Here is a 72,089-nt window from a genome sequence, read left to right on the forward strand (position 1 = left end):
AACTTCTTGACATAAAGGATGGTAGGGGTATGAAACGAGCTGCCGAGGGAGGTAGTTGAGGCAGGTACTATCACAATGTTTAAGAAACATTTAGACAGGTGTATGGATGGGCCAAACCCAGGCAGGTGGGACTAGTGTAGATGGGACATATTGATCGGCATCGGCAAGTTGGGCCGAATGGCCTGTTTTCATGCTGTATGGCTCTACGACACTATTATATGTGTAAAAAGTCGCAAGTAATTAACCTATTATTAAAATTAAAATGCTGAAATAGAACCATGGATACAAAGGCACAAAGAAAACATTTTAATTGGTCAAGTGTGATAACTCTTTACAGCCCAGCTAAAACTCAAAACAATTGAGATTAGGTATCTTACAATCTCACCTGAAAGCTATGTTATAAATTATATAAGTTTCATGGTAAAATTTATCAGAGGGTAATTATTTTGGAAAGTATTATTATCAACTATCTATTTTGTACAGATGCCATTTTATAGAAAAGTGAACCAAAGATCTTGGTTCAGGATTCAAAGCCACCTTTACTCATGCACTGAACCAATCAGTATTTCGATGCATAGAACTGATCCTCTTTAGAAAGATTAACTAACAATGGCATTTGGTTTTAATCCCCATCAGTCTAAAGTGTTTACTGTTACATCCCCAATACTGTTTGCTGGTCCTGATTTAATTACATGGATTGGATCCAGTTACAATGAAAGTTTTAATGTACAAAATGCAGCCCTATTTTGTTGCGTTCAAGAGTCCCAGGGAGGTTAATCTGCAGAAAGTTAGAACTGACTTGACTTGACCATGCTTCAAACTCCTCAAACCCCAATATAAAATATCCATAAATGAAATGAAAAGACCCAAAATTTGAGGAAAATCCGACTAATATTTTGCTCATTTTGGAAGTTGTTGATTAGGCTTTATGTTAAATGAACCTAGAATGGAAAGTGACAATATTTTACACCAGTTGCCTGCATATCTTGATGGTTTGTTTTCCCCTTGCCCTAAAAGGAAATGCTGGTTTGTTTCAATGCTGTTAACTCATTCATAATAAATCTCATGAACCTACCTAGAGCGATAGAGTTATGCAGCATGGAAACAAGCCCTTTGGCCCAACTCCTCTATGCTGACCAAGGTGTCTAACCGAGCTAGCCTCATTCTAGTTCTATTCTACACACTAGTTCTATTCTACACACTAGGGACAACTTACAGAAGCCAATTAACCTACAAACCTGTACGTCTTTGAAATGTGGGAGGAAACACCCGGAGAAAACCCACGCGGTCACAGGGAAACATACAAGCTCTGTACAGATAGCACCTGTAGTCAGGATCGAACTCGGGTCCCTGGCACTGTGAGGCAGCAACCCTACCTCTATGTGCTGCCCCTGGAAAATCTATCTAAATAGAAAACTGCATCTATTTGGAAAAACAACTTTTCAATGTCATATAGCTATTCTTACTGAAGATAAATAATGGTGCTGAAAAGAATAGACGGTAAAACATAGGAGCACTGGTGTAATTCTAATTGACGTACACATTATTGGCATCCTTGCTTTTAAAACACTCACATTCAATTTGCCTCATAATGTTTATTCTTTCCCAATAGTTTCAATTTGCAAACTCCCTCTTGGTGAAAAATATTGTTACAAATAAGTCTTTGAGTTCTTAGTTCTTAGAACATAAAAAATTAAAAAATTGGGGCATGACTTTTGTTCTCTTTTCCAAGGTAATTATCACAGACCCTTCATACTATAGCACTGCTCTCTCCCCTAATGCCTTTTATACCCAGGTAATATTTACCATTGATTATCGCATGTAAGTGTTAATTTACAGACTAAATTGGACATAAGGCCTAATACGAGCAGGTCCAATAATATTGGCAGCATTGTACTTAACTAGTTTGTGCTGGTGTTTCTCCCCACATTATTCAAATGAGGTTTTTTGTTCGCTATAAAACAGGAGAATTCTTCTAAGATGTAATAACAAGGAACTGCAGATGCTGGTTTATACCAAAGAAAGACACAAAATGCTGGAGTAACAGTGACAGTACCTGTACATGTGACAAAAAACTAAACTAAACTGAACTGAACTGAACTGAAATGAACTGAATGGAGGTCAGGCAGCATCTTTGGAGAACATGGATAGGTGACGTTTTGGGTCGGGACCCTTCTTCAGACTAGTGACAGGAGAATTATTCTAGCATGTTAACTGTCGTTATCACTGCAACAAAATGCCATCTCAACATATATGTGAGCAGCTAAACAAAGCTAGCAAGCACGTTAAAATTCAATCATTGTGAAAGTTCTGCTTCATAATTACCAAAGCACATTTGGCAGAAGGCTTTCATCATCAGGTCACAATAAAAAAATATATTTATATTACGCCTTTAACAATGTAGGACATCTCAGGGTGGTTCATGGCACCATCATCAAACTAAAATAACAAGTGACAGTCTGTAATTTGATGGTGCGTTTTAGAGGGAAGATGACTGAGCGTAAAGGATATAATTTAAAGGCACGTACCTTCAGTCGGTAAATCTTGTGAAAGTGGGAGTCTTCTGCTTTCTGACTAATAATAATGAGCTGCTGTTAATCTTGGTTTTGCCCATCGAACTATGTGAATGATGTGCAGGCAAAACAGACTGTCTGACAAGGACAGGGGAACTATTTACATACACACAAACTAGACAAAATAACATCGTTCCACCCTTACAAAATATACATTGCAACCTTCAACAGTTGTCTCTGTAACCACACTAATGGAATGTATTGTAAACCCACACTTTGCTGCTCCTGTAATTTTATACTACCGGCTATTTTGTGGCAATTTCAATGTCAGGATGTTAAAGACAATTTTCATTAACATGAACTAATTTAATTGCATTTTATAAATTTTATTTTTAAAATTAAAGATGATGTGATTAAGATGCCAGTGTGCCATTATTGTATAGGACAATATGAGAGAACTTGCGAGATAAACAGTGAGGAAAAACAGTTGTTACTGAATTTACTTCAATTGTATAGAGATAATAGCATGTCCCGAGAGTGTAGTGAAGATATACAAGGATGCTGCGAGAACTTGGGCTGAGCTATAGGGAGAAGTTAGGCAGGCTAAGACTTTGGTGCTTTGAGCATAGAAAGATAAAAGGTGTTCTTATAGAGGCATTTAAGATCATGAGGGAAGAGACAGAGTGAATGCACAGAATCTTTTACCCAGAGTAGAGGAATTAAAAACCAGAGGATATAGGTGAGAAAGGCAAGATTGAATTAGAATCTGAAGGGCAACTTTTGCACTCAGAGGATGGCGAGTATACGGAACGAGCTGCCAGAGGAGGTAGCTGAGGCATTTAAAAGACACTTGGACAAGTACATGCATGGGAAAGGTTTAGTGGGATATGGACCAAACGCAGGAAATGGGACTAGCTTGGATGGGGCACCTTGGTCGGCATGGATGGGTTGGACTGAGGGGCGTGTTTCTCTATGACTCCAGGAAGAGCATTATGGCTTATTGTAAAAATAGTCAATTTCATATGGCTGGTCAACCATCACTTAAAGGTCCCATTGAAGAGATGCCTTTCAGTATCAGGGTACACACATTAGAAACTCAGAGATTGATTTTTGGAAGGTCACTGCTGAGGATTTACTTTTGGGCAACAACAAAATCCAGGCAAAATATATGTACATTAAGCAAATGGCATTCGCGATAGGTGCTTCATGTGGCATTTAGGGCAGACTTGCATTCTCTTCTTGCAATAGTTTGTGGTAAACTATTCAAGCCATCGGTTATGGCATGAAGGAGGAAACATAGCCTGTTCATTGAAGATATATACAAAATGCTGGAGTTACTCAGCGGGACAGACAACCTCTGGCGAGAAGGAATGGGTGACGTTTCAGGTCGAGACCCTTCTTCAGACTTCAGCCTGTTCATCATCAGCTGAGGAATGAAACAATCTATTGGGTAAATGTCATATTCTAGTTGGTTTATGAGACTGTCTGATTTGAATATATACTTAGAACAAAGAACGATGCAGCACAAGAACAGGCCCTTATGGCCCACAATGTCCATGCCGAGCATGATTTCAAGACAATCTCTTATTAGCCAGCGCATAATTAATATCTGTCCTTTCTCTGCACATCCATATGCCTATCCAAAAGCCTCTTCGATGCCACTATCAAATCCTCCTCAAACACCAAGCATAGCAGCGTGTTCCAGCCACTCACCACCCTCCATGTAAAAAGGTTGCCCCCCACATATCGCCTTTAAACCTTAAAGCAATGCCCTTTGGTATTTGATTTTTCTATCCTGGTTCTGACTGTCTACATTATCTATGCCTGTTGACATCCTGGTTATCTTTACTATTCCCAATGATTCTGCTATCCTGGGTGAAGCAATTATATTCAGCTGATTACTACATAAATATTGACTAAATTAAAAACTGTGGCTAATAACCACAGTTATTAATTACCAGTTTATATCCTTTGCAAAGGAAAACTGCTACTTTTACTCAGACCGATATATGTGTTGTGTTAAAACACAATAGACACACAACACAATATGTAACTCCAAACTTAAAACAATGTAGTTGATTCCTAATTGACTGAGCAGAAAAAACGAAACAAAGTGCTGGAATAACTCAATGGGTTAGGCGGCATACCTGGAGAACATGGATAGATGACTGAGCATAACACTTGGTTCAAGGACAATCAGGGATAGGCATTTAGCGATAGCTTTATGAAGATTTAAAACAAATGTTGCATTATCATTACCTGTGATAATTAATGTCCTTCTAGAACATAGTTGTTTTTTTGCAGTGAACGACTACTGTTCCAGTTTCAGACCCTTTTCCAGTACAAACCGCTGAGGAAGCTTCATTTGATAAGATAAAAACATCAACGTTACACATGCTGCGTACCAACAAGATTAGCTGTACAAAAACACAGAAAGACCAAGGTTTCAAAGAACCTCATTTGCACGAACTAACCATCGGTAAGATATTGCCAACACTAGTTTTAACACAACCAAGCTGACTCTGAACCAAAATATTCAGAAGATCAAGATTAAGCTTGTTTCTGCCTGCTTTTGAAGACAATAAATGACCTCACATGAGCTGTATGCGTATTATTGGTTATTGCTATCTATTGTAATTGTTCAACATAATTAGAATGGAGAATCATTCATGCAACCAATTAGCTGCAGCTACATAATAAACACAGAAAATATAAAACCATATGAATAAGAGCATCCTAATTAATCTTTCAAATCCATTCTGCGATTCAGTAAGATCATGGCCAATTAATGATTTAACTCCATTTTGCTGTCTTGATCCATATTCCTTAAAACCTTAGACTTAAAATTAATCATTTATTCAGCACCAACTTATTCAGCATGAATTCTAGGCAAGGTCCTGATGTGAGTATTTTGAAAAATCGGGAACAAATAATTCAAATTTATAGTGTTTTCTGCTTTTGCTTTACTTTGCTTTAGACTTTAATGGGATGGAAACAAGCCCTTCGGCCCACCAAGCCTGCACCATCCAGCAATGGGATGGAAACAGGCCCTTCGGCCCACCAAGCCCGTCACTCCATCCACCAGCACTATCCTAGACTTGAGACAAATTACAATTTTACCAAAGCAAATTACAAAGCTGCACGCCATTGGAGTGTGGGAGGAATCCGGAGCACAGGGAGAATGTACAAACGCAGTCACGCAGTCACAGGGAGAACGTACAAACTCTGTACAGAAGGCACCCAAAGTCAGAATCAAACCCGGGTCTCTGGTGCTGTAGGGCAGCAACTCTACCACTGTGCCACTGTGTTTCTGAAACGTTTAGTTCCAATTTTTAGGCTATGTCTTTGAATTCTCCATTCCCCAACCAGCAGAATTAGTTTTTCTCCACCTACCATGTTAGGTCCACGAGGTCCATCTAGGAAACATGGAGTCATGAGTGATAGAGTCAGAAACAGCAAATAAACAATGAGTTCAGCCTAACCACTAAGCATCCATCCACACCAATCCCAGTCATTTCAGAGTTTCACTAACACTCAAGAACTAGTATCCTCATTTTTATAAAGTTTGTACATTAACAAAGAGTTCATCTTTCTTGTCAAAGGTCTGATTGTGGTAGGATGATTCAGTTGCCTGATAACAGCTGGGAAAAAACTGTCCCCGAATCTGGTGGTGTGCGTTTTCATACTTCTATGACAGCTAATAGAGCTGCTGCCTCATAACTAGGGCCGCACAGTGGCACAGCTGGGAGAGTCGCTACCTCTTGTGATCTGGGTCCAATCCTAACCTCCTGCTTTATCTGAGTGGAGTTTGCACGTTATCCCTAAGACCATTCGTCCAGGTGCTCCGGTTTCCTCCCATATCCTCAAGAATGAATGAGTTAGTTGGTTAACTGTTCACTGTAAAATGCCCCTAGTGCATGCGCTTGGCAGAATCTGGAATAAAATATGTTAGGATGGACTAGTGGAAAAATGGATGTTGCTGGTCAGCGTAGACTTAGTGGGCTGTAAGCCTGTATGACTCTCTCTGAAACTTGTTAAGCCAGACATTCTCAAAGAGCAATTAGGGTAGGAGCAAAAATGCTGATCTTGCCAGTAATGTTCACATAGAATGTGAATAAATAAGAAGCAATAATTTTCTGATCTAAATCAGATCATAATGTGCACCTTGATCATAATGTGCACCTGGTACCTGTATTGTCCATGTGTTTCTTTGCATCCATTCTGTGACTTATTTAAGAAGTGTGTCAAAGCACACCAAACACTGTGAGTTGGAATACAATGAATTTGCTGTTACGAGACAAAGGTAGGGTGTGAACCATCGGGTTTTGATTGCATCAACTGTACCAGCCCTCACAGACATCCTCTCCACATTGTGCGGTGGGACAATTCATTGCTGAATTTGCAACAAATTTCCAGGAACAGGTTTTCTGTGCAGTGACAGGGAGGGCAGCAGTTCAAACAATATGGTGTGACAGTGCCGTCAGGAAAGCATCTCTCCATATAGAATGTTTTAGTTAAGTTTAGCTTAGTTTAGAGATACAGCACGGAAACAGGTCCTTTGGTCTATTAGTCCGCGCCGACCAGCAATCCCCATACACTAGCACCATCCTACACATTAGGGACAATTGCCAATTTTTACTGAAGCCGATGAACCTGCGCATCTTTGGAGTGTGGGAGGAAACCAGAGCACCCAGAGAAAACCCACGCTGTCATGGGGAGAACGTACAAACTCCGTACAGACTGCACCTGTGGTCAGGATTGTACCCTGGTCTCTGATGCTGTAAGGCAGCAACTCTACCGCTGTGCCACCATACTGCCCATGATAGAATGCTGGAAAGACTTATTTTAGTGACAATTCCATGAACACCTTTGTCCCTGGGAATGCATCCTGAATTCTATGGAAGGTGCAGGTGAGTCAATATTTTGAAAGCCATGTGTGTAGTGTTTATTGCTGACAATGAATTTTAAAGATTTAAAAATGTCAATTTATTTAATAGGTCTTGGGGATTTTTTTTTGTTTGTTTTTTATTGGTTAAAGCTGAAAGATTCAAGCCGCACATTTAATAAGCAATGTAAAAAGCAAATATGCAAAGTATGCAAAGTATGACAATGGGTGCCTGTACGGAGTTTCTACGTTCCCCCTGTGACCGGGTGGGCTTTCTCCAGGTGCTCCGATTTCCTCCCACACTCTAAAGACATTCAGGTTTATAGGATAATTGGTTTTGGTAACAATTATAAATTGTCTCTAGTGCGTAGGATAGTGCGAGTGGACGGGGTGATCGCTGGTCGGCGCGGACTCAGTTGGCTGAAGGGTCTGTTTCTGCGCTGTATCTCTAAAGTCTAAAGTCTAATGAGTCATAAATATTAATGAGTGGTCTGTTACTTGGATATTGTTGCCAAGATAGCAGGAAGAGTATCTTTCCCTTTGAATAATAATAATAATAATAATAATAATAATAATAATAATAATAATAATATTAATTGTGTTTACATAAACTAGCAAATCAGACAGGCAAGCATTGTGAATAGCTCGCAACACCAGAAGAAGGAAATCTGAATTAGTGAGGAAGGTCATGATAGAACTTACTTATTGTTAACTTCCATTTTATAACATGGATCTGTCCTGTGGAACATGAGAAATAAGCAGGAACTTCATATAGGTGGATAGCATATGTAGTGGGCGGCATTCATAGCACATGGAACAGTGCAGCACAGGAACAAGCCCTTCAGCCCACAATGTCCATTCTGAGCATAATGCCAAGATAAACGAATGTCATCTGCCTGCAAATAATCCATACACCTGCATTCCCTGCATATCCATAAGTGGGCGGCACAGTGGCGCAGCGGTAGAGTTGCTGCCTTACAGCGAATGCAGCGCCGGAGACCCGGGTTCGATTCTGACTATGGGTGCTTTCTGTATGGAGTTTGTACGTTCTCCCCCTGACCTGCGTGGGTTTTCTCCGAGATCTTCGGTTTCCTCCCACACTCCAAAGACGTACAGGTTTGTAGGTTAATTGGCTTGGTAAATATAAAAATTATCCCTAGTGGGTATAGGATAGTGTTAATGTGTGGGGATCGCTGGTCGGCGCAGACCTGGTGGGCTGAAAGGGCCTGTTTCCGTGCTGTATCTCTAATCTAAACTATCTAAACGTCACCATCATATCTGCCTTCACCTCCGCCCCTGGCAGCACGTTCCAGGCACCCACCACCCTCTGTGTAAAAAAGACCTGTGGCACACATCTCCTGTAAACTTTAGATATGCACAAAATGCTGGAGTAATTCAGCGGGACAGGCAGCAGGATCTCTGGATAGAAGGAGTGAGTGACGTTTCGGGTCGAGACCCTTCTTCAGACTGAGCGTCAGGGGAGAGGGAGTTACAGAGATAAGGAAGTGTAAGAGATCAAAAGAGATGCAGAACAAGGAAAATGTAGAATAGACCATTGTTAGCTCGGAGAAAGTGACGGCAAAGCAGACAGAGGTATCAGAGGAACAGTCAGACTGGTCGGAAAACCGGGAAGGGGAAGGGCACCTTAAAGCTATGCCCTCGGCCCTGTGGCCTGGCTTGCTTGGAGAGTGAAGGCTACCCAGCCCGGCTCCTGCTCGCCCCGTGGATCGGAGAGGGGGTGGAAGGAGACGGTGATGGCGGCGGACTTTGGACAAAGAGCCCAGTGAGAAAAACCGGGGGGGGGGGGGATCTCACCTTCCGCGGCCTCCCTGTTGGCTGCGGGGGCGCCCCCCCCGGGAAATGAGGGCTCATGAGAGTCAGGCTTAGAGAGGGACATCAGATCACGGGACAACCAAAATGGAGACGATGGCTGCAATTGGGCTTCGTGGCCAGCTGCAGCTGGGACTGCAAAACTTGCCAAAATGGCACCTTTTGCCAATGGACTCAGTGGGCTGTTCTGTGCAAGCTGTACTGACTGGGGGATTGTGCTTATGTACGGGGATAATCCTGCTGATGTGTATGTGTTCCACTGTGTTACACTAATCTACAATGCAAAAAATATATTTCACTGTACCTGCTACACGTGACAATAAAGAAACCATTGAACCATTTACAGGAGGTCCTCTAAAGGGGATCAGTTTTGGATGTGAAATAAACTATTTTTTTGATATTTAAACCGTTGTACAAGTGCAAATTGCTCTTCCCCAATCTTGGGAAAGTTTGTGCTATGTGCAGCTACGTGCAGGCATAGAGTCAGAGGCTCCGTGTCTGTTGTTCCGCCAACTGAGGCGACGCCCATGAATTATTCTGAATGTAAACAGAGACGTGCAGTGACTAACTGGATGCAACAGCAGCACCAAGGACATGCCAGCTGCCAACGCCACGCAATGTGAGAGAAGGCAACCTATCTGTTGAGCCTTGACCACCAAGAAGAGCAGCTACACACACACACATGTAAGGCTTCGGCATTCATTTGTGCTCATGATATTTCATTTTATTTTCCAAATAGGAAAGTTTCTTTTATAACTAACTTCTTTATTTTTCTTATTTTCCACGTCTTTAGATAGAGAAAACTATTACTGTTTCTCAAAATTATTGGGCAGGGATAAGGATAAACCCAGCATATGGAACCCAATCTATTGTAACTTCTAGGGGGAGTCTGATTTTTTTTAACCCCAGATATTCCAAAGATCAAATGCAACTTCGATTCAAATATGATTCCTGGTTACTCACGCATTACCAAGGCATTTAAACATAATTTGTAGAGGAAGGTGCCAATGTTTACATCAAAAGGAAACCTGTTTAAAAAAAAATCCATTAGCCAAACTGATGCTGTAGCGTCTGTGCAGCAGCCACTACAAGCTGCTGAATGAAGGGTCCCGACCCGAAACGTTGCCCAGCCGCTCCTTCCACAGGTGCTGCATGACCCGCTGAGTTACTCCAGCACTTTGTGTTTTACAGCAGAAGCGACCCACTGACGCAAGGTGCAGTTTTTTTTACAGTCAAGCGCAACTGAGGGTTTTTCTCTTGAGGATGTAATAATCCTATTGGGTATACTTCATAAAATGAAGAGGTGTTCTGCTTGATGTTTCTGCAAAGGACATTTAAATGTAGAACATTCGGACATTATCGCAGTGCTTTGCCTGGGACTTGTCGTGCAAAATGGTCGCGGGTTTTGCTGCATCACTTTAGTGAGTAGACTTCAAAGTACTTTGAGAAGTCATGATGCTGCCTGACTTGCTGAGTTCCTGATCGAAAGGATCGATCTAGGTTCGATCCTGTTTTGTCTTTCCTGTTTTACTTTTAATTATAACCAAATAATAATATTTAACACTAAATTTATTGTTGGATAAAGTTGTGACAATAGAGTTGGAACTATTTGGATTGACGGAATTGTTGTTCCATCAACGCCACTTAATCTCTCTAACCTGGAAAAGAATGGGAATTTATTTAAACTGTGGACTCTTGTTCCTGCAGATGGTAAACACTTATCAGATAGTTTTCATTTTCGCTCCATCTCCTTTTCTCACTATTTCTTTATCTTTCTGGGTCTGTCTTAACTTTAATTCACTTTACTCCATAATTTTCCTTTTTTTTCTGCATCCTTAAATGTCACTGGTAAGTGTTACTGATTTTTAATCATGTTTTTCATCAAGCTCCCAGATCATACGTTAATGGCTAGAATTCCAGTAATTCCCATGGTGAGGGGGGAATTCCAATTAAGGAGGCTTGATGTGAGATACATTGACTAATTACTACCGAGAGCCAGTGTTTACAAGTTCTGTGCCAGTTTAATGGGCAACTAATGTGCAAATGAAGCAACGCCATGGGGACAAATGAGTTTTAGGATTCGTGTTAGGATTAGCGTTGCGCAGGTTGGTTCAATAGGTCGATAGTTGTAGGAAAGTAGCTGTTCCTGCTGTACCTGGTGGTGTGGCCCTTCTGGGTTCTATACCTCCTGCCCGATATTTGCAGTGAGAAGATGGGATGGCCTGGATATTGAGGACCTTTGATGATAGATGCCACCTTCTGGAGACTGAGATGGAAAGTGAATGGAGAATTATTCTCAGAGGGCAGTGGGTGCTTAGTGGTTGGAGGAATACTGGAGGCTGAGATCGATAGAGTTTTGGACCTTAAGGTAAATGAAAAGATCTGGGGATTGGGAGGGGGAGTCGATTTGTCTAAGAGGACCAACCGGTGTCCCACCGAGTAGTACAGCGCGCTGGAGGGGCAGTCTGGATCTTAGCTGCAATTTCTGACGTGGCCTGGATCTCTTGAGCAAAACACCAAGAGCTGGAGGAACTCAGCGGGCCAGGCAACAGCTGGAGAGGGAATGGACAGGGCGACGTTTCGCTGCGGGTTGATTGCCGGCGAATTTCAGCATAACATTTTTCAAAAAATCTTCCTCGCAGCAGAATCACTGACAAACTCAGACAAAAACACATTTTAAAAATGTACATAAATTACACATACGATTTCTAAAAGAAAGAAGACGAAACAAAGTAAGACATTTGTGCAAAACACAAGTTAGAAAAGAAAACAAGTCCCATGGCAGTGCAAGAGATGGACCATGGTAGAAACATAGAAACATAGAAAATAGGTGCAGGAGTAGGCCATTCGGCCCTTCGAGCCTGCACTGCCATTCAATATGATCATGGCTGATCATCCAGCTCAGTAACCTGTACCTGCCTTCTCTCCATACCCCCTGATCCCTTTAGCCATAAGGGCCACATCTAACTCCCTCTTAAATATAGCCAATGAACTGGCCTCAACTACCTTCTGTGGCAGAGAATTCCACAGACTCACCACTCTCTGTGTGAAGAAATGTTTTCTCATCTCGGTCCTAAAAGACTTCCCCCTTATCCTTAAGCTGTGACCCCTGGTTCTGGACTACCCCAACATCGGGAACAAAATTGTTCCATTGCCAGGGTAGGATTAGGGTTTGTGATAGGAAGGAGTTGCAGATGCTGGTTAATACCAAAGATAAACACCAATTGCATTGCCTGCATCAAGGACGGCGATGGGACTTGATTTGCAATTCACTGAAGCAAAACGACGCGGGTAGACGAGTCCTGGACGCCGAGGAGTTAAAGCCCAGCCTCTGTCGCTCTCTTGTGGCGACTGTGCATAGATGCACAAACTACTTCTGAGAAAACCCTTCCTTCCAAGTTGGAAAAACTCCTTTTGCCACGTCGACTTGGCGACGCAGAAAACACGAGGCTCAAAATCAGCGAAATGTAACGGTATCACTTTCATATTCTTCATCAAAAATACTCTCGCGGTTTTATCTGCTCTGACCGGAGGCAAAGGTAGACGATTTTGCGGAAAGGAACGGTTACATTTTAGTCCATGTAACATGACCAAAGTTTGAACGAAATTGATGGAGAGGGAAATACGTTTTTGGGGGGGGGGGGAATGCCTTAAAGGCCACGAATATTAAGCCAAGCAAAGAAAATCAGACATTTCGACGAGTTAGGCGGCACATTGAGATTTCTGCCTTATCCTAATATTGTCCTAAAATTCTGATGCTGATTTGTTTATAGACGTTAGCAAACAAAACCAAATTGAAATGTTATGTGTAGGAAGGAACTGCAGATGCTGGTTTAAACCGAAGAAAGAAGCAAAATGCTGGAGTAACTCAGCGGGTCAGGCAGCATCTCTGAAGAAAAGGAATAACACATACATACATACACACACACACACACACACACACACACACACACACACACACACACACACAAACAGTTGAAGCAGGAAGGAATTATGTTAAATGTTCAACATACCTGCAGTAATGCATGAAATACATTTGTTGCAGCTGATTACTTTCAAGGAAGGAATGCAGTCAAAATATTAGATAGAAACAAGGAACTACAGATGATGATTTATACCAAAGATAGACACAAAGTACTGGAGTAATTCAGCGGGTCAGGCAGCATCTCTGGAGACAAAGGATGGGTGACATTTCAGGTCGGGACCGTTCTTCAGTGTTTGGTCCAATGCTGCAATGTTAACAAGATACAGCTTTCTGAAAGGCCACATTGCATGGGAATTATTTGCCACTATTCCCCTATGTTAGTATCTTTTGCCGTTAGAATTTATTTTGGACGAGTGGATGAAACATCATTCAGAAGAAATTCAGAAATCGAAGGTGCTAAAGGATTTGGGAGTGTTGGTGCAGGATTTTCAAAAGTGTAATTTGTAAGCTGGATAGGTAGTAAGGAAGGAGAATGCATTTATTTCGAAAGGTCTAGAATATAAAAGCAAGGATGTAATGCTGAAGCTTTATAAGGCACTGGTCAGATCACATTTGGAGTCATAGAACGGAGATGAGGAAGAACTTTTTCAGTCAGAGAGTGGTGAAGGTGTGGAATTCTCTGCCTCAGAAGGCAGTGGAGGCCAGTTCGTTGGATGCTTTCAAGAGAGAGCTGGATAGAGCTCTTAAGGATAGCGGAGTGAGGGGGTATGGGGAGAAGGCAGGAACGGGGTACTGATTGAGAGTGATCAGCCATGATCGCATTGAATGGCGGTGCTGGCTCGAAGGGCTGAATGGCCTACTCCTGCACCTATTGTCTATTGTCTATATGAGCAGTTCTGGGCCCCATATCTGAGGAGGGATAAGCTGACATTGGTGTGGGTGCAGAGGAGGTTTATGAGAATTATCCCAGGAATGATTGGGTTACCATACGATGAGCGTTTGACAGCACTGGGCCTGTACTCGCTGGAGTTTAGAAGGATGAGGGGGACTTCATTGAAACTTAATGAATAGTGAAAGGCGTGGATAGAGTGTATGTGGGGAGGATGTTTCTAATGGTGGGAGAGTCCAGGACCAGAGGCTACAGCCTCAGAATAAAAGGATGTACCTTTAGAAAGGAGATGAGGAGGAATTTCTTTAGTTAGAGGGTGGTGAATCTATGGAATTCATTGTAACTGTGGAGGCCAAATCAATGGATATTTTTAAGGCAGAGATTGACAGATTCTTGATTGGTAAGGGGAGAAGGCAGGAGACGGGGGATTGAGAGGGAAAGATAGATTAGCCATGATTGAATGGCAGAGTCGACTTGATGGGCCGAATGGCCTAATTCTACTCCTAGAACTTATGAACATTTAACAAGAAACATCTTGTTTACTGGAGTGCTGTATTAATCAGATCATTTTTTATACTTTTGGAATCAGTCAGATGAAGGGTCTCGATCCGAAATGTCATCTGTCCATTCCTTCCACAGATGCTGCCTGACTTGCTGAGTTCCTCCAGCACTTCGTATTTTGCTCAACATTCCAGCATCTGCAGTTCCTTGTGTCTCAGCTTTTGATATCTAGACAGTTTTAATCTTAGTTAGACACAAAGTGTGGAATAACTCAGCGGGCCAGGCAGCATCTCTGGAGAAAAAGGATGGGTGATGTCTCGGGTCGGGACTCTTCTTCAGACTGAAAGTATGCCTCTCGAGACTCTGATGCCCAATTATCTCTCATTTTATTCTGTTGGGGAGCATTTGCATGAATACCAACAGCCATCTTGTAGCTTGGCATTATGGCATTCCTCTGGGTATGATCCCAGCAGGCTGGGGAACCAGGGACATCCTTGCCAAGACCAGGCCTGTTTTGGTGCTGAACGCTATTAAAATGCTACCACCTCTACAGTGGGCTCCAAGAATGGGATGAATTAAAATTCACTATTTCTCCCTGAGTGATATATTGTGAGGCTTCAGAATTGGATACACTGCGTTTTTGAGAGCAGAAAGACAAAATTACATTATTATTATTTATGAATGCAGGGGAAATGTCCCTGGTGTAGTAAATGTTTTTTTTAAATTTAGAAATGGAAGGAACTGCAGATGCTGGAATCTTGAGCATAAAGCAAACTGCTGGAGAAAATCAGGCAGCATCTGTGGAGGGAATAGATAGGAGATCGTTCGGGGACCGCTGGTCAGACTGATTGTAGTAGAGGGGAGAAAGCCGGAAAAGATCTGACTTGTGACTGGTGGACAGGGAACGTCAGAAGGTGAGGCAAGCATCACACAGCAACCACAACCAGACCAATAAGGCCTTTTGACCTTAAATCTTAGGTTTAGATGTTTACGTTTATTATTATCACATGTACCAAAGTACAGTGAAAAGCTTTGTTTTGCATGATATTCAGTCAGATCAGATAGTGTTATACATAAATACAATCAAGTCAAACCCAAGTGCAATAGGTAGAGCACAGGGGTGATACAGAGTGCAGAATATAGTTCTCAGCATTATATCACATCAGTTCCATAGACAGTTCCTAGCACTGTAGTACACCAGTTCCAGAGACAATCCTCTACATTTTAGCACACCAGTTCCATGGACAGTTCTTACCATTATAGCGCACCAGTTCCAAAGACAGTTCCATTATTGTGCATCAGTACCAACTTAATTCTTTTCTCTTACCAAATATTTCCAGAGGTCACCTATGAGATCATTAATTCTTTCGAGGCACTTCATCCAAGTGCTGGCACTACACTCCCAGTGTTGACCTTTAAGTATCTGCTCAGAATAATACCAGCTCCAGACTCGCCCATCCAGTGCGATTTGTCAGCTTTTGGCTCCAACTTTCAGCCTCAATTCTTAAAATTTGAGATACTCCAGGCTCCCAATTTTCTTCTGTCATATATGAGTCAACCTATGTATTATTTCTCATATTTATTAAAAAAGTGATGCTGATTTGCACATTAGCAATAACTCTTAAAACAACAATTCTGTGCTGTTTTACATCAATATGTTTTACTAACCTCCAAGGGTTTCTGGTCAAATGTGAATTAAATCAGTATTGATGATGTCTCATTATTAAATATTTTCTTTTTAAAATGAAGTGACTTAATAAATCAAACTTTGCACTGGATTGTTCCCTATTTCTGTTTTTGGTTTCCACGGAAACTATACCCTGTAGCATCCAGCAAAAGCAGGTGAGGCTGGAACTTTGGTGTTTGCCAATCCTACTGCCACTAATGAAGTTCATGCATATGACAATGCTTTGATAATCTGCTGTATTATTTTGTCCTCAGTGAGTTTTTAATGATACTCTGATTAATGAACGTCTTAGTTGCCTTGGCAATAAATCTCTTTGATGTCCATCAAAGGTTTTTCTAGTGGTTCCCAAAGTGTCACATGCATCTAATTGCCCCGACTTCCCATTGTGGAGCAGCTGCTAGCAAACGGCAACAAGTTAACACAGTACACGTTAGTAACGATTGTCCGTACATTGAGTAGGGACATTCTGCACTAATTCCAAGGATCAATGACAAAAGGGTCTTCAACTCGAAGCGTTAACTCTGCTTTTCTCTCCACAGATGCTGCCTGACCTGCCGAGTGGTTTCATCATTTATTGCTTTTGTCTCAGATTTCCATCAGACTGCAGAGTTGTGATTTTCATTAATGAAAGATTAAAGGCCACTGGAGGGACAATGTCACCAGCGTATTTGTTGGGATGAAATGGTTCTGCTCTCATACAGGGATGGGTGAGTGGAATATTTTTCTTTGAGCTGTTTCACTGTTTGATTTTGTTAAATGTCATGGTATATTTTGTGTGCCCATAACAAGATGTGCAAACTGTGTTTTCCTTGTTACTAAAGAATAGGAACAAGTTGTTTCTGCTTTTGATTCTCAAGAGTATTAGAAGGGTTATTTTGAAGGTTTATTGGTGCTAATGTGCTTTTTTTTGTGAAATACCATGTTTTCCACAAGGAGCAATGGTTATAATCCTTATATAACTAATGAAAGACGCAGAGGAACAAAATTAATGAGTAGAAATAAGTGCATCTGTTCTCATTCTTGTTGTGCATTTGCACATCTGATGTCATTTGTTTTTGGCATAGCACATCAGATAGTCACTGACACAAAATAAAATATTGCAAATGTTGGAAACCTGACATAAATCAGAAAATTCTAGAAATATTCAGTAGATCAGGCAATATCTGCGTTGAGAGGAAATAATTAAGATTTAAGGTTAAAAGATCTTTCTGGTCTGGTTCAGGTTGCACTGTGATTCTTGTCTATCCCAGCATGGTGGCGCAGTGGTAGAGTTGCTGCCTTACAGCACCAGTGACCCGGGTTCGATCCTGACTAAGGGTGTTATCTGTACGGAGTTTGTACATTCCCCCATGATTGCGTGGGATTTCTCCAGGGAGCTCCCGTTTCCTCCCAAACTCCAAAGAAGTATGGGTTTGTTTTCCTTGTTACTAAAGGCTTGGTAAAATTGTAAATTAGACAATAGACAATAGACAATAGGTGCAGGAGGAGGCCATTTGGCCCTTCGAGCCAGCACCGCCATTCAATGTGATCATGGCTGATCATTCTCAATCAGTACCCCGTTCCTGCCTTCTCCCCATACCCCCTGACTCCGCTATCCTTAAGAGCTCGATCCAGCTCTCTCTTGAATGCATTCAGAGAATTGGCCTCCACTGCCTTCTGAGGCAGAGAATTCCACATATTCACAACTCTCTGACTGAAAAAGTTTTTCCTCATCTCAGTTCTAAATGGCCTACCCCTTATTCTTAAACTGTGGCCCCTTGTTCTGGACTCCCCCAACATTGGGAACATGTTTCCTGCCTCTAATGTGTCCAACCCCTTAATAATCTTATACGTTTCGATAAGATCTCCTCTCATCCTTCTAAATTCCAGTGTATACAAGCCTAGTCGCTCCAGTCTTTCAACATATGATAGTCCCGCCATTCCGGGAATTAACCTAGTAAACCTTTGCTGCACGCCCTCAATAGCAAGAATATCCTTCCTCAAATTTGGAGACCAAAACTGCACACAGTACTCCAGGTGCGGTCTCACTAGGGCCCCTATTGTGTGGAGGATGGTGTTAGTGTGTGGGGATCATTGGTCAGCGCAGACTTGGTGGGCCGAAGGGCCTGTTTCCGTGCTTTATCTCGAAACTAAACTAAACATAGGTGGCAATAAAGGGGGCTTTTTCTGGTTGGCTGCCAGTGACAAGCAGAGTTCCGCAGGGGTCGGTGCTGGGGCCGCTACTCTTCACGTCGTATATTAATGATTTGGACGAGGGGTTTGAAGGCTTTGTGGCCAAGTTTGCAGATGATTCAAAAATAGGTGGAAGGGCAGGTAGTGTAGAGAAAGCAGGGACTCTGCAGAAGGACTTGGACAGGTTGGGAGAGTGGGCAGAGAAGTGGCAGATGGAATATAGTGAAGTGTGGAGTCATGCATTTTGGTAGTAGGAATAAAGGCGTAGACTATTTTCTAAATGGGGAGAGAATCCAGAAATCAGAGGTGCAAAGGGACTTGGGAGTGCTGGTGCAGGATTCCCAACAAGTTAATCTGCAAGTCAAATCAGCAGTAAAGAAAGCAAACTCAATGCTAGCATTTATTTCAAGAGGGCTTGCATACAAAACAGGAATGTTATGCTGAGGCTCTATAGGCGTTGGTGAGGCCACATTTGGAATATCTGAGGAAGGATGTGCTGGCTCTGGAGAGAGTCCTGAGGAGGTTTACAAGAATGATCTCAGGAATGAGTAGGCTAACTTATGATGAGCGTTTGTCGGCACTGGGCCTGTATTCGCTGGAGTTTAGAAGAATGAGGGGGGACCTGAATGAAACATACAGAATAGTGAAAGGCTTGGATAGAGAGGACGTGGAGAGGATGTTTCCACTAGTGGGAGAGTCTTGGACTAGAGGTCAGCCTCAGAATTAAAGGACGTTCTTTTAGGAAGGAGATGAGGCGAAATTTCTTTAGTCAGAGGGTGATGACTCTGTGGAATTCTTTGCCACAGATGGTTGTGGAGGCCAAGTCAGTGGATATTTTTAATGCAGAGATGGACAGATTCTTGATTAGTAGTTGTCAGAGATTATGGGGAGAAGGCAGGAGAATGGGGTTAGGAGGGGGAGATAGATCAACCATGATTGAATGGCATATGGGCCAAATGGCCTAATTGTACTCCTATTACATGACTTTATGACCTGACTTTCCCCATCTACCGGTCACGTCAGATCCTGAACACATTCCATTTATAATCCCAATAGCCCTGAGGATATTTGACACCATTTGGGACAAAGCATCCCACATATTTGGCTTCCCATCCTCTACTGTACATAGCTACCCGTCCCTGCACCTTGCAGTGGCTGCAGTGTGAATCACTTACAAAATGAACTGTGCCAGATCACCAAGATTTGTTTAATAACACTATGGCGAGACTGGACGGTTGTCGGAGCGATGGGCTCATCGCTGGCGGAGGGTCGGAGGTCGTTACCGCGGACATTGGGGACCAGTGAAAAGGCCCAGAGAAAATCTGCGCCTAGGATCGCTTGGCTGATGTCTGCTATAATGAATGGCCATTCATACGTGCGGAGGCCTAAAACAAGGGACATCTTCCGCGTACCAAACGTGCGGATGGGGCTGCCATTAACCGCGATGAGGGTAGGACCTGTCTTACCCGATCTGGTCTCAAGGTCGGTCGGCGGCACTATACTGACAATGGCTCCCGTGTCCACCAAAAATTCTGTGTCCGTGAATCGGTCTCGGACGTAGAGGCGTCGGTTCTGGCCAATCGCAACTGCCCCTATGTACGATCGGCCGAGGCATTTCCCGCGAAAGTACAAGGTGAGCGGCAGTTGCGGGATTCTCCACCCCATCTTAGATGGTAATAGCACTAGCCGCACTTGTGCGGATCCTTTTGGCGGGCTTTTGGAGAAATGGCGGGAGACGCGGCGCCATCTTGATGTCGCTGTGGCGTGGTCACTGATGTCGAGACCTTGTCGATCGAACCGCTTCCTTTCGATTTGGACGCCATGAGCGCATCAGCTTTTTCTGCATATGCCACGGGGTCCTTAAAAGAACAATCCGTGAGCATACGTTTGACATCTTCGGGAAGCTTCTCTCGGAATGCCTGCTCGAACATGAGGCAATCCGTATGTTCACCTGCTAGCATTAACATCTCAGCCATGAGAACGGACGGCAGCCGATCTCCGAGATCCGGTAGGTGCAGAAGTTTTTTAGCTCGGTCATGCCTATTGAACCCGAAGGTTCGTAGTAACAGTGCCTTCATGGCCTCGTACTTGTCTTCCGCGGGAGGGTTTACGATGAACCGCATCACGCGTGTGGTCGTCTCTGGTGATAGAGCGCTGACGAGGTAGTAGTATTTCGTCGCATCTGCCGAGATGTTTCTTAAATGAAACTGGGCTTCGGTGTGGACCAACCAAGATTGTGGTTGATGTGTCCAAAACGACGGAAGGTGAACGCTGACCGCGCTTAGCTCCGGTGTGCCAGGCGCAGCAGCCAACAACGGGGCGTCGTGTTCATTCATGGTCGGTGATCGCCCAGATCACGTCGGGGTCACCAATATGGCGAGACTGGAAACTTGTTCTTGTTGAAGAAGTTTATTGCGACAGCAATATTCGATTACAAAGTTTTCTTAACAAGATTACAGACAACCATTAAAACTAACTGTCCTCCCAACTGACTCTTTTCGGGCGCCAAAAGCGCACATGACAACGCTGTCCAATCAGCGATGTCGCTCTCTGGACCAATCCCTACGGTCGCGCCCACACGTGACCTTGCTGGCCAATCTGAGGGTTCGACAACTAGGACCACTCTCTATGGTCGCTACAACACCTCCCAAATCCATTAACCTTTAAGTTTAGAGCATATAAAGACAGCAGGTGCATTGGGAACACCAGTACCTTCAGTTGACACTATCCTTACGTCAGAACTTATTGCCATATCATGCATATCCATGTGCCTATCCATCATCATTACCATGTTGGAATTCTGGAATACTCTCTCAAATAGCCCAAGAAGAAAATCTTCACCATAAGGACAGCAGCAGTACAGGAGGACAGTTGATCGCTATCCCCTCAATGGCCATAAGGAATGGGGAATAAATGCTGGTCACGTCAGTGCAACCAAGATCTCTCAATGAAAAATAGTGGTGTTTGCACTCTGCACAATTCAAACATCACTTGCCCTGACCTGTGGTAAAGTGCCAGTGTGTCTGACTGCGGCTGGTGGCATGTCTCTCCAGAAGCAGAGAGAGTGAACCTTGATGGTTGCACACCATTGGTCATGGGCACCCCAGTGAGAAAAATCACAGCAACTCACACCAGAACAGATCTGGCATATGCTCTGTACTAGGTCCACACATCTTGAAGTGAGGTACAGCGACACAGAGGTAGAGTTTCTGCCTTACAGTGCCAGAAACCCGGGTTCGATTCTGACTATGGGTGCTGTCTGCATCGAGTGCCGATCAGCGATCCCTGTACATTAGCAATATCCTACGCACTAGGGACAATTTTACAACATCACCAAAGCCAATTAACTTACAAACCTGTACATCTTTGGAGCGTGGGAGAAAACCAGAGCCGTCAGGGGGAACATACAAACTCCGTACAGACAGCACCCGTAGTCAGGGTCGAACCCGGGTCTCTGGCGCTGTAAGGCAGCAACTCCACTGCTGCTGCCACCGTGCCACCAGAAGCTCACAATGCAACTTGCCTTGGTCCATTAGGTTCTTCAGATTGTGACATCCCCATTCCAGTACATTAGGTAGCCATCTTTTTATACCAGTACAGTCACTCACACACCACAGTTATACCCCTACACTCTGCCGAAGTTGCAAATAGAGATCTCATTGTATTTTGGCAATAAACAAATTGATTGAAGCAGAGTTCAGAAAAAGGGATATCATCAGATACTATTGTCAGGACACGGGGGAACTGTGCACGGACAGATAGAGAAATGAGTAGAAGAAACATCTCAGGGGAAGTTAGACACAAAGTGCTGGAGTAACTCAACGGGTCAGGCAGCATCTCTAGAGAAAAGGAATAGGTGACGTTTCAAGTGGAGACCGTTCTTCAGACTGAGGAAGTTAATCGCCACCAAGGATTCCACCATCCGTCCCCCATGCCTCACCCCAATTGATGCAGGTTAATCCTCACTCGTCCTGCATCACTGGAGACTGCCGATGGGAAATGTCCCACTCATGGTTTATTCTGTCAACATTATGCAGCAGTCTAATCTCCTGTGGCCGACTTCTCAGAGAGAGGTAATGAGCAGATGTTGAGTGGTCCAGCCACCTGTAAGTGCTCGATGGCAGACTCCATGCCGGGCTTATATTCACTGGAATTTAGAAGGATGAGAGGGGATCTTATAGAAACATATAAAATTATCAGGGGATTGGACAGCCTAGAGACAGGAAAAACGTTCCCAATGTTGGGGGAGTCCAGAACCAGGGTTCACAGTCTAAGAATAAGGGGTAGGCCATTTAGGACTGAGATGAGGAAAAACTTTTTCACCCAGAGATTTCTGAATTTGTGGAATTCTTGGCCACAGAATGCAGTGGAGGCCAATTCACTGGATGTATTCAAAAGAGAGTTGGATATAGCTCTTAGGGCTAACGGAATCAAGGGATATGGGGAGAAAGCAGGAACAGGGAACCGATTCTGGATGATCAGCCATATTGAACTCTTGGTTCGAAGGGCCTTATGGCCTATTCCTGCATCTATTTTCTATGTTTCTATGATTGATCAATGGCCTAGTCTAGGCACGAGCATCAGTCTTGATGCCTGGATTAAACCAGGGCACCATGAGTGACAGTTATAGACCACAAGCACAATAACCTACCAGTCAGCAAATGGAGCAGTGTCGATCTTGAAAAAAACTTGGCACAGCTTCATTGGCTTAGGAATGCACAGTTCTCCTGGGAGCACTGACATTGTTATGCAGAAACTTTCATTAGTGCAGGAATTCCATCTGTGCATTAAAGAAATGGTCTGATTCATGTCAGCTGTGGTGCTCAGCTGTCAGATGTTTTATGACTATCAAGATTCAAGATTCAAGATTCAAGATAGCTTTATTTGTCATCCAATATTGGACGAAATTCAGTCACCCACAGTCCAACAATAAAAGCATTAAATAGGCATTAAAATTACACAACCCCAAAAACACACAAAAAAAGAAACATCCATCAAAGAAACATCCATCACAGTGAGTCTCCTCCAGTCCTCTCCTCACTGTGATGGAAGGCCACAATGTCTTTTCCCTTCCCCTGCCGTCCTCTCCCGCAGTCAGGTTGTTGTGGTTGCAGGTCGCGCCGGACGGTCCGCAGCGGGCCGAGCCTAAGGCGAGTCGCAGCCGCTCCCGCAGCCTCGGAAGACGGCCGGCTCCGCCGATGATAAGTCCTATCCGGGGCAGGCGAACACGCTGCTGCTGCCGCTGTTGCTGCACGTCGGGGCGGTCGTGGCTGTTGCTCTTCCCAATGATCTTTGCCTCTACGGACAATCTTGGCTGCACTAAGAATGTAGTTTTTTGCCCTAGTATTATGGTTATTGAATATGGAAAATGATGACATATTATCTGTGTGTGTTGCGTTTACAGGCCTGTAAAAAGCTTTTCACTGGACCTCGGTCCACATGACAATAAACTAAACTAAACTAAACTAAAACTGTTAAGTTGTTGCAAGTAAGAATTTATCATCCTATCACAACCAAAGAGCAGTGCTGAACTACTATCTACCTCTTTGGTGACCCTCAGACCATCCTTGATCAGACTTTGCTGGCTTTTCCTTGCACTAAATGTTATTCCCTTATCATGTATTTATACACTGTAAATGGCTCGATTGTAATCACGTATTGTCTTTCTGCTGACTGGATAGCACACAACTAAAGCTTTTCACTGTACCTCAGTACACGTGACAATAAGTTAAACTAACTAAACTTTTGTTGTTCTATTAGTTGGTATATCCTGCCCCTAATGTTTTCAAGAGAGAGTTCGATTTAGCTGTTAGGGATAAAGGAATCAATGGATATGGGGAAAAAGCAGGAACGGGGTACTGATTTTGGATGGTCAGCCATAATCATGTTGAATGGCGGTGCTGGCTCGAAGGGCCGAATGGCTTACTCCTGCACCTATTTTCTATATATGACAATTAAACCCTCTTGATTCTTGACACCTGAATGTTATCAGTGGAATGGAATTACGATGCTTTGTTCAATGGTAAACGGTGCCTGATGATTGCCCCGTTAACTTGTTGTTCAGAAGTGGCACAATGTCGTTGTGTATCATTCTCCCAAGGCCGAATGGCTTTCTCCTGCCCCTAATGTTCTTTGATCCACCTCAGCCTTTGTTTTTTAAGGACAGGCAGCTGTTTCTTTTTAAAATTGCATCGGTTGCACAGGTGCTAAATGATGTTAAGATGATACATGTTCTATGAAACTTTATGCTTTTGTTTCTTTATCTTTCTCCTTCAATACTGTAGGGCAGCATGCAAAGCAAAGGCAGGGGTTGTGTCTATAAAGCATTTCATGGCTTGAAATTGTCCCAAGACCCTTTACAGCAGCTGAAGTGTATTCAGTGTAGGAAACATAGTAGCCAACATTTACAGAGTACGTTCCCCGAACGCCAATGAAATAAAATCGCATAATCCATTGGACGGAACTGTACGGTTGATTGAGGAACAATTTCAGCTAAAACATTGGAAATAACTCCCACTTCTGTTCTTAAATAATGGCCTGGGATCTTTTGTATGCCCAGAGAGCTGAGTTTAATATCAATAAGTATAAGAAGGATGTGCAGATGCTGGTTTACACTGAGGATAGACACAAAATGCTGGAGTAACTCAACGGGTCAGGCAGCATCTCTAGAGAAAAGGAACTGGTGACGTTTTTGGTTGAGACCCTTCATCAGATTGAGCACAGGTCCTATTCCTATTCCTTTTCTCCAGAGATGCTACCTGACCTGCTATGTTACTCCAGCATTTTGTTCTATCTTCAGAGTTTGATATCAATTTACAATCAGGGCCAAAAGGCGATTCTAATCAATGCAGCACTCCTTTGGTACTGCATTGAAGCAACAGCTAAAGGTTGTGTAATCAAAACTTAAAACAGGGAATGTAGAACAGTACAGTACATCTGCTGCCAGCCCTATTGGCTCTGGCCTTTTCTTCCTTTCAGTCTGAAGAAGGGTTCCGACCCAAAAGGTCACCTATTCCTTTTCACCAGAGGTGCTGCCTGACCCGCTGAGTTACTCCAGCATTTTGTGTCTATCTTCGGGAGAAGAGTACACCATAGGAACAATCTCTTCGGCCCACAATCTATGCGATCATAGTTTTAACTCCTCCTCCTCCTTGATAGTAACTTAGGCCTGCTCTATAGTTGTTGATATGATGAATCAATTGCCTGATAACAGCTGGAAAGAAACTGTCCCCGAATCTGGAGGTGTGCATTTTCACACTTCTATACCTCTTGCCTGATGGGAGAGGGGAGAAGAGGGGTGACTGTAGTGAGATTCGTCTTTGTAGGCCAATTATCATAGTCCCCACTGTCTTAGCTGAAACCCCTGTCCCACTTAGACGATTTTTTTTAGGCGACTACAGGCGACTAGGCTGTCGCCACACGGTCGCCGGGGTGTTGCCTGTATGGTCGTTAGTCGTCTCCAAAGAGTCCAAAGCGTTTTCTGGTCACTGCTGGATTTTGAAATGTTTAAAAGTTTTCGGCGACTATTGGTTTGACGCCAATGATCGTAGCTTGACGTCTCCTGATGTAGGCGCTGTCGTGGGTTGTTGCCAGGTTGTCGCTGGGCGACTTAGGTTGTCGCCGGTGCTGACTTCGGTGAATTCCATCGGCGACTACCTACGTCAACCGGCAACAGGTACCGGCGTCAAAACCGGAGGCCGAAATGACATGAATTGTCTTCAGTTGTCGCCGACACGGTGCGTAGCTTGTCGTAGCTTGTCGCGGGTAGACGTAGGTTGACTTCGGTTGTCGTAGGTTGCCGCCTGTGTGGTTGTAGGTTGTCGTAGGTGCGGTCATAGTGGACGTCCTACGTCGCGACGATTTGGTTGCTGGTTGTCGGTAGGTTGCCGTAGCTTGACGTCGACTAGGTGGTAGGTTGTTGTAGCTTGTCGTAGACATTGTCGTAGGGGGGGTCCAGTCGACGTTTTTTCGGCAAACTGCTACAACTATTGCAGTCGCCTAAAAAAACACCTAAGTGGGACAGGCCCCTTAGGTTGAACCTCTACTGGTCACGTGTGGGAAGGAACTGCAGATGCTGGTTTAAACCGAAGATAGACACAAAAATCTGGAGTAATTCAACAGCACAAGCAGCATCTCTGGAGAGAAGGAATGGGTGACGTTTAGGGTCGAGACCCTTCTTCACACTAGTTAGGGATGAGGGAAACAAGAGATATAGACGATGATGTAGAGAGATAAAGAACAATGAATGAAAGATATGCAAAAAAGTAATGATGATAAAGGAAACAGGCCATTAGCTGTTGGGTGAAAATGGGAAGCTGGTGCTACTTGGGTGGGGGAGGGACAGAGAGAGAGGGAATGCCGGGGTTACTTGAAGTTAGAGAAAGCAATATTCATTCCACTGGTCATGTACATTTGCAAACCATGTCTCTTGTGTGGCCTTGTGGTGTGGGCCAGTAGTCTGTGCTCTGTAGATTCTACTGTTTGTTTATCTAGCTGTCCTTTTAATTTCAGAACCAATTACATTTTGTAGTTTACATTTGAACAGGTTATTAAAGACTGGTTCTCGTTTGTATTAATGCCTGCTATCAACATAATTCCTGAAGAATGTCCTTTATCTAACAATCCGTAACATAAGTAGCGTTAGTACTTTAAGTAACATCTTAAAGTCCTATCAAAACATGGAATTGCAGATGCTGGTTTACAAAAAAAAAAGACAAAGTGCTGGAGTAACTCAGCAGATCAGGCAGCATCCTTGGAGTACACAAAAAGACACAGTGCTGGAGTAACAGCTGGTCAGGCAGTATCCCTGCAGTACAGAAAAAGGCACAAAGTGCTGAGTAATTCAGTGGGTCAGGGAGCAAGCTTAAAGTGCAAAAATAGATACAAAGTGATAAGTAACTCAACGGTTCAGGCAGCATCCCTGGAGATCTGAAGAAGGGTCCTGACCCAAGATGTCATCCATCCATGTTCTACAGGGATGCTGCATGACCCACTGAGTTACTCCAGCACTTTGTGTGCTTTTTTTCCTTAAAATCCTTTGCATGTTCTCGAGGACTGTGGTGATGCAGTTAAAGGCATAACCACCTTCATTTCAGTGAGAGACACAAAGTGCTGGAGTAATTCAGTGGGCCATGCAGCATCTCTGGACAAAAAGGTAGGGTGACATTTCGGGCTGGAACCGATCTGCAGTGATGAGCTATTCATTACTTTAAGAGTGATCCGAGTATTGTAAATATTTTGTTCTACATTTCAGACCAATATTCGCACGTCCTGCTGCTATCATCAACACTGGCTTTCCTTGGCGGACTGGTTTTTGGGTATGAATTGGGAATCATCTCTGGTGCTTTACTGCAGCTTCGGGAGGTCTTCAGCCTAAGCTGCTTGCAGCAAGAAATCGTGGTCAGCGCTCTTCTGATTGGAGCCCTCTTGGCCTCACTAGTTGGAGGGATAGTTATCGATTACTATGGACGGAAAAACTCGATAGTTCTGAGCGTGGGATTGGTGTGTGTGGGAAGCATCGTCCTCCTACTGTCCTCCTCGTTCGCCCTGGTAGTGTGTGGTCGGATAACCATTGGATTCGCCTTGTCCATTTCCTCCATTGCCTGTTGTATATTTGTATCTGAGATGGTCTGGCCCCAGAAGAGGGGGATGTTGGTGTCGCTTTATGAGGTGGGGATTACAGTTGGCATCTTGAGTGCCTATGCACTAAATTACCTGTGGTCAGATGTACGAAATGGATGGAAGTACATGTTTGGCTTGGCCATCGGGCCCGCCATTCTGCAGGGAATCTGCATTTTCTTCCTTCCCTCGAGCTCCCAGAGGGTCAGAAGCCAAGCGGACGAGTCCGAGAAAGTGCTGTTGCAGTTACAGAACAGTGAGCACGACGGCCCTGAGTCAGAGGAGGCGACCTCAACTCAAGGATCCCAACGCCAGTATAGATTCCTTGATATGTTTCGGGCCAGGGATAACATGAGGGGTCGATTGCTGGTGGCGTTGGGCCTGGTGCTCTCTCAGCAGCTGACAGGACAACCTAACGTGCTATATTATGCCTCGACCATCTTTAAATCAGTGGGATTTCAGAGCAATGCTTCAGCAGTGCTGGCTTCAGTAGGACTGGGAATAGTAAAAGTCATAACGACTTTGGTGGCTATGGTATGTGCTGACAAAGTTGGGAGGCGGACACTGCTCCTTGGTGGCTGTTTAGTTATGTCCATCTCCGTCACTGTGATTGCATTCACCAGCCGAAGCGTCACAATGGAATTCCATAACACCTGTGAGACCAAAGCTCACAGCAATGGATCACATCACCTGGTGAACTCCAGTGGATCTGTCTCCAAGCCAACATTCACCAGTGAAAGGCTACTGAACACGAGTCAAATTTCATCCTTATCCATCCAGGGCAAACAACATCTAACCTTTGACGAGCAGAAAAGTAACAGTGAGGCGGCAATCCAATTTCACAATGTTACCGACTTATTAAGCACACCAAGTACTTTGGATAAAGGACTCCATTCAAGAAAAACCAGGAGCCATGGCATACAAATTCCAGGAAACACTATTCAGACTTCTAAACAGTTGGTTTTAAATTGGATTACAATGCTTGGCATGATGGCCTATGTCAGTGCTTATTCAATTGGATTTGGTCCAAGTAAGTACGACTCTATTTCTCACATTTTATGGTTATGAGCCAGTGTCGGTAAGATGCACTGTATAATAAGCTCAACGTTAAAAAGCAGGGTGGTAATGGCCACAACAAACATTAACGATAAGATGGTTAGAACCATGAACTGGATCAGACCATTTGGCGTGACTGTTTTGGCATCCTGCAAACATACATCTTAGTTCTAGGTGTAGATACAAAGAACTGCAGATGCTGGTTGATACCGAAGAAAAACACAAAGTGCTGGAGTATCTCAACGGGGCAGGCAACATCTCCAGAGGGAAAGGATGGATGACGTTCGGGTTGGGACCCTTTTTCAGACTGAATAAGGTGGGGGGGGGATGGGCAGAAGTGGAGGGGGGCACTGAGGGGGGAGAGTGGGGGGGGGGGGGGGGGGTGAAGAACTGGAAGTAAGGAAAGACCAGGACAAATCAGGGCTGGCCACAAATGACCAAAGGCAGGGTGTTGCTCTGATAGGTCCATTGTTGGCTAGGGAAGGTGTGATATCAAGAGGGATACAATGTGGGGAACTGTGAATTGGCTAAATGACTAGGGTGGAGGAAGGAGGCAAGGGGTTAGGAGAGGGGAGTGTAAGTAGAAGTTACTTAAAATTAGTGAATTCAACATTCAAACTGCTAGGTTGTACACTATGCAAGTGAAATGTGAAGTGCTGTCCCCCCAATCCACGTGTGGCGTCATTCTGACAATGCAGGAGGCCCAGGATGGAAAAGTCAGTATAGTAATTCGAAAGGGGTTAAAATAGTCAGCAACTGGGAGATTAGCGGACTGAGCGTAAGTGTTCAGCGAAATGGTTGCCGAGTCTACGTTTGTTCTTGCTATGTACAGGAGCCCTCATCGGTACCACCAGATGCAGTAGACAAGGTTAGAGGAGGTACATATCATCATATCATATCATATATATACAGCCGGAAACAGGCCTTTTCGGCCCTCCAAGTCCGTGCCGCCCAGCGGCATGTGAACCTCTGCCTCACCTGAAAGGACTGCTGGGGTCCCTGGATGGAGTTGGGGGAGGCTGTATAAAGACAACTCCTGCGGTTGCTCTGAGACCACACCCTTTAGTTTTAGACTTTCCAGGAGGATGCAGTCTTCCACTTCCATCAGGCCGAGCCCCTTTGAAGTTGGATGTGCTTCAATCTCTCATTATTTTATTTCCAATGACCATTGGCCAATGTTAATCCATCTCTTCGCACAGGTCATCCCAGGAATTGGTCTAAGCTCCTTGGGAAGTATTACCTTGATTGGGTGTGGAGCCCTAATTAGCAGACAGAATAGGGCGGCACGGTGGCGTAGTGGTAGAATTGCTGCCTTAGAGTGCCAGGGACCCAGGTTCGATTCTGACTATGAGTGCGGTCTGTATTGAGTTTGTACATTCTTCCCATGAACTGTGTGGGTTTTCTCTGGGAGCTCCGGTTTCCGCCCACACGGGCAGGTTTGTAGGCTAAATGGCTTGGTAAAATTGTAAATTGTCCCTAGTGTGTGGACTCGGTGGGCCGAAGGGCCTGTTTCCCTGCTGTATCTCTAAAACTGAGTTAAATAAACTAAACTAAACTCGAGATATAGATAAGGATCCCTTAAAGTAGAAAATGTGCGAAATGTGTATTAAAAGCAAAACAAAGAATTTCACTGTGACATGTCCCTTGATAAAGTATCATTCATTCAACTGATGATGAACTTGTGTAAAATTGCAGTGTAATCACAGCACTGGTGATTTTTAGGAATGGATTAGATTAAGGGCCCAAGGAACTTTATTCATTCACAGGAAGAAGGCTTTGTTGCTTGAACCAACCTATGTTGCCATTTTAAATTGTTTTTTTAAAGTAATTTGCAATGTCATTTCAGCACATTTTAAGAGTGAACAATGTGTGGAACTAGAATCATATCAAGGCCGGGCTAATAAGGATGGCAGACTTTCCTTAATCATAGAAAGTTATCCAACACAAAATGAACAATGGCATTCATTGAGTCTATGTTGGTTAATATAAAACTACCCAAACTAATACCTCCTTCAGGCACTAGGTTCATAACCTGAAGGTCACACCTTTCAAGTACTCTGTTTAAATGTAATATGGGCTTCTGCCTCTATCATCCATTTAGGATAGGAATTCCAGACATTTACCGACCTCTGGACAAAAACATATTCCTCAGCTCCCCTCTAATCCTTCAACCACAGAAACAACACAGGGACAGGCCCCAGGACCCATAATGTCTGTGCCAAACATAATGCCAAGGAAATACGAATGTCCTCCACCTGCATGTGCTCCATATCCCTCCATTCTCTACAAATCCAAGCGCCTATCCATAGGCCTCTTAAATGCCACCATTGTAACTGCATCCCTGGCAAAGCATTCTAGACATCACCACTCTCTGTGCAAAAAAAAAACCTTGCCCTACACATTTACTTTAAGCTGTGCCCCTCTCACCTTTAAGCTTTGCCTTCTAGTCCTTGACATTTCCACCCCGGGAAAAAGATTTTGACAGTCCACCCTATCTATACCTCTCATAACTTTATATATTTCTATCAGGTCTCGCCTCAACCTTTGACGTTCCAGAACAAACAATCCAAGTTTATCCAACCTCTCCTTATAGGTAGTGATCTCTACCCCAGGCAGTATTCTGATAAACCTCTTCTCCACCCTCTCCAAAGCCAACGCATCCTTCCTGTATTTATTCCATTTATTCCTTTTTTTCTAACATGTTTTAGACCTCGGGTAAGACTGCTCTCACTCTCTTCCAGCATATCAACTGGAGCTTATCCAAAATTTCCTAACAGCTAAAATGGCAAAATCTTCATAGATCTCTTTGAGATATTAGAAACCTGCGTTGATCTTTTTGTTCATTTTGTGGATCCGCAGCCACGGTTATTGGTGTTAACTTTTCAATTCATGAGCTCGGATCCTGACAGAGAAGGTAATTATAAGCCCAATTGGTTATAATTGAATTAAATTAAATTAATGTAATTGAATTAATCCGCTGCCTTAGTAGGAAACAGAGGCCAGCAAATCTGTCGTTCATGAATTCTATTTGTAGCCTTGGCCAGATTTGGAACCTGATGGTGTTTTGCTAATAACACATTCTATGCGTATGATAGTGTTGTAAACCAAAACAAACATGTAACATGTGTATTTAGTAAAAGTCACTGCACTACTGGTCAATGCAAGGTAATGGTGTAGAAGGGAAAGGGGCAGCAGAAATAAGGGAGAGGGGTGTAGAGGGACTATCTGAACTTCATTTGGTGGACACTAAATCACTTATCTCTGCCTAGTCTCAACTTCTGAAGCTATTACAAAATTAAAATGTGAAGCTTTTCAGAATTATAAATAGCTTTGGGTTGTTCATTTCAATGACATTTCAATCCACAAACTGATTCATGTTCATATGTTCTAGGAGCAGAATTAGGCCATTTGGCCCTGTGTCTTCTGCTCTGTTGAATCATGGCTTATCTACCTTTCCCTCTCAACATTCTCCTGCCTTCTCCCCATTATCCTTGACACTCTTACTAATCAAGAATCTGTGAATCCCTGCTTTAAAAATCATTTGACTTGGCCTGCATGGCTGTCAAAATCTTTTTCCCAAGGTGGAAATTTGTAGGGCACCGAATTCCACAGATTCACCACCCTCTGACTAAAGAAATTCCCCCTCATCTCCTTTCTAAAGGTATGACTTTTTATTCAGAGTCTATGGCCTCTCGAGCTAGATTCTCCCACTTGTGGAAACATCCTCTCCATATTCACTATCCGGGCCTTTCATTATCCTGCTATAACATAATAGTTGGGCTCTTAAGAAACCCTCGTGGTACAGAAAAACACAGTTTCAAGGCAATTGTGTCAATTGAGGAAAGGTGGTTTGGGGAAAGAGAATTTCATACTTTGCAATAGCAAAGTTATTTTTCCTGCAGGATTTTCCAAAATACAGGCCTTCTCAAAGCAACAAGTTAATTTTTGTTACAACAAATTAAAGACATGAAAGTCTGTATGTAAAGCCACAAAGGTCTGTATGTTACACTGTTTAATAAAGAATAGTTGCACAAATGCTGATAGAAACGATTGCTTGTCACTTTCAGTGGCCACCCGTAGTTAAAGTAGCAGCTGTGTTCTTAAGAGACAGTGGTGTCTTGTTACTGCAGCGTGGTTAGATGGAAATAGGACAGCTTTTTTTCTACTGGTCTTTTTCCAAAGTAACTTTTAAGTATTCTCCTGGTTCCTGGTTGAAAGCACCTTATAACCAATTTGGCCGCTTAATCCAAATAACGTTCCCTAATTCAACACTCGTGTTATACTCAATTCGGGTTATGGAAACACACATTATAACAGAACTGCCTGTATTGCAAGAAGTAAAGTGCTGGAGAAACTCTGCAAGGAATGGACAGACGATGTTTCTGATAGGGGGAGTGGTAGGTGTGTGTGTGGGGGGGGGGGGGGGGGAGCTGGCAAACAGAGGCAAAGACTGGCAAATGATAAGTGGATTCAACAAGTGGTTCAGCTCCATCTCCGCCAATCTGCCTGATAAATCGTTGATTCTCATGTCAATTGGTGGCAATAATGCCAAATTCATAACATAAGTTTGTCTGATTTTTCAGTGACCTGGTTGGTTCTGAGTGAGATATTTCCCACCGGAATAAGAGGCCGAGCATTTGCATTCTCGAGTAGCTTAAACTGGGCGGCAAACCTAGTTGTCACAATGACGTTCCTGGATGTTATTGGTGAGTAGTTTTTGCATTAGGCCTTATTCGATCAAAATGCCTCAAAAGCATTTGCACACAATGGATCAAGGAATCTCAGTAACTTAGCAAATCAGTGGGAAAATTAATACTTCATCACAATCTATGCCTCAAGATGGTAGTGGTGGGTGGATAGCTCCCAATAAGTTCATGTTGGTTCTTACCCCTAGTGAAGATTAACCATCAGAAGTTTCTAGGTTTAAATCCCCCTCCACTCACGACTTGAGTACAGGAAGCTTGGCTGACACTTCAGTTCAATACTGGGGAGATGCTGCACTGTTGGAGGTGATGAGTTTGGTTTGAGATGTTAAACCACGGACGTGCATGTAAAAAGATCAAGAGAAAATATTCTAGAGAAATAAAGGCGAATTATTCCCCGTGCCCAGATTAGTGTTTCCCCATTGATTGTTTTAAAGAATAATTTCTGATCTTTATCATATTGCTGCTTGTGGGACCTGCAGTTTGTTTTCTTTTCAACTCTTGCCCTGGTCACTTACTCTGCCCATCTGTCAAATAAACTCTCTTCATCTGTATCCACCCATCACTTGGCAGGCTTTGTACTGCCCCCACATCTCTTTTCCAGCTTTCTCCTCCCACTTCTATATTAGTCCAGGTGGCACAGTGGAGCAGCGGTAGAGTTGCTGCCTCACAGTCCCAGAGACCCGGGTTCGATCCTGACTATGGGTGCTGTCCGTACAGAGTTTGTACGTTTTCCCTGTGATTGGGTGGATTTTCTCTGGGTGCTCTGGTTTCCTCCCAAGCTCCACAGATTTACAGGTTTGTAAGTGAATTGGCTTCTGTAAATTGTAAATTGTCCCTAGTATATGGAATAGCGCTTGTGTACCAGGTGATCGCTGGTCGGCGTGGACTCAGAGGGCCAACGAGCCTGTTTCCGTGCTATATCTCTAAAGTCTAAAGTCTGAAGAAGGGTTGAAACTTCGCCTGTTCATTCATTCCACAGATGCTGCCTAACCTGCAGAGTTCCTTCAGCCCTTTGTGTTTTGTCTGGCATTAATGTGGCTCATAACATGACCACAGCAAGTTCCAATGTGTTTTAGATCTTATGGTTGTAATGTAATTTAGTTTTTGAAATAAAAATGCTCACTTGCCAGTACTTCACTTGCACCAACTCTTTCTCCGTTCAGATTCCATTGGACTCTCTGGGACGTTCCTACTCTATGGATTGGTGGGATTTGCTTCAGTTGCTTTTATAAGTCTTTGCCTTCCTGAGACAAAGGGACAATCGCTGGACGAGATTGATAAACTGTTCTCTGCTAGAAGGTGAATATGTTTTATATCAAAGTTTCTGTATTAATGCTGTGGTTTAGATAATAGAGCTATGTTGGTCACATCCTGATGCATTACCCTAGAATGCCGGTGGTGCAGCGGTAGAGTTGCTGCCTTACAGCGTCAGAAACCCGGTTTCGATCCTGACTCCGGGTGCTGTCTGTACTGAGTTTGTGACGGCGTGGGTTTTTTCTGATATGCTGTGGCTTCCTCCCACACTTCAAAGACATACAAGGTTGAGGGTTTATTGGCTTCGGTAAGAATTGTAAATTGTCCCTCGAGTGTAGGATAGTGCCAGTGTGTGGGGCGATTGACGGTCACCCCACACACTGGCACACAGCGGGAACAGTGGGCTGAAGGACCCGTTTCCATGCTGTATCTCTAAAGTCTAAAGACTGCATGCTGATATTTATCCGTCTCTTGCATTGTTCTCTAGCCTCACGTTACATTGCACTCTGTACAAGGGCCATCTGTGTTGATGCACAAGGCAGTAAGTTTTTTTATCCTAGTGCACTATGTTTCCTGTGTATAGATTCATTGCTCAATGAATCCCATTACTCCCTGTCCTTCCAATCAGGCAGTGCATTTCAAGTACATTTTTATCAAACAAGTAGGTGTTCTTACATTGAGATATTGGCTTCCAATGTATGTTTTAGAAAAACAGCTTTAAATTGGAAATAAAGATACCAGGAGTAATAGCTCAGAAGACCTACACAATTTATTGCCGGGCCCTAGAAAGTCACAGTAATTTTACTTACAATGTAGCTGTCTACACGAGATATAAGGAATATATGCAGAGAGTTGCAGGCAGGACCAGAGCAGAGCAATTATATTCCATTTTGCCCAACATGGAAGACAACTGGATAAGTTGCTACTATACAACCTCTTTATAACATGTGCTGTCCACAGGGTCGATAGATTATACACAGTGGAAACAGGCCCTTTGGCCCAACTTACCCATGCCGACCAACATGCCCCATCTAAACTAATCCCACATGCCTGCTTTTGGCCCATATACCTCTAAACCAACACTATCCATGTACCTGTCTAAATGTTTCTTAAACCTTGCGATAGTACCAGCCTCAACTACCTCTTCCGGCAGCTTGTTCCATACACCCACCACCCTTTGTGTGAAAAAGTTACCCCTCAGGTTCCCATTAAATCTTTCCCCCCTCACCTGAAACCTATGTCCTCTGATTCTTGATTCCCCTACTCTGGGTAAAAGAATGTGCGTTTATCTGATCTATCAATCTTTGATGGATCAATGTAGTTCCATTGCATTGTATTACCTGCACATGAGGATAGGATTAAATAACATAATGGCATTTTGTCCTGATATGCATGCCTAGAAATTGGTTTATCCAATATTATCCACAATATTTGCAAAGAAAAGTCCATGCTTCCATTCAATTTTGTTCCCAACATAAAGATGAAGGCTAGGGTAAAATCGGGGCTGGAAAAAGACTCACTTCCCTGCAATCCCAATGTAGAATATGCAAATGGATGACACTGACTCTTCGACTTGTATTGTTAGCTGAACAGTTGCAGCTTTGTGGCTGATTTTCAGGATTCAGGGAATTTTCTTCTCGTGTTTCTTCAGTTGCAGCAATTAGCGGGGCATGACAAAGTTTTCTCCTTCATGATTTGTGGCACTTAAAAACAAAAGGAATGATTCTTAAGCCTAATAGTAGAGTTCAGAACTGAGATCAAAGATGCATTTGGAGAGAGGGGCAGATACTTCTCTTTGACACAGTTCATAAAACCTTGCAGAGGATGCCCACATCACCTCATCATACATTATACTTTACTTTTGACTTTAGACTTCAAAGATCATCCCATACACTAGCACTATCCTACACACTAGGGGCAACTTACAATTTTTAACCTACTTGAGACAGATCCTGGGGTGGCGCAGCGGTATAGTTGCTATCTTTTTTTTTTTAAAAATATTTTTATTAAAAGTACGGTAAATTACAATAATACAACAGATATATCTTAATACATTTTTTATACCGCTTCATTTTTTTGAGCTTTAAGAAAAAGATAGAAGTAAAGAAGTAAGGAAAGAAAGTGCGCAAGAGTCGTGAAGTGCAAGAGAGTGTTGGGAAAAGAAAGCCCCTTGGAAAAGAAGTAGAGAAGGAAGTAAAGTAAGAAAGTAGACCCTAGAAAAGAAAAAAAAAAAAAAAAAAGGGGTAGAAACAATCGCTCTGTTATAACATTAAACTCCGCAGGAAGGGGACTACCAACCAAGTCTGTTTTGTTGTTTTACCTCCCGTTACCAGGTCCTGATACCATTTATTTATTTATTTATTTCTTTGTAAAATTACTATTGCGCCTCATGCTTGTAATAGGTCCAAAAACGTAGACCACGTCTTTTGGAATTGGTCTGCTTTACCTGCTAAGAGGAATCTCATCTCTTCCAAATGTAGTGTTTCAAACATATTTGATATCCACATTTTTATTGTTGGTGTGGGCGCATTTTTCCAGAATTTCAGTATGAGCTTTTTTCCCATTATTAGCCCGTAATTAAATAAATTCTTCTGAAAGTTGCTATCTTAAAGCGTCAGAGACCAGGTTCGATCCTGACTACGGCTGCTGTCTGTACGGAATTTGTTCGTTCTCCCCATGACCGCATGGGTTTTCTCCGGGTGATCCCATTTCCTCCCACACTCCAAAGACGTACAAGTTTGCAAATTAATTGGCTTTGGGAAAATTGTAAATTGGCCCCTATTGTGTAGGATAGTGTTAGTGCACGGGGTGATCGATGCTCGTCAGGAATACAGTGGGCCAAAGGGCCTGTTTCCACGCTGAATCTCCAAAGTCTAAAGTCTAAAGATGACTTCTGTGAAAAAATGTTTCAAACATGTTGAATGTGGTCACCGAGGGAAGCTTTGACCTCCAGATAGTTCTCATTGTCCCATGCCCAATCTGAAATTAGGTTTTTGGAGAGAAAAGGAAAAAAAGCTGGTTACAAAATATTGTATACTTGGGCTTGAGAGAGGTTAACCCAATCAGGAGAGATTGGAATCAAGAGTATTGATTGCCTCTAAAAGCAGCATTTTATCACAAAAATTATTTTTCCCTCTTCTAGATTTTCAGAATTGAGATGCGGCTGTCTGAGGTCTGGTGGACGAGGAACATCAGCGGGCCATTATCATCGAGCTGGCAGTTTGGTCTTCTAGACCTCACACTGATAGTGGACAGACCCATACATTGAAACTCCAACCTGAACAATTCTTTGATTTAGAATGCTGGACCCAGAATTTGGACTGAGTATGTTGGTTGTGATGTGCGGATCAGCGCTAATTGGCAGAGATGGCCAGGAAACCCTAAAGGTTGGGATGTCCTGCAGAATTTAATGTTAAGGTTGAAAGGTCTGACTGACAGGTTGGAGGCCTTTCAGATGGGAAGTAGTCCGAGAGAGCACGTTCATTAACAGGGTGGGTGGGAAGTCCAGAAGAGACGTGGGTGGCAGTGTGGTAATGGGAGTGCTTCCACTGCTGGTTTAGGATCGAGGAGATGAATTTAGATTTTAGATTTAGAGATTTAGAGATACAGCGCGGAAACAGGCCCTTTGGCCCACCGAGTCCGCGCCGCCCAGCGATCCCCGCACATTAACACTATCCTACACACACTAGGGACAATTTTTTAAAAACATTTTTACCCAGTCAATTAACCTGCATACCTGTACGTCTTTGGAGTGTGGGAGGAAATCGAAGATCTCGGAGAAAACCCACGCAGGTCACGGGGAGAACGTACAAACTCCGTACAGATGCCCCCCTAGTCAGGATCGAACCTGATTCTCAGGTGCTGCATTCGCTGTAAGGCAGCAACTCTACCACTGCGCCACCGTGCCGCCCTTAGTGATGGTCGTGGTATCTAGGGCACTCAAGTGGGGAACAGAAGGAGGTTGGTGGTTTAGTAATGGCCAAGGTAAGGCCCTTCGGCCCACTGTGTCCCCACCGACCATTGATCACCCATTCACACTAGTTGTACGTTATTCCAATACATACTAGGAGCAATTTTTAAAGAGGCCCATTAACGTCTTTGGGATGTGGGAGGTAACCAGAGCACTCGGAGGAAACCTACGCGGTCACAGGGAGAACATGCAAACTCCAAGCAGAGAGCACCCAAGGTCAGGATGGAACCCCGGGCCTCAGGCACTATGAGGTAATAGCTCTACCAGCTGTGCCACTTTGCCATCCTGTGGGGCTGTAAGGGTGGAGCGTTAGAGCTGATTAGATCTGTTGATGGCCTGGGAATCTGATGGATGTTGAGAGGGGATTCTGCTGTGGCTGGTCAGGGCAGAGTGGAGGTCAGTGGTGGGGCATGACAGATTGAGGAAGCTCTGTTTATTGGGGAGGAATTAAGCCTGGAGTAACCGTTCTGGTTCTCCTGGCCTTGGAGCAATGGTGTAAAAGTACCCACCACATGGATTTAGTCCTTCTTTTCGCATTTCAGCTGCCAGGTTTCTTAAGAGCTGGACAACCAGCTTGTTGTGGTCAGCGAGTGAAAAAAGAGGGCAGGCTGTCTCATTACAATATTTCAATGATCTACCTGCTTCCCATGCAGGGATTGAGTGGCAACTTTCATTTACCTCCATTCAAATAGCAAGAGGGCATGTTTGATCTGGGCTTCTGTCATTCCTGATTTATTTCTGATTTATGTTCATAAGTCATAGGATCAGAATTAGGCCATTCAGCCCATCAAGTCTGCCCCACCATTCAAACATGGCTATCTTTTCCTCTCAACCCCATTCTCCTGCCTTCCTCCCATTAACACCTTTAATAATCAGGAATCTGTCAATCACTGCTTTAAAACTACCCATTGACGGCCTCCACAGCCGTCTGTGGCAATGAATTCCACTGATTCACCACCATGCGATGAAAGAAATTCTTCCTCATCTTTTTCCTAAAGGCACGTCCTTTTATTCTGAAGGCTGTGCCTTCGGGTCCTAGAGTTTCCCATTAGTGGAAACATCCTCTCCACATATCCACTCTATCCCGGCCTTTCAATGTTCGGTAAGTTTCAAAGAGGTCCCTTCTAAACTCCAGCGAATACAGGCCCAGTGCCGTCAACTGCTCACCACACGTTAATCTGTGATTCAATCCAGCCTCATGCCTTTTGGAAATCATGATTCAGCTCTCAGTCCAGGGAGCATGCACTTGGGCCTGAGTGTCTTCACACCACCTGTATAAACACTTTGGTGCTTGCTGGGACAGGGTACATTGTCACATGTCTGGATTGTGCGTTGATTCATTTAGAGAAGAGCAAAGGGAAGACCCTGCATCAGTTTAGCATTGCGCCTTTTTTGATTCTCTATGATTATCAGAGCATCTGTCACAGGTAGGTCAGGGGAAGCCAGTAAATGAGATTTAACAAGATTTTTTTTACTCGGAAGTTACTGGAGTCTTATGTATTTTTTATATTTAGGAAGGTATGATGACCTGTAGACTTTACTTTTAGACGTTAGAGATATAGCGTGGAAACAGGTTCTTCGGCTCACCAAGTCCGCGCTGACCAGTGATTACCCCATACACTAGCACTATTCTACCCACTCAGGACATTTACAATTAATAGAAACCAATTAACCTTCAAACCTGTATGTGTTTGGAGTGTGGGAGGAAACCGGAGCACCCAGAGAAAACCCACGTGTTCACAGGGAGAATATACAAACTATGTACTGACAGCCCCCCTAAGTCAGGATCGAACCCGGGTCTATGGCGCTGTAAGGCAACAACTCTACCGCTGCGCCACAGTGCTACCTTTGTGATTTAACTCAGATGTGCAAAGGTCATTGTCTTTCCTTCTTTCATGGTTGGAATAGCTGGAAGATTCATTTGGATCTATGACTGGGTTATTTGTACTCCAATGTTCATTTTCTTTTTAAGTGATATTCATCATCATGACTGAAATGTGCACAAGTCGCATGAGTTGTTTGTTACTGTTTGGTCTCTCTATTAGGAAGCATGTAGTTTTCACTTGTGGCACCGTACAACAGGCAAGTTTCACTCAACTCAGACTATGTGGACTGACAGACAATGCTTCACCTTGCTGCTCCTGCACTCTGCGTTGGTTCTGCCGTCTTTGTCAGTAATGTGTCGCCTAAACTGACCTAGAACTTAGCTCCGGATTTTTGAACCAAGAGAAATATTAACAAGCAATACGAAGTTGGGCCCATTTTACCGTCTTTTCTCCGCTATGCAAGCGTACTTGTTGCGAAAGACTGTGAAAGTATTGAACGTAGTGTTACCTTGGGTCATTCCCAGGTTGATTGTACATGCCTCATACTGTAATATTTTTGACTGATGTTAATGATTCAATCCAGTTCAATGATTCAATGATACTTTATTGTCACATGTACCTGGGTACAATGAAATTCTTTGTTTTGTATGCAACCCGGTAAAATCATACAGCAGACCTCACCTAGGCTGTACACAAGTATCGCCACGTATCCGGCACTGACAAAGTTCCAAAAGTTCACACAACAGTCCTAGCTACTGCCTGCCACTGCACGTGGAAGCAGGTTAGCCAATCCCCGCACCCCCCCCCCCCCTGCTGCTGGGTCCATCTTCATTCTCGGCATCTCCCCTGTGTGAACAAAGATATGTAAACTAGATCCAAGTGAGATTATTTTGCTGCTGATGTTGCTTTACAGTAAGATAGACACAAAATGCTGGAGTAACTCAACAGGACAGGCAGCATCACTGCAGAGAAGGAATGTGTGATGTTTCGGGTCGAGACCCTTCTTGAGATTGATGTAAGGGGAGTGGGCGGTACAGAGATAAAATGTAGTCGGAGACAGTAAGACTGGTCGGAAAACTGGGAAGGGCGAGGGGATGGAGAGAGAGGGAAAGCAAGTTTGCACAGTCCCCCCTCATCCTTCGTGCCTCAATCCTTTGTCCTTTTCTCAAAATTCTCACTTTCATTTGAGCTTTTCCTTATGGTTTTTATTACAGTCGATAAAAGCAGAAATCAAAACCAAACCTTTGCAACTCAGATCCTTGGGTGTGTTAGCAAGATACTTAGATTGAGTTTTATTTTGTTTTAGATATACAGCCTGTAAACAGGCCCCTCGGCCCACTGAGTCCACGCCGACCAGGGACCCCCGTAAGCTAAACACTAACCTACATACTAGGGACAATTTCCAATTTTACCAAAGCCAATTTACCTACAAACCTGTACTGTGGAGCATCTTGGATAATACATCTCACCTCCTCCATGACACACTGGTCAACCTGAGGAGCACCTTCAGCAACAGACTTGTCACACCAAGGTGCAGCACAGAACGCCACAGGAGATCCTTTTTCCCAGTGGCTATCAAACTGTACAACTGCTCCCATTGCTGTCGTGAGGCAGACTGACTCCCACCCCCACCCCCCCACCCTTGTTTGCACATCTGTCATCCTGAACCTTTCCACTTGATAATTTAATTTCATATTTGTGCAATATTACGTATGTGCTGTGCAATAACTGGTCATTTAAATGTCATTATTATTCATCATTTCATTATTATTTCATTATTATTATAATGCACGTGATGTTTCCAATGCCTTGTATCTTTTGACTGATGGCAGACTAATTTCCCTCTGGGATAAATAAAGTGGTATTGAACCCTTTTGTACGTCTTTGGAATGTGGGAGGAAACCGGAGCACCCGGAGAAAACCCACGTGGTCAAGGGGAGAACGTACAAACTCCATACAGACAGCACCCGTAGTCAGGATTGAACCTGGGTCTCTGGAGCTGTAAGGCAGCAGCTTTGCCGCCGTGCTGACGTGTGTCAATAATTTCCACAGCTATCTCATCCATCAGGCATGGGCAGTTAGATGCAGGTTCCTGACTGTTGTCCGGTGTTAGTTTTATACTTAAAATGGCACGATTTAGGACTGCCTTAATTTTCAACAAACACTCTCAGGGTTTTGCATTCCAGCACGCAACCAGCTCACACAGCAGCTGAATAATTTTACAGTTCTGTAGGTGCAACGTTCAGAAGTGAGACTGCTTTATTCAAATAAAACCCATAATAGCAGGAGTGAAATCTGGCACGGTCTACCACTACATTTTTTAAATGCATTGTCTCCTCTCTGACAGATGGCACCTCCATTAGTTTCAGATTATATTTAATTGAAACATCTGTTCAAAGCAGTTGGCTGCATATTTTCAATGATTTCTTATGGGTGGTCTTCTTATGATGGGGGAGGGTGTGAGGAGACATGAAAGGCCGCTGTGATAGCACTGCAATTACCTATTACTTTGGGTCAGCTTTTGCAAATATACATGCTTGTGCTGTGTAATAAAGGACTGAAAAGTGTTAATGTGGTCTTTTAAAATATATTTAAGACTGGTTCAAGTTTCTGCAGTTCCAATGGGGCTGCAGGGTGGCTGAGCAGTAGAGTTGTTGCCTTACAGCGCCAGGGACCCGGGTTCGATCCTGCCTAAGGGTGCTGTCTGTACGGAGTTTGTACATTCTCCCCATGATCGCGTAGAGTTTGCCTCTGTGAAATTACCCTTAAATGTGCAGGGAATTGATGAGAAATTGGGATAACATAGAATTAGTGTAAATAGATGATCGATGGCCGATGTGGTCTCAGTGGGCCTGTTTCCATGCTGTATCTCTAAACTAAACTAAACTAGAGGGCATTGGTTTAAGGTACAAGGTAAAAGGTAAAATAGGAACCTATCAGAAGAAGGGTCTCGACCCGAAACGTCACCCATTCCTTCTCTCCTGAGATGCTGCCTGACCTGCTGAGTTACTCCAGTATTTTGTGATACCTTCGATTTGTACCAGCTTTGATTTGTACCAGGTAATAACATACCTTCGATTTGTTATTTTCCTAAACTTAACTAAACTAAGTAGATGTGTAGGAAAGAACTGCAGATGCTGGTTTAAATCGAAGATGGACACAAAATTGTGGAGTAACTCAGCGGGACAGGCAACATCTCTGGAGAGAAGGAATGGGTGACGTTTCGGGACGAGACCTTTGGGTACCAGTGGCTTTGGGTACCAATCTTCCTTCACCAAATTTTATCATTAAAAAAAATTCCTCCTTAACCTTTGCCCCAGTAGATCAACAATCCCAGCTTTTAGTTTAGTTTAGTTTGGAGATACAGCGTAGAAACAGGCCCTTCGGCCCACTGAGTCTGCCCCAACCAATGATCACCCGTAAACTAGTTATCCCAGTTTCGCAACCAACGTACTAGGGGCAATTTAAAGAAACCAATTAACCTACAAACCTGCACGTCTTTGGAATGTGGGAGGAAACCCATGCGGTCACAGGGAGAACATACAAACTCTGCACAGACAGCACCCATAGTCAGAATCGAACCCTGGTCTCTGGCGCTGTAAGGCAGCAACTCTACCGCTCCAGATTTCTCTGCATTCAGAGTAACCTTTATCCAAAATACATACAGTGTTTGTATTTTTGCACATCCAAAACAAAAAGAAAATCCCAACAGCAACAAATGGAACGAAAGACAACCCTTCATAATCACCACACATGTTAAGGGCATACTTGCAAGTGCTTATGTTTATAAAATGTACATTTATTTTCAATTCCTGTGTGAAATGTAAATCAAAGTCAAATGACTGCAGATGTTGGATGTCTGAAATAAAAACAGAAGTAACTAAGTAATGAGTAGGTTGGCATCTGTTAACTCTGATTTCATACCACATATACTGCCAAACCTTTCCAACATTTTCTGCTTTTATTACTGTACATAATACTGTTTAATGTGTTTAATATGTGCTTCAAAAAATCCATCAGGTTCAAATTCCATGTCAGTTCTGATGAAGAGTGTTTGACCTGAAACGTTAACTGTTTCTCCTTCCGCAGATGCCCCCTGACTAGTGGAATGCTTCCCACATTTTCTGCTTTTATCTCGTATTTCCAGCATCTGCAGTTTATTTTTGATTTTCATTTTATTCCTTATCAACAGACTCCCACCTGTCAGTCTATGGATAGTTCATTCAATCGTTCGCAATCAAGTGCGGTTATCTTTGATATTTTTAGCCACACTATCTTTCCTCTGGTGGTTTGCCGCCAGTATGTGCAATTATCTCTCTCTGGTCTTGAAACTTTGTCACAGCTCGACTTGAAAAGTTTTCTGAACCTGCGAGTGAATAAACCTGAACCCTGATGTCACCAGTAATTTTCTAATTAAAGATAAAAGCGGTGGCTTGTTGAATATAACTGTCCACATTGGATGTCAAGAAAATAACCCAAGGTTAAACACATAGTCAATTGAGTCAACAATCCTCAGCATGCTCTATGAATAATTCCCCGGCTTGACTTCATAATTAAATGAATGAGGAATGTTCAAACGTTGCACGGGTTGTTTGGAACTTCGAAGTAGTTTACATTTGCTTTTTCTGGTGTTTGACTAATGAATTATTGCGGGTGCTTTTTCTGGGATATGTTTGATTGAATGCACTACTTAAGCAATCACGATTCAGACTAATTTAATCCGTTATAAGTAGCAGAAAGCATTTATAGACAGTATTTCCACAAGTACATGCAAACGACAATCAGTGGTCTGTGATTTGCAAGTGCTTTTATTTATTTTTGCAGCAGTTCCGTGTCCAGAGTAATTAATTCTGAGCATGCAACCTCTCCGGTCTGATGCAGGGAATCTAGAATAATATTATGACACAATGTTGGAACTCTGCAATAATATTTTTGCTTTATTTACATCAACAACTTCTGCAGATCAGAGCGAGCGGTTCTATAATTGGTCCAAAAGCTGAAGTGGTCCCACTGAGATTGCATGAGAGTTTGGCTGCTTGCTTCATGTCTGATTTATGTGTTTCATGAGGCCTAATATATTGACCTGCAGAACTGCTGGTTTATTTAGACTGTCCCTGGCAAAGAAGGTTTCCTCCTTCTTCTAATCCTTCCCCACAGAGCAGTGAATGAGGAAAGAGTCCAATACATGCGGTGAGAAAGGAACACTCAATCCAAATGTTGGTACAGTGGGTCAAACCCATGGAACATCTGCGTTAAATGAAGTCCTCGGAGAAAAATAAGGCCACATTGCTGTTCCAAACCGCACATCAGAAGAGCCTCGGTGATTTACAATGCAGTGAGTGGCCCTAACCATTCTGATCTGATCTGAAGCACAGCATGTTGTGTGAATTCACTCTAATCCACTGCAGACGCCCTATTCCATTTACCAGAGTTCACTCCAGCACCTCCCTGATTCACCACAGGCCACACCATGATAATGGGATTTATTTTACTTTAGAGATACAGCGTGGAAACAGGCCCAGTGAGTCCACACCGATCAGCGATCACCCCAAATACTAGCACTATCCTACACAATTTTGGGACAATTTTGGAATCTTTACCGAAGCCAGTTAACCTACAAACCTGCACGTCCTTGGAATGTTGGAGGAATCCGGAGCACCAGTAGAAAACCCACGTGGTCACAGGGAAAATGTACAAACTCTGTACACACAGCACCCATAGTCAGGATCGAACCCTGGTATCTGGTGTTGTAAGGCAGCAACTCTACCGCTGCGCCACCGAGCCGCTTCAAACGCGAATGCAAAAAGATGTAAAATGCATATTGAACAATCACACAATATTTTTCAAAACGCTCACGGATGTGTCACGAATTATGCTCAAAGGCTTCCATGGTCTCTAATGTAGCTTGCTGCACTCACTTGTAAGTAAGCTAAGGGATCAACAGGGGGCGCTGCATCAAAAAGGCAGCCAGCGCCATCAGAGACCCACACCCCTCTGGCCACGCTCTCATTTCACTCCTGCCATCGGGAAGAAGCTATAGGAGCCTCAAAACTCTAACATCCAGGTTCAGGACCAGCTTCTTTCCAAAAACCACCAGACGATGGAACACGGCAACCTCAATGATTCAATGTCTGTTCGAACTTCTACCATCGGGCAGACGATACTAGGCCTTCTACGCCCGCACCTCCAGACTCAGGAACAGCTTCATCCCCAGGGCCATAGCTGCTATGAACCGGTCCTGCTGAACCGGATGGTCACATCGCACAGTGAACCGGCACAGACCTACTTACACTTTATTCTGTTTTAAAACTGTTCCAATTTGTTTCATTGGGTTGTTTAAATTAATACTGACTAGCTATTTAATTTATTGCATCGTATGGGAGGCGCATTTCCAATCTCGTTGTACCCCTGTACAATGACAATAAAGATATATTGTATTGTATTGTATTGTATTGTCATGTGCAGTAATTTTTTGTTTTTGCATACAATGCTCAAAGGGTCTGACATCTGGCGCTGACAAAGTTACAAAAGTACTCATTAGAGCCCCTTGGTCCCTTTTTGTTCCTCGGCGGCCCCCAAAAATAAGCTCCAAACAACATAGACTTGGGGGCATTGTTTTTGTCTTTGTATTATCATTGTTTGTTTTTTTATATACTAAACCTCTTTTTGGTGTTTATTATGGTGTTAACAAAGTGCTATTTTTACAAATCTGTTGTGGTGCTGCAAGTAAGAATTTCATTGTTCCGTTTCGGGACTTTATGACAATAAAACTCTCTTGTATCAACAACAGAACAATGAAATTCTTACTTGCATAACAGGCCAGTAAAGATAATGGACAATATATAATAAACAAAAATTAGATAAACCAATAACCCCCAAAACCAGTGCAAAATACCAGAAGTCCTGAGTGTAACCAGACAGTCTGTAGTTTAGGTTAGTGTTGTGTAGTGTTCATGAGCCAGATGGTTGTTGGGAAGAAGCTATTCTTGAAGCTGGTGGTCACAGTTTTCAGACTCCTATCATTATGGACATAACAGTACAAATGTATTCTATGTGCAGCAGAAACCCTCAGGTAACTTCAATAACTGTGCTGGTAATCACATGGCAGACAGGCATCTTTGAGTATCATAGAACAGAGAACAGTACAGCATTAATATAGGCCATTCAGCCCACAATGTCTGTGCTGAACATGAAGCTGTCCAACTCTTATCTGCCTGCTCATAATCCATATTCCTCCATTCCCAGCATATCTATGTGCTTATCCAAACGGCTGAAGAAGGGTCCCGACCTAAAACGTCGCTCATTCATTTTCTCCAGAGATGCTGCCAGTTACTCCAGCACTTTGTGTCTATCTTCGGAGCAAACCAGTAGAGTTGAAACCATGGACGCCCTTTACCTAAAGTAGCAAAGAGAAAACGATTTTGGTTTAACGTTCATTGGAAATGTTAACAAGATGCTATTATTGTAGCTAATAACAAGTAGTTGAAGATATGTCAAGGAAACTAAATTGGGGGACTGAGGTAGGGGGTGGGTGAGGGAGACAGAAAAATATAGGGGAGGGGGTACTGAGGCATGGTGAGTGAGGAGGGGGGGGATCAAAGAATTGCTAAGGAATAGGGTGTGGATGGAATTGTATGTCTGTGTCTGTGTATGATCAGAAGGTATCTACGCCAGCTTACAGTATGTGTGTGTGTGTGCGCGTGTGCGTGTGCATGTGCGTGTGTGCGTGCATGCATGTGTGTGTGTGTGTGTGCATTTGTGCGTGTGTGTGTGTTATATTTGTTATATGTGTGCTAAGTCTGTGTAGTCAATCCTGATCTCTAATTGACTTAGATTAGAGATCAGGTCAAAAACAGCCAGCCCATATGAAAATAACTCATGAACAGGCATCTTCCCTTCCACAGATCTGGAATGGATGCAAGTCATCCTCAGCCCTGGCAAAGACACAGAGTGCTGGAGTAACTCAGCGGCATCTTGGAGAACATGGATAGATGACGTTTTGGGTCAGGATCCTTCTTCAGAACTAATTATTGGTGGGGGGGAGGGGGAAGAGAGGAAGGGCAGGACAAAGCCTGGCAAGTAATAGGTGGATACAAGTGAAAGGTGTTTTGATAGGCAGATGATTGGACAAAGGCCAGAGATGAAAAGACAAAAGGTGCGAGACAAAAGGTTTGAAGAGATGCGGATTGTGAAGCTAGAGGAAGGGAATGTAGGTGGAAAGGGAGGTGGAGGGGAGAAATAGGTGTGGGTCCAGGTGGGGAGAGGGGAGTGGCAGGGAGGACAGAAGGTGTGGGGGGGGGGGGGGGGGGGTTGGTGGTAAGATAGGGGTAGTGGTTTAGTTAGTTATCCAAAATTGGAGAATTTAACGTTCTTGCCATTGGGTTGTAGGCCACCCAAGCGGAATATCAGGCGTTGCTTCTCCAGTTTGTGTGTGGCCTCACTCTGGCAATGGAGGAGGCCCAGGATGGAAAGGTAAGGGATGCTGCCTGACCCGCTGAGTTACTCCAGCACTTTGTGTCTTTTTTCTGAACCAGCTTCTGCAGTTCCTTGTTTCTACTCAATCCAGCTGAAGGGTCTGAGAAGAAGACATTATGATAAAACACACATTGTATTGATCTTTTGAGTAATTTTCAATAATGTGTATAATTTTAGGAGCCCTGCCTTTAAATTTAATTTGTGTAATATTGGGAAAAGAGAACAGCATTAAAGGGATATTACTAAAACTCAGGCATAGACTTACACTTCTGTTAAGCTGGCGCGAGTACAAATTACATTATTCTGTTGTCGGTGCATGACAATAAACTGATCTTGACCCTTTTGACTCTTGAGAACTTTTTAAAGGGAGATTTAAAATAAACTTTTCAGTGTATTAATTAAACAAATGCAGATTATAAATGGTCTCAATATGAAAGGATAATATGCCTATTTTGAAAAAAAAGACCCCATTTTATAGCAGTAGAGTTGCAATCTGTCACAAATATGCATTTAAGGATGTTTTTACATTAAGTGCTAAAATGGAAGGCGCGTATCTGTGTACTGACTCTGAATGTTCACATCTTCACTTGATTCTAAAATGATAGGGGAGATGCAATGGCTTGTTCAGTGCAATGGCTTTAGCTGTGTAACTGTGCATAGACCTTACATTGCTGTACATTCTCCGCAACAGTAAAGCTAAATGTTAAAAAAATCTTGAAATTGTTAGCCTCTTGGTGGAGGAAGATTTTAGATTTTAGTCCTTTCTATTTTCACAACAGGAGCCTCAAAACACTTTTGAAGCTATTGTAGTTTATTGGGACAATGCAACTGCCGCAGTCAATCTGACCATGCAATAGTAGTCCTCACCTTGGTAGACTCACATCAAGATGGTGTCTGAAGAAGGGTCCCGACCTGAAGCGTCACCTATCCATGTTCTCCAAAGATACTGCCTGATCTGCTGGGTTACTCCAGCACTTTTTGTCTTTTTTTTTGTAATCCAGCAACTTCAGTTCCTTGTTTCTAGACTCACATCTTAACTGAGTGAAGCAGTCAACAAACTCTGGACACTTTAGTTTACTCCAGATGTTGAAACTGTGCTGCATCTCTCTCCAACATCTAATCATGATGCAAGTCATAAAAGCACTCTCTAGGGATATATGGGGTTCCTCCAGGGGAAAAAAACGAACATATCATGAATGCTCAGCCTTTTCAATTGTTCAGGTTAAGACATGGCTGTAATTAATGTTATGGCAAGAGTGTGGGCTACTAAAATTATTCAGTAATAAAAATTGAAAACTTGCGGAAGCATTCATATTTCTGATATGTTCTTATATAGATATATTTTAAAAGTTGTTAATTCCCATTATTTTCTCTATTTCCTCTCTAGCATTATGGATATTCAACAGAAGACTAAACATTACAAAAATGAACAGGAAGGAATTTAGAGAATTACAAATGTTAAAATACAGCTAAATGATTCAATTTGCCTTGATTACCGTGATTACTCCAGCCAGTCTTTGATACTCTCACTGTAAATATGTGAAATTAAAAATTCCAGCTGAATTATTTTGAAATGATATACACTGCCTCTAAAATCAGTAATGGGAAGCCATTGCTTTGATTCTTGGGCTTTCTACATTAACGTGACAGGAACTCATTAAAAATATGAATAGGTTTATTTTTCTGTTAGTTTGTTACAATCAGTAGTCAAGCATTTTAAACTGATGATTAGAGGTATACTTCAAAAGATTATTACTCATTTTAGTGCTTAAAAACAGTTCTTGTCCAAAACTTTTTTGGCTTGTTTACAAGTGGCTGTTTTTACTCACTTTAAAATGACTTGAGAGTCTGGCCTTCTGAATTGCATTGGAAACTGTGATGGTCACAGTGAGAAAATATGATCAGCTCTGCACAATTTAAAAACTGAGCATTGAGGGGCAGAGTCTGGTGGAGACACTCCTCAAACAAGGGAAAGGATATCACCCCAGGGAGCCACATCAGTGGCAAGGGTGTTTCATTTAAAGATTAGTACAAACACTGCTGAGTATGACACTATTGAATGCATAGACACTGAGAATGTGTGCAGAGTTTTTTGCATTTTTTTGGTGTGTGTGTGTGTGTATGTATAATTGTGTATTGTACACACATATACATGTAAAATATATATATATGTATATATAAAATATATCTGCATGTAAAACTGATGTAAAGGTAATATACAGTTACATACATATATATGCATGTGTGCATAACTGTGATATATATATATCACATTTACACACACACACACACACACATATATATATAACTATATATATCATATACTGTATATCAGTTACACACACATATATATGTAACTGTGTATATATTGTGTGTGTGTTGAAGAACTGTAGATTTCTATTAATATTTGGAAATTAAAAACATCTCTAAGACTAAATGAGAGACAAACCTTAAACTGCAACAGAAAAAAAGACAGATACAGTACTTCACTTCTAATGAAAGGTTATCAACCTAAACAGTATATATTTTTCTCTCGATGCAGAAGTTACCCGATCTGCTGAATTTTTTTCCTGATTTTAGTTCAGATTTTCCACATCCATGATATTTTGATCGTGCTCTATCCATGAGGTTTTTAATCTTGAATATTTGTTTTATACTATTCAAATGCTTAAATAATTTTTTACTGAATCATATTTTATCTGTCACTGTGCATTTTCAAATCTTGTCCTAATTCTATGACAGTCACCTTTATATTTTCGTTGAAAAGTTCTGCAGCATTTAGGGGGTCTTATAAAATCATTATATTATCTAAAGTTGAGAAAGGAATTATATTACTTTTTACGCTTCGGCATGCTGAACTAATCATCTGGGATATTTATGAGTGGCACAGTGAGCTGCTGCCTCACGGTTCCAGTGACCCAGGTTCAATGCTGACATTCGATGCCGTCTATGTGGAGCTTGCATGTTCTCCCTGTGGCTGTTTGGGTATTATCTAACTGCTCTGGTTTCCTTCCACATTCTGAAGATGATTGTTAGGTTAATTGGCCTTTGGAAATTGCCCCTTGTATGCAGGTTGAGTGGTAGCCTCTGGGACAAGTTGATGGGAATTTGGGCAGAATAAAATGGGATAAATGGAAAGGGGTGTTTGATGGTCAGCATTGGCTTGATGGGCCAAAGGGCCTGTTTCTGTATTCTTTGATTCTATGTCACAAGCTCCTTCAACGCAGTTCATAATAAACAGTGTGAAGTGTTGCATAATAGGTATTTCACCAGAACCCTCACCGGGAATGAAGTATACTGAAGACAAGCTAGGCAAGTGGGAAAAATCTTTTCACATTACTTTTTCACATGCTAAGACATTGGAAAGTGCTTCAGACCATCAATTTACGTGTAAGTGTGCCGACCACAGTCTAGTTGTGTGCACTAGGAATTCTGAAATGCAAGTGTCCTCATCGATGCAAGGAACTGCAAATGTTGGTTAGCAAAAAAACCTACAAAATGCTGGAGTAATCAGCAGTTTGGGCAGCATTTTTGGAAGACTTGGAGGCTACATTTTCGTGTCAGGACTCTTTGGCAGACTGCCTTGCAAGTGTTCTCCATCTGTCCTTATTTGAAAGCCACATCAAGACCAGATTTTCAGGAGTAGTGAAACAGAAGGCCATTCTTCTTGTGCTTAATGCCAATTTCTTTGAGTGTTTCAGAAAGAAATAATCCTCAGTGAAACATGTCCTATATATATTGCTAGTTTTAATGCATATTTACAACTTAAGTGCGCAATATATAAAAAATTTAAAGAAAAATTGCGGGTTCCTAACATTTGTGTCGGATGTGCATGAATGATGGTCATTCTTACCACAGCAAAAGCGTTAACGTCTGGCATCCATGAAGTAAAGACTTGTCACTTCATCAAATGTGCCAGTTGGTCAGGGGTTAAGTATATTTTTACATACTCATTAATGCTAACGGTTAAAGAAAGAGAGAGAGGCTCAAGGAACCGCAGATGCTGATTTACAAAAAAGGACAAAGTGCTGGAGTAGATCAGCAGATCTGGGTGGCACAGTGGCATGCTGCCTTACGCGCCAGAGGCCCGGGTACAATTCCGGCTATGGGTGCTGTCTGTAAGGAGTTTGTACCTTCTCCCCCTGACTGCATGATTTTTCTCTTGGTGCCCCGGTTCCCTCCCACATTCCAAATACGTGCAGGTTTGTAATTTAATTGGCTTCGATAAAATTGTAAAATTTGGCAATAGTGGGACAAATGGCAGAGATGCACAGACAAGAGATGTGAGATAAGGATAGAAGAGGAGCAAATTGTGAAGCTAGAAGAAGGAATATAGTTGGAAAGGGACAGTGGAGTCGGATGGAGAGAAATGGGTGTGAATCTAGGTGGGGAACTGGGTAGAAAGGGGGAAAAGTTGAAGGGGGCACAATTCTTCTCAAGGTAGTTTAGCTACCTAAAATTGAAGAATTCAGTGTTCATACTGTTAGGTTGTAATTAGGTTGTAATTAATAATTAATCTAATTTATTAATGGATTGAAATACAGTATTTACCAATGACATGGCAATAGTACTGCCAGAAAGGCAAGAAGTGATGTGCAGTGGTAGAGGATGCCAGAACATTCCCCCAGTGCTGATCCATTGTTGGGCTGGATGTTCTCACAATGGTTCACTAATGTCAGGCCTCCACATCCCAAAGACCTGTGGGATTGTAGGTTAATGGCCTCTGTAAATTCCTAGTGTGTAGGGAAAGGATAAGAAAGTGGTTTAATATAGTACAAGTGTGAATGGGTGATCGATGGTCAGTGTGGACTTGGGCCAAAGGGACTGTTTGCATGCTGTTCCCCAAGTGTACACTAAACTAAACTAAACTAAACCAAATTAAACTAAACTAAACTAAACTAAACCAAACAACACTAAAAAGGCAGATTGTTTTCTAAATGGAGTGAGACTGCAAATGAATTCTATGCTTTATCTCTACACTAAACTAAAGAGAGAATGCATTTTACACTTTGTGTGTATGTGTGTCTAGAAACATATAAGCATAAAATAATATTCACCCCATTAGTAATTATTTTGCTCATTCTATCTGTGTCAGACTAAACTCTGCTATCTGACCTAATCCTACCTTTCAGCACTTGGTCCCAGGAGCTGAAGTTCAGGGCTCTTCCAGTACATTTTCCTGCAGATTTTAAGTGTGCAGAAGGGTTCTAACTCCACCATCTGTTCTGGTAGTGAGTGATACAGTTCTATCACTACCTGTGTGATCTCTCTCATCCTATTTCCCCTCTATCATCAATTATATTAAATCCAAGTCCCCAACGTTTGTCCATCCCACCTGTTTAAGGAAAGTAGATATTTTCTAGTCTAGAACACAAAGGACTAGAGTAACTCAGCGGGTCAGGCAGCATCTCTGGAGGACATGGATAGGTAACGTTTCAGGCAGGGACCCTTGTTCAGACTCTGGATAGAACACAAAGTGCTGGAGTAACTCAGTGGGTCAGGCAGCATCTCTGAAGCATGGAGTAACTCATGCTTTTTTTCTAGTTACTGTACTTAGGTGGCACATAACTGTATACACCTCCACACCTGGGTGGTGGGAATTACATGTATATAGTGTATCCCTGAATTAGGTGTTTGATTATCTAAACAAGACTATCTTCATTTCAATGAATTATATGCATACAAATTTCCCATTGATCCACATTGTAAGAATTACTCATTATACAAATTGTACATTTTTCTAACTTGCAAGTACATGTATTTTTCTATACATTGTGGCATCCAACATATAAGAATAAAACTGCGAGCATTCAGTTTTATTCTTCTTACAATTCCTCTTCCCCATCCACGCAGATTAATTTAAATCTTAAAAGGCCTGTTTCCGGCTGTATATATATGATATGATATGATATGATATTTTAATGTATGTGAACAATTTTACCGATCAATAAACCCAGAAGCATTGCGACCAGTTAATGCATCACTATTCACGTCGCCAGGATGCTACTGTTGACTGCAGATAAAATATTCTTGGCGTTTCAGTTGAAGAGGAATCTTAATTCCACTACAACGTTTGACCAAAAACTAATGGACTTTGAAAATGGAGCCAAAACATGGCACCTCTTGCATGCGGGCTCAGTGGACCATCTCTGTGCCCTTTGCTAATCAGGGATGTACTTAGGTATGGCAATAGTTTACTGGACTGTATGTTAAAAAATAATTTCACTTTGCGTTTGCACACGTGACAATAAAAGCACCTTTGTACTTTTGAAACCTTGATTGATGCAAAATATTTGGGCAACACGGTCTTACAATACTTGGCCAGTAGATGTCGCACACTTAACACAAGCTGGAAGTATTGCAGCTATCCTTGTTCACAATATACTCACATCCCCACTCCGAGATCTCTTTAAAAAGTGCTCCATGTTTTCTTGAGGTTTATGCTGCCTCAATACAACACTATCAGCCCACCACTGCGTATGTATGATTTCATTGTGAAATAATAAATACAATTTGATTTAAAAAAAAAGTAAAACAAATTAATTCTGCTGGTAGATTTCCGTATAATTTAGGAGCTTTTACTATCTGTTGGAGGTAATTCCAAAAACAGCGCAAGCACGTTGTCCAAAACCTGACTGTTCAACCGGTAATTCTTGGAGAAAATGCTTTCTACAAAAAAAACCCCACACAGAACGTCACATTTGAATTGTGTTAAATTCAGGTTGAAATAAAAACTCGAAGGAGTTCTAATCCCTGCAAAGCAAGTAAATCGTGACAGAAGCGCAACGTGGATTTCATTGAAACGTGCAAATAGATTACAGTGCAGAAAATTGTTACACTAAATCGAAAAGGACAATTGAAGATCACCCGGTGAGGATTTGTCGCGTAACTTCCAGGAGCAGGCATTAGGTCAATTTTTGAAATCTGCATTTGGATTTGAATATTGTTTTTAATCATGCATGTTCGCACTGCCTTCGAATGTTTTTAAAATACCGCGCTGAAATTATTTTTGCACATCTTTAATCTATTAAAATATTCCGTTTTTCGCATGCACAACATTTTAAATATTTATTTTTTAAAAATCCCATTTATTATTTAAGCGTGATTAAAACCTCTTCGCCGCACTCACAAATTTTGGTAAACAATTTCTGTTCATTCGTGACACTGGTATTGATGTATTTAGTAATGTGGACAAAACATTCATTTGACGAACAGGGGAATTACATTTTGTACCCTGGTGGAAACATCTTTCAGTTAGTTAATTATAATCGCGAGTCTCTGGATGTACTGAGAGTTCCCGCGAGGAACAATGGCCCCAGGGTTTAAGGGATTGAACGTACAGTCAGTAATAGAAAGCCCAATAAGTTTATAATTCTAAACTTTCACCGTTGAATGTACCGCTGTAGGAATTAACCACAGGACATCAACACGGGGCTTCTGTTTACGCGGAGAATGTGTGATTTATACGAACATATTCTTATATATCGTTTGTTCTTTCTGGTTTGATCGTTTGGAGGTATTTTGCAAGCCCAGATAGAAGCCATTCTGTTGAACTACCAGTTAGAAATAGACCACCCGGCGACTTGCTGCCCGGTGCTCGGTGAGCCCAGGACACTTGCGTGACAGGTAGCGGCGAGAAACAGCCGGGCGCTGCCGGCTAAAGCTACCTCGCGTTGGAATTAGAAAGCATTAGAAAGCGGGAAGGGAGTGAGATTTCAAATCCGACCATGGATATCAATAAACCCGGCGGAGCCACTGCTTGGCCAAAGCGGGGAAAATACAATCAGGACAATTTAGAATAAAAAAATCTCCCGTTTGTTTTTAATTCGAGACAAGTTTTGTTTTATTGAAGATTTAAGCCATCTTGGTCTGTTGTCTAGCTGTCAGAGCGGGATATCCTCAAGAATCAGCCAACACGTCCAACTGAGACAGGGGCCAGAACAGTTTTAACCGCTTTAAAAGTATTTATCCTTTTGCTGCCTGCGATTCGGAATAATGCAACATCTCAGAGATGAGATGCTGGTTCCTCGTCTCTCCGTGGACAACGTTGACGCTGGACTGACCCCATCGCTTACTTTGAAGGGGAGTTGAGAGTTAAATGTATTTGGCCAATATTTAGACCATTTTAAAATGCTTAGGAGCCAGGGAACTTAAAACCAACATTTATTTAATATGTGTTATATATCTTGGTTCACGAGTCAAATGAACCGAGGCATTCTTCTTTCGAACGAAAGAGTTCAAACTGCGAACAACTTTCGGGTAGTTCTAGTCAGCAGCAGCGGTGTATCTATCAGTGCCCATTATGGAATACATGTGCGGTAAACATCATTATTAATCTGAATGTGAGTAATGTGTTATTGTAAGAAGGAACTGCAGATGCTGGCTTACACCGAAGATAGGCACAATATGCTGGAGTAACTCAGCATAGGTCAGGCAGCATCTCTGGAGAAAAGGAATGGGTGACGTTTCGGGTCGAGATCCTTCTTCAGAGACGGGTCTTCTTCTGAAGAAGGTCTCGGCCCGAAACGTCACCCATTTCTTTTCTCCAGAGATGCTGTTTGGCCCGCTGAGTTACTCCAGCATTTTGTGTGTATCTAATGTGTTATTGTAGTTGCACCATCGAGGTTATGAAGTTAAGAGTGATTCTCCCCCCCTCCCCATCCCTCACCCCTCTCACCTGCCCCACCCTCACCCCTCACCCCTCTCTCCTGCCCCCACCCCTCACCTCTCTCCTGCCCCACCCCACCCCTCTCTCCTGTTAGACCCTTACCGTTGTGGGGGGATGATGCTGACCGAGGTGGTGGGATTAGACACAAGTTTCACATTGCAACGCTTTCTATATGCTGGCGTTTTCTACAGCCTGGGGTTTGGCAACTCTTCATACTGAGAGCAAACTCAACTGAGTTCACAGATGCACAGAGTATCTTGCCCAGAGTAGGGGAATCGTGGACCAGATGACATAGGTTCCAGGTGAAGGGTAAAAGATTTAATAGGAAACCGAGGGGTAACTTTTTCACACAAGGGGTGGTGGGTGTATGGAACAAGCTGCCAGAGGAGGTAGTTGAGGCTGGGACTATCCTATCGTTTAAGAAACAGTTAGACAGGTACATGGATAGGACATGTTTGGAGGGATATGGACCAAGCGCAGGCAAGTGGGACTAGTGTAGCTGGGACATTGTTGGCCGGTGTGGGCAAGTTGGGCCGAAGGGCCTGTTTCCACACTGTATCACTATATGACTCTAACTCGGACGGGCTATCAATAGACCAGTGTAGACAGACACAAAAAGCTGGAATAACTCAGCGGGACAGCAGCATCTCTGAAGAGAAGGCCAGTGTAATTGTAATTCCTGCTATCCTCTCCTGAGATGCTGCCTGTCCCGCTGAAGTTACTCCAGCATTTTGTGCCTATCTTAATTGTAATTATATCTGATCAACGAAGAAATGGAAAACATCTCATGTGAATTCCACAAATTAACACGGAGATTGTCTCTGCGTGTCTGTGTATGTAAACTACCAGTTTGCAAATTCAGCCTATTTGTAAACCAGTAGAAACAAGGGACTGAGATGCTGGTTTACTGGTAAAGTGCTGGAATAACTCAGAAGGCAGCATCTTTGGAGAACATGGAGAGGGGACGTTTCGGGTCGAGACCTTTCTTCGGACTTATCAAGGGTCTCGACCCGACACGTCTCCTACCCACGTCCTGCAGAGATGCTGTCTATTTGTAAACCAGCATCTGCATTTCCCCGTGTCAACCGTCAGAGTATGTTTTAAAGCATTGCAAGCTCGGAGGTTGCCTTGCCTTAGAATCGTGCTGTTTTTTAAAATCAAATATTCTCACCCTGAACGTAATTCCAATAAAAATCTCTTTAAAGTTCTGGGAAATAAACATTTCAAATTGCTGTGTTTCTGCGTATAATAATCTCCCCCATTTCGTCTGCAGATGGCTTATCGATTAATTTTATTGTTGCCCAACTGACGTTTACTGAAGTTTAAAATAAACCCCTCTCTAGTTTGTGGCTGGAGCCACACACATCCCCATGGCCCACACCCTTTCAGGCCCACACCACGGGTTCGCAAATTATTTTCTCCAAACGCGTGGCGACATTTGATTTTATTGACAGTGGCGCTGCACTTTTAAATTGACCATTCTGTAGTTGGGAGTTTGCTTAGTGGTCGAGGCACAGTCAGCTCAGCTTCCAAGGGTTCGGTGGCCGAGTTTAAAACGAGAAATTGTTCGTTAAACTGCAAAGGTCGGGAATAACACACTTTGATCAATCAGGATCATTCTCACCTCTGTCCAAGGGTGTGCATTAAATGAGCTAGTTTTCATAGATTACTTTAATTACTGATTAATTATGTTTAGGAAAGGTTTAAAGGGACACGGGGCCGAACGCGGGCAGGTGGGACTAGTGTAGATGGGGTCATGTTGGGACTAGTGTAGATGGGGGGCATGTTGGGACTAGTGTAGATGGGGGGCATGTTGGGACTAGTGTAGATGGGGGGCATGTTGGGCCGAAGGGCCTGTCACTGAGCTCTGAGACTCGATGACTTTCAATGGCTCACTGGCAATAAATATAATACCACCATGACTGGCATCGCCTGACACTGGAATGTGTGCAAAAGCGCCGCATGCTTTCGAAGCAACTTAAGAACTACGATTTCTGCTATTGAGAACATCAGCTGAAACAAAATAAACGCGAAGTAATGAGAGGTACATTAGCAGAGGATTTATTTTGTGTTGAAATAGTTCTGCACATCCCTACGTTGATGTCATTGCCTAATTTTGGCTGCAAGTGTGTAAAACATTTTTTGATTGTTTAGACTTTCCTAATAATAATGACTTTCTGCAAAGGCACAGTCAAAAGAATGTTTTTTTTTGTACATCAGTGCTGGTGAATTAAATAAAGTGGACATTTTTGACACAAATAAGGCAATGTTGTAGCTCACGCCATCACTGAGAGAGAAAGTAAACGAGAACGATTTCCCAACAAAAATATAAAATCATTGATTAAGCTTTTTTTTTCACAGACAACTAAACATTTGATTTTTTTACTGCTGGTTAAATATATCCAGGGCCATATTCAGACATTTCACCAGACAGTTATAATTACTGAGAAATTAAACTTGTTTCCGTGAACATGTTTCATTGGAAGCATCTCTCAGTATATTGATGAGATCTTTATTTTCTTCTCACTTCATTAATTTGATTTTAATTATATGAATTAATGTGTAGAGTCAATCTGGAAATGTTCTCCTAAACTCATAAAGATTTAAAAAAAATCTGAGTATGCTTTTCCTTAAAAAGAATAATTATTCTGTTATGCAGAGATTTGTTGACTCTTGTACTGTTTCTGCCCTATTCCACATTGTAGACAAATTTGCTTTTGTCCAGTTGGTATTCAAATCTATGCATCCTCCATAGCTTGATGCAAAATGCTATAAGTGTTTGCTTGTTTATCTGGTATCAATAATGAAATGTGACTTACTTGGAATATAGGTATAAAACTTTAATACATTACTATTATTAAGATTGAATTTGTTTTTCTCCTGGCACGTTTATGCTAATGCAGGTTAAGTTTTACAGTTTTACAGTGATTCACTCATTTCTATTAAAGCATTTGACATTAATCCCATATTTTGACAAAAGAAAGGTGCGTGGAATTTCTAACATGGATTGCTAGATTGTAATGATGTACAAATTACATTCCTCTGCTTCGATGGTCTGATAAATTAGTTTCAATCTTGTCCTGCCTGTAGATTGTTAAAGGATTCTGTGTCAGTACATTATGTTTTGGTCAGATGTACATTTAACTGTTCAAGTCAGGCTTTTGGACAAGGTTTTAACGTCAGTCTTAAATGTGCAATTTTCACTTTATTTTTCCTTTGTAGAATTATTTCTCTGTCTCCTCTCACCAAGTTGAGATCCTCCGTCAGAAGAGTCATTACTTTAGCTATCACTGTTGTTAGTTTGATTTCTTGTTGGAGCAAAGAGATCCTGCCATATTATCCACCAGGGGTGCACTTGACTTAGTTGAATGAGTTTGTGATGGTACTGACACCTGAGACATGGAGGGTCAGTACAATGCAGTGGTTTCTTCTACTGATTGTAGGGAGTCTGTGAGATGTACTACTAGATAGACAAATTAAACTAAGGCATATCCAATCCAAATAATATTGTACTGGGTTGTCAAATGTACAAAATTGCTAGAGAATATTGGAGAAGGTCAAACAACATGATTCGTTGTCCTAATGCCACTCTGGATATTTCACTTCCATTTCATGTTCATTCGAGATACGATCAACACGAGGGAAGGTTTAGTATGGTTGTTAGTCATGCCAGAAATTTGATCTCTTATTCTTACTCATTCTTTATTCTTTCACCATGCTTTGACTGCTTTGCTTCAATGCTAAAAGTTTTAAAATAAACATAGGCAATCACTGGAGTTTGAAATATTTTCAATCAAACTCCCCATTTTAGACTTTTTTGTGGAGTTTGGGGATGAATACGAGAGAGCTGCCTTGAACTGTCCCACAGAGACCTATCTGGGACACGAGGATGGGTTGGGCTGATATCCTTTTTAACATGTATCCTTGCTTGCATTCTCAAAGGAATAAGTGGTAGGCCCCCCAAGTCAAGTCAAGTAAATCAAGTTTATTGTCATATGCACAAGTGCAGTGAGGTGCAGATACAAGAACAGTCTTACTTGGAGCCACATCACAGGCATACAGACTCAGACAACCAACAAAAACATTAATGATATATAAATTACACATAAATTCTATGAGAGTGAAAAAACCCTGCAAAAACAAGGCATTAGCGCAAAACACAATTAGAAAACAAGCCCACAGCAGTGCAGGAGGTTATCCCTAGCGTTCCGTTGCTGAGGTAGGTTTAGGGTGTGCAGGTCAGCTCAAGTACCTGATGGTCGTAGGAAAATTAGCAGTTCCTGAACATGGCGATGTGGGACTTCATGCTTCTGTACTTCCTGTCCAATGGTAGCAGTGAGAGAGGGCATGATGAGCATTGGACGGCAATGGGGCTGTACTCGCTGGAGTTTAGAAGGGGGGTACCTCATTTAAACTCACTGAATAGTGAAAGGCCTGGGTAGAGTGGATGTGGAGAGGATGGTTCCACTAATGGGAAAATCCAGGACCAGAGGTCATAGCCACAGACTAAAAGAATGTACCTTTAGAAGGGAGATGAGGCGGAATTTATTTAGTCAGAGGGTGGTGAATCTGTGGAATTCATTGCCACAAAAGGCTGTGGATGGATATTATTAAGGCGGAGATTGATTGATTCTTGATTAGTACGGGCGTCAGGGATTATGGGGAGAAGGCAGGAGAATTGGGTTGAGAGGGAAAGATAGATAAGCCATGGTTGAATGGTGGTGTAGACATGATGGGCTGAATGGCCTAATTCTGCTTGTATAACTTATGAACATGGCCTAGATGGTGAGGATCCTTGATCCCTGAGCAGCAGTTAAGAATACAGGAGTCTCATGCCAACTACAAATGTTTTATCTCCAAGCAGGTACAGACTAGATAAGAATGTGAAAGGAAAGAAAGTGTAATTTAGCTGTTTATTTGTTCTGATTGTTGGAAGATGTGCTCATGCCCCCTGGATATTCGGCATTGTTTTGTAAGAACAAAATGTTCCTCCCTTGATCTTTCAAAAATGTGATGTTGCTGGTGATTTGAGGAGAGCATGGCACTCCTTCATTATCCAAATGCCTTGACACAAATGGCTCACTGGTCTTGCAGCTTGAAATCTCTTTGTTATCCAAAGACTTGACAGTGCTGGTGTCTAATTCAGCACTGAAAGAGGGTCCTGACCTGAAAAGGCACCTCTCCATGTTGTCCATATATGCTGCCTGACCCGTTGAGTTTCTTCAGCACTTTGTGTTTAATTAATACAGAGCACTCCTCTCCCTCGCCACCTTCAGACCACATAATACTTCTCTGGAGACCAGATCAAGCATCTGAAAGACTGAAAATATTTCCAGTTAACTCGAAAAAACATTTCTACATTTTTTCCCCTTCCAAGAGACTTCAATTCCTGGTTACTTTTGTTTTCATACTTAATTTAGTCACCAAGCCTGAAAGGAATAGTTATGACTTTGCACGACCTAAGTGATTGCAGTCTATGGATGCAGCAGATCATTTTTTTTGGTTTCAACCTGGCAAAATGTTGAGTATAATGTTACCTTCCTGTGTTCCATTGCCAGATGCTGTTTGCCACATTCTCTCATTATCGTCTTATTTACTTGTGATGGTAAACAGATTTCTGAGCACTTATGAAAGATGCCAAAAGGGGAGCTATGACGATCGATAACCTCTGGTGTACGCACGTGTTTAAGACCTGATGCCAATGGCCATACAAGGTTGCACTGAATTGTCTTTGTATAGGTTAACAACTCAATTAATAGGAAACCTTTAGCTTATTGAACAACCATTCTCTGTGCCGACTAGGTTAACAAATAAAGTTTTGCAGTCTGAAGAAGGGTCCCGACTCGAAACGTCACCCATCCTTTTTCTCCAGATATGTTGCCTGACCCGTTGAGTTACTCCCGCACTTTGTATCTATCTTCAGTATAAACCAGCATCTGCAGTTCCTTCCCACACAAATAAAGTTTTATGCCAAAGTGAATGAAATATAAAATAGAATGGAATGGCTGGGTATATTGTCAACTGAGGGTTTGAGTTGTTGGGCACTGGAATTCAATGGTCCAAGGTGGGATGAGGGTTGCTTTCTGTCAGGTTGGGGTGGCTGTGGAAATAAAAACCCATTACTCGGTTGTCCATTGCCAATTAGAGAGAAATAGTCCCAGCACCATGGAGCCAAATAACTGCTCAGTAAAGCTGAATATAACACAAGTTCACCGGATAGACATAAAGTGTTGGAGTAAATCAACGGATCAGGCAGTATATCTGGAGAAAAAGGATGGGTGATGTTTCCAGCCCTTCTTCAGACTGAAAGTAGGGGGTGGGGGAAACTGGAGGTAGGAAAAGGACAGAACAAATCAGGGCCAGTAACAGATGACCAAGGAAGGGTGGAGACCATAAAGGCCCATTGTTGGCTGGGGAATAGTTAATAACGAAGGGATATAGGGATGTGAACAGTAGAACTGGCAGGATGACTAGGGTGGGGGAGGGAGGGAATTCCTCTCTTGCCAGGCCTGATTTGTTCTGGCCTTATCCTACCACCAATCACCCTCCCCCACTCTCCTGAAGAAGGGTTCTGACCCGATACACCACCCATCTTTTTTCGCCAGAGATGCTGCCTGACCCGATGAATCACCCTAGCACTTGGTGTTTATCTTCGGTATAAACCAGGATCTGCAGTTCCTTCCATCACAAGTTCACTGGGTTGCTCTTATAAGATTGAAGCACAGTTTGAAAGGTGGACTACACGGCCACATCAGGAATGAGGGTCACTTCTTTTGTTTATTCATTCATTGGATGTGGGTATCACTGATACGCCCAACATTTGTTACTCATCTCTAGGTATCCCCCAAATTGCATGACTTATTGGCTCCTCCAAGGGCAGTTAGGAATCAAAATATTGGTGGACCTGCAGCGGGATAGCAGATTAGTTTAGTTTAGTTTAGAGATACATCATGGAAACAGCCCCTTTAGCTCACTGAGTCCACACCAACCAACGATCACCCTGTGCACTAGTTCTATCCTAGACAATAGGGGGCAATTTACAGAAACCAATTAACTTACCAACCCGCATGTCTTTGGAATGTGGGAGCAAACCAGAGCATCTGGGGACAACCCATGCGGTCACAGGGAGAACGTACAAGCTTTGTATTGACAGTGCCCATGGTCAGGATCAAACCCAGGCCTCTGGTGCTGTAATAGCAGTAATTCTACCGCTGAACCACTGTGCTGCCCTCCCAGATATCCAAAACCAGAAGGAATTTTAACCACCGTTCATGCAGCTAGTTTTTTTAAAATCTTAGAATTATTTAATTACTTGAATTTAATTTCCCAAGCTGCCATGGTGGGATTTAAAATCATATCCACAAATCAATAGTTAGGTAACTTAATCACTATGCCACATACTCTACCGACATAACATATATAGACTGCCCTGCGAATCCTGGGATGTATGCTTTGATACCGAGAATCCTAAACTGCCTCAGCAATATTATGATGTTTTCAAACAGCACACATTACCAGGTTCAGAAACAGCTGCTTCCCTGCGACCATCTTTGATCCAGGCCAATGTAATAGGATGCTGATAAAGATCTGTGAGCAGAGATAGATGCGTAGGCTTCTACTGCTTATTGCTGCCATGTCTTCTGCAAGACACAATATATGTTCAGAGCCACATCTCACACATTTAAATTGTCTCAGGATACTTTTAGATAAGGTTTAGAGGAGGACTGCTTCATATTTCACCTGATCTTTCCAAAGGCTGGTTTTACCTATCCAAAAGTGTAGGAGGAACTGCAGACGTTGGTTCAAACTGAAGATCGACATAAAAAACTGGAGTAACTCAGCGGGTCAGACAGCATCTCTGGAGAAAAGGAACAGGTGACATTTTGGGTCGAGACCGTCCTTCAGCCTATCCCAAATATACACTGGGATTATGGCAACATGTATCTCCAATGTGTTCGGAACACTGGTGCAAACACGACTTCAAAATCAATGGAGAAACCTCCCTGCCTCAATACGTTTTGTTGGAACTTCTGTCATTGACTGAAGCATAGAGTAGGGGAATCAAGAACTAGAGGACATAAGTTTAAGATAAGAGGGGAAAAATTAATAAGAGCCTGAGGGGCAACCTTTTCACACAAATGGTGGTGGGTATATGGAAGAACTGCCAGAGGAGGTAATTGAGGCAGGTACCAAAACAACATTTGAAAGATATTTAGACAGGTACATGGATAGGAAAGGTTTAGAGGAATGTGGGCCAAACGCGGGCAGGTGGGAGTAGCTTAGAAGGGGCATCTTGGTCAGCATGGGCAAGTTGGGCCAAAGGGCCTGTTTCTGTGCTGTATGGCTCTATGACTTTGTTCCAGCATTTCTAATATGGGCAAAAATATTAAAATTGAGGATATTACAGAGAACATTGTGTCCTTGTCAGGAATTGTGCTGTGATACGTTGGGGCACCATGGACAAACAAACAAGGCCAATTTTGTGTAGGAAGGAATTAAAGATGCTGGTTTACCCCAAAGATAGACACAAAATGCTGGAGTAACTCAGCGGGTCAGGCAGCATCACTGGAGAAAAGGAATGGGTGACAACCTTGACTGAACCGTTCAACTGGACTTTAAATGTCAACCTGGGTTGTGTGTTATTATCCTTGTCTCTGAAAGACATAGATTTAGCCACACTTAAGAACATAAAACATAGAACATGGAACGTGGAATAGTACAGCACAGGAACAGGCTCTTCGGCCACCAATGTCCATGTCGAACATGGTGCCAAGTTAAATTAATCTCTTCTGCTTGCACGTGATCTTTATCCCTCCATTCACTGCATATCCACGTGTCTATCCAAATGCCTCTTAAATGCCACTATCATTTCTGTCTCCATTGTCTCCCTTGGCATTGCATCCGGGTACCCACCACTCTCTAAAACAAAACTTGCTTTACATGGTGGCACAGCGGTAGAGTTGCTGCCTAATGGCACCAGAGACCCGGGTTCGATCCCGACTATGGATGCTGTCTGCATGGAGTTTATATGTTCTCCCCGTGACCTGTGTACGTTTTCTCCGGGTGCTCCGGTTTTCTCCCACATTCCAAAGATGTACAGGTTTGTAGGCTAATTGGCTTGGTAAAATTGTATGGAGGAAAGTGTTAGTGTGCGGAGATCTCTGGTTGGCGTGGACTCAGTGTGCCAAAGGTCCTGTTTCTGTGCTGTACCTCTAAACTAAACATTGAGTCATAGAGTTATACAGCATGGAAACAGGCCCTTCAGCCCGAATTGCCTATGGCGACCAACCTGCTCCATCTATACTAGTCCCACCTGCCCCATCTACACTAGTCCCATCTGCCCATGTTTGGCTCATATCCCTCAAAATCATCTCTGTCCATGTACCTGTCCAAATGTCTTTAATGTCCCTTTTAAACATGTCTCCTCTCACCTTAAAGGTATACACTCCAGCTTTGATTCTTCTACACTGGGAAAATGGTTCTGACTGTCTACCCTATCCATCCCTCTCATAAATTGTATATTCTTCTATCATGTCTCCCCTTAACTGCCGACATTCTGAAGAAAACAGTGGAAGTTTGTCCAACCACCTCGACATAATCTTGTTTCGTAGAATAGTGTAGCATGAGAGGATTGCTGATTAATTTAAATTTAGCTTCGCTTTCCAGGAGGATGCTTTGTATCACGTGGAACTACTTAAAGAACAGCAGTGGGGTTCTCCTTGTGTTTTGCTCGACATTTATCCCTCAAAGAATAAAGAAAACAAGACAAAGAGCTGGAGTAACTCAGTGGGCCAGGTACCGTCTCTGGAGGATACAGATAGGTGACGTTTTGGGTTGGGACCTTTCTCCAGACAGGTTGTAGTAGGGGGAGAGATAACTGGCGGGGGTGTGACAATGCCCGGCAAGTGATGGTGGTGGGGGAGTGGGGTTTGAATGGCAGATTCAAAAGCTCGAGATGAAAGGGGGACAAAAGGGGGTGAGAAGAGGAGTGAAATGTGAAGCCTGGGGAAGGTATGCTTTGCTGTTGTAGAACTTTGCTGCGAGTCAATTAATTGGCGTGTTTCTCTGTATTGCAACGGTGATTACACATCAATGGCATTTAATTGGCTTTGAAGTACTTTTGAACATTCTGGGGTCATGAAAGGTGCAATGTAAATCCACGTTCTTTCCTTTTAATTTAAATATTAAAGAGGTTTTATCACCACAAAATTAAAACCAAACTTCAACTTTCTCAGTGAATGAGAAAAAAAAGTTTTAAAAACATTTTAAAGTAGTTGCTTACATGTAAAGGATTTAAATGCATGAACAATTGTTTTTGAACACGTTAGTAATTTCCTGAATACCTACATTGCTTGAATGCAGGTGAAAGCAGTCCCCTTTTTATATATAATCCTCCTACAGTATAAACTAACATAAGCAGTTCAGGTTTAGCAGCAACAGGATTGGAATTTAAATCAACACAACTATTTCCTTCAGAGGTTGTGTATTATATAAAAGGACTAGTAATTTAGATCCATGCACCTGGAGATGGCATTTTTAGCTCACCTTTGTAAATTATGCTGAGTACCATGCAAGGAATGAGTTGTGATTTTCAAAACCTGGCAACTGGCAAATATTTCAGGGTAAACATATTGATCAGCTGAAGATAGACACAAAAATATGGAGTAACTCAGTGGGACTGGCAGCATCAGCTGGTAAGGATCAGCTGACTCTATTGACCAGGAAGATGTAGAGGCCTTATTAAAAATAAACAGTGAGGGGCCACTTAGCAACACTTAACTCAGCAGCACTCTCAGCCCTGGATTAAGGTCAGGGTTTAAATGATAGTGGTGATAAAATTGGTGGGAAAGACGCACAAATCCACCAACAGAAATATCCGGTCGCTGTTTGTCTGTGGTGATGATGTTGCTCTTATGGCTTCTCCTAAGAGTTGTTTAAACCCAACTATGGACTGAGCTTCAACATGTGATTATAATTTTAATTATAATTGACTGAGATGAAAGACATTTAGACAGGGTAATGGATAGGAGAGGTTTGGAAGGGTATGGGCCAAACATGGGCAGGTGGGACTATTGTAGATGGGGGGGGGGGGTCTTGATCAGCATGGGGAAGTTGGGCCGAAGGGCTTCTTTCTGTGTGGTATGACTCTATGACTCTATGTCATTGTTTTTATTAAACGCGTTTACAAATTATGATACAATGGGCTGATACCTTCCCTTTATTTTTATGATTGTATTCAACTTGGATTCTTGTAAGAAGCCAATAGTGTTTTCTTTGTTTCAATAAAGATTCTCCTTAAAAAAAAACCCAAAGGCTGGCGCTTGTGGATTAAAATTGCTTGGGCACAAAGTTAAGCAAAGGACAAAAGTTCTGGTTTAAACAGTGAAAAACCTTCACTAACACCTTAAAATCCATGCTGAACTACTTTGTTATTTGCGCTATGTTGTACCAGATGTACAATATCCAAAATCAACCATCATTCTATCAACAACATGCTATTTAGAGCTGTTGGAAGGTCTGTCAGTACTTTCAATGTAATGAGAATTTGTGTTCCATTTGGACAATCTCCATAAGTGGAAATATTGAAGGGAATTATCAACAACTGGAAGTATGTCTATAAAAGTGGTGTAATCAAAGTGGTGGAATCAAAATCATGAGGGCTGTTCAATTGCATCGATTATTTTTCTACAAAATGTCTCTATAATCAGAAATGAGCAAACCTTGGCACAAATATTGTAAGCCAATGAGCCAAATCTTGTAACACGAGAGAATTGGCAATTGCTGATTTTTATAAAAGTCCAACAGGTTCATTAATGGCCAGGGAAAAATAAATTGCCTTAATTCCCCTGTCTGCACCATATTTAGTCCAACTCCATTGAATTGAAAGATACAGCACGGAAACAGGGCCTTCGGCCCATTGAGACCTGTTCACACTAATTCTACATTATCCCATTTTCATATTCACTTCTACACACTAGGGGCAATTTACAGAGGCCAATTAACCTACAAACTTGCATGTCTTTGGGATGTGGGAAAAAACATGGAACTCCCGGAGGAAACCCATGCGGTCATTGGGAGAACATCCAAACTCCACACAGACAGCACCCAAGGTCAGATTGAACGCGGGTGTCTGGCATTGTGAGGCAGCAACTCTACCGCTGTGCCACTGTACTACCAAGAGAATTTGCCCTAATCCCCATACAACTCCATCTCCACCATATCTATTCTGCTTTATATTTGACTCTAGTTTACATTAGCAAAGTTGCTCATTCAGATTTTGCTGGCTCTGGAGTATTACCACCAATCCTCCCTCCCGTTTCTGCTATCTCTGACATCTCCCTCCCGTTTCTGCTATCTCTGACATCTCCCTCCCGTTTCTGCTATCTCTGACATCTCCCTCCCGTTTCTGCTATCTCTCACATCTCCCTCCCGTTTCTGCTATCTCTGACATCTCCCTCCCGATTCTGGCTATCTCTGACATCTCCCTCCCGTTTCTGGACCTCACCATCTCCATCACAGGAGAAAAACTAGTGACGGACATTTACTACAAGCCCACCGACTCGCACAGCTATCTGGACTACACTTCTTCCCACCCGGTCCCCTGCAAAAAGTCTATCCCCTACTCCCAATTCCTCCGTCTACGCCGCATCTGCGCCCGGGATGAGGTGTTTCAGACTAGGGCTTCCGAGATGTCCTCGTTTTTCAGAAAACGGGGCTTCCCCTCCTCCATTATAGATGAGGCTCTCACTAGGGTCTCTTCTACATCCCGCAGCTCCGCTCTTGCTCCCCCTCCCCCCACTCGCAACAAGGACAGGATCCCCCTCGTTCTCACCTTCCACCGCACCAGCCAGCGGATCCAACATATCATCCACCAACATTTCCGTCACCTACAACAGGACCCCACCACTGGCCATATCTTCCCATCCCCTCCCCTCTCTGCGTTCTGCAGAGACCGTTCCCTCCGCAACTCCCTGGTCCACTCGTCCCTTCCTACCCAAACCACCCTAACCCCGGGCACTTTCCCTTGCAACCGCACGAGATGCAACACCTGTCCCTTTACCTCCCCCCTCAACTCCATCAAAGGACCCAAACAGTCTTTCCAGGTGAGACAGAGGTTCACCTGCACCTCCTCCAACCTCATCTATTGCATCCGCTGCTCTAGATGTCAACTTATTTATATCGGCGAAACCAAGCGCAGGCTCGGCGATCGCTTCGCTGAACACCTGCGCTCGGTCCGCATTAACGCAACTGATCTCCCGGTGGCCCAGCACTTTAACTCCCCCTCCCATTCCCAGTCTGACCTCTCTGTCATGGGCCTCCTCCAGTGCCATAGTGAGGCCCGCCGGAAATTGGAGGAGCAGCACCTCATATTTCGCCTGGGCAGTTTGCGGCCCGGTGGTATGAACGTCGACTTCTCCAACTTCAGATAGCTCCTCTGTCCCTCCCTTCCCCTCCTCCTTCCCAGATCTCCCTCTATCTTCCTGTCTCCACCTATATCCTTCCTTTGACCCACCCCCGACATCAGTCTGAAGAAGGGTCTCGACCCGAAACGTCACCCATTCCTTCTCTCCCGAGATGCTGCCTGACCTGCTGAGTTACTCCAGCATTTTGTGAATAAAACCACCAATCCTTTACGTCCATCTCTCTCGCAGTTGCTCACCTGCCCATCAACTTCTCCTAAATTTGCCCGCCTCCGGAGGGGTAATTTACAGCGGCCAATTGCCCTGCTTTGGGATGTCGCAAATCTTCGGGATGTGGAAGGAAACAAGAGCACTCGGAGAGAAACACACATGGAAAAAGGGAGAGTGTTCAGATCCCGCAAAGACAGCAGCCAAAGTCCGCATTGAACCTTGGTCACTGGAGCAGTCTGCCAGCTTCACGAACTGCTCTGTAGCATGGAATGTAGAACATGGAACAAAGAACAATACAGCCCCTTGGAACAGTCCCTTAGGCCTGCAATATTTGTGCCAAACATAATGCCAAGTTAAATTGATCTCATCTGCCCTGTAGATAGACACAAAATGCTGGAGTAACGAGACAGGCAGCATCTCTGGAGACAAGGAAGGAGCGACGTTTTGGGTTAAGACCCTTCTTCAGACTGAGAATCAGGGGAA

The 72,089-nt window shown here is 42.8% G+C and overlaps 1 protein-coding gene across 1 annotated transcript; it reads left to right on the forward strand.

Annotated features, from left to right (window-relative positions):
* The first annotated feature begins 9,324 nt into the window (after positions 1-9,324).
* slc2a10 (solute carrier family 2 member 10) lies at positions 9,325-38,477 on the forward strand. Its single transcript, XM_078418562.1, has 5 exons — positions 9,325-9,475; positions 27,656-29,050; positions 33,660-33,782; positions 34,946-35,081; positions 38,179-38,477. The coding sequence occupies exons 1-5, from the start codon at positions 9,325-9,327 to the stop codon at positions 38,267-38,269; spliced, it is 1,896 nt and encodes a 631-aa protein (XP_078274688.1). The 3' UTR covers positions 38,270-38,477.
* The last annotated feature ends 33,612 nt before the right edge of the window (positions 38,478-72,089 follow it).

This window comes from Rhinoraja longicauda, chromosome 22 (genome assembly GCF_053455715.1).
Source record: "Rhinoraja longicauda isolate Sanriku21f chromosome 22, sRhiLon1.1, whole genome shotgun sequence".
In the NCBI taxonomy this organism is placed as follows: Eukaryota; Metazoa; Chordata; class Chondrichthyes; order Rajiformes; family Arhynchobatidae; genus Rhinoraja; species Rhinoraja longicauda.

What these genes read in the sequence shown, in the direction of transcription:
- slc2a10 (XM_078418562.1), top strand. Translation starts at nt 9,325, where the DNA reads ATGGCTGCAATTGGGCTTCGTGGCCAGCTGCAGCTGGGACTGCAAAAC. An exon ending in GGGGATAATCCTGCTGATGT is followed by an intron (nt 9,476 to 27,655) that starts GTATGTGTTCCA and finishes TCTACATTTCAG; the next exon opens with ACCAATATTCGCACGTCCTG. An exon ending in GACGTTCCTGGATGTTATTG is followed by an intron (nt 33,783 to 34,945) that starts GTGAGTAGTTTT and finishes TTCTCCGTTCAG; the next exon opens with ATTCCATTGGACTCTCTGGG.